We start from the raw sequence: 72,089 nt of genomic DNA, 5'->3' as shown, positions 1-72,089 counted from the left end.
AAACCCAGACATATAAACCCCAAAAGCTAAGGCGGGCCTGATCTGTGTCTCTTTGAATGGCTGCTTAATTCCTCAGTACTACACATGCGTTTTCCCCCCTGGATAGAGGCCCCCTCCTGCTCACCGTCATTACTCATGACATCACCCTCCCCTCCAGATTCACATTCCATTTCAGCCCCTTCCCTTCCAGAGTTCCTTCCTCCCTCCAGAGTCTCATGAGAGTCCATCTCCCCCTCCAAGCTCCCATGGGAACTGGGCAACGATGGAAAGTCTTCAAAGGAAAACTCCAAGGACGAATCAGTGCTGTTCTCCAGGTCTGATAATGCTTCTGGCCCAGGTGGCTGCTGCTGGAAAATAGCTAGATAATTAGAAGAGTCGTCCCCCCTCCCCCCTGGGAAATGCACGCCGGAGGTGGAGGGCTGTGGTTCCCCCCCTTCTCTGCAACTGGTGTCAAGGTTTCAGGCGGGGGTGGAAGGTGCAAACTTACGAATTCCTCTGCCTGCTCAGCCAAGTGAGGAATCTCTGGTAGAGTGCAAGGCTTGGGTTTGTGAGGGAAAAGCTGATGGAATCAATGAACCAGCGCTGGTGCATGCACATCTCTGGCATTCTCCCACGTGCGCTCTTCCTCAGGGTACCCCTTCCAGTGTATGAAATATTGGATGCCCCTTCCCCTCCTCCTAGAGTCCAGAATTTCCTCGACTTCGTATTCCTCCTCTCCCTCCACAATTACTGGAGGTGGGGGGGGGGCAGTTGCGATTGTAAGGCACTTGGGGGAGGGTCCTTGGCTAGCAAGGCTCTGTGAAAGACTGGATGGATTTTCATGGATGCTGGCAGCTTTAAGCAATAAGCCACTGGATTTATCTGTTGTACCACAGTGAAAGGGCCCACAAACTTAGAGTCCAACTTCTTGGAGGGTCTGGTAGAGGTTAAAAACTTGGTAGAGAGCCACACTTTGTCACCTACCGCAATCGCTGGCCCCTCTTGTCTGTGAGCATCTGCAGCTCTCTTGTACACAGTCTTTGCCCTGTTCAGCTGCTCCTTTAACAACTCCTGCGCGGCTTGTTGCTCTTTAAGAAAATCAGCTGCGGCTGGAACAGCTCCCTGCTGTGAGGAGGTGGGCAACACCCGAGGGTTAACCCCATAGAGTGCTTGGAAAGGAGACATCTTGGTAGATGATTGCACGAAGTTGTTATAGGTAAATTCTGCCATGGGGAGTAGGGCTGGCCAATTGTCTTGCTGATAAGTGGTGTAACACCTGAGATACTGCTGTAACCATTGGTTAATTTTCTCGGCTTGCCCGTTACTAGCAGGATGATGCGATGATGACAGGTGGATCTGGACCCCTAATGACTGAAAAAGGGCCCTCCAGAACCTGGAAGTGAACTGTGGGCCTCTGTCACTCACCAAGTGATTCACCATGCCTCTATACCTAAAACATGGTCCATGAACAACTGCGCTGTGGCTTGCACAGATGGGAGGCCCTTGCAAGGAATAAAATGTGCCATTTTAGTGAAAAGGTCCACCACCACTAGTATGGAAGTCAGCCCCTGGACCGGGGGTAAATCAGTGATGAAATCCATGGAAACTGTATCCCAAGGCCCACTGGGGGTGGGTAGGGGTTGCAAGAGTCCTGCGGGCTTCCCTGAGAGAGGCTTGTCTTGTCTACAGGTATGACAAGAAGCTATGTAACTCTTTATGTCTGCAGTCATCTTAGGCCACCAGTAATCTCTCAGAGCTCTATGGAGAGTTTTGAAAACACCTCTGTGGCCTGCCGTTTGATGGTCATGGCAAAGTCTCAGTACTTCTTCCCTCACTGAGGGGGGAATGTATAATCGACCACTATGCCAGAGGATTCCTGCCTCCACATTGAATGGGGGGCAGTGTCTTGCAGGCCCCTCTGGAGGTCATCCATCCTGGCCCTGGCATACGGGTCCTGTTGCTGGTGAGCTCTGGCTCTTGTAAATAGGTCCTCTGCTTGTCTGCCTGCTAAAATCTGTTTGGTTCCCCCTCATAGACTGATCAAAGTTGTGAGGTTGTAATATAGTAGCCTGTACCTCCTGGTGAGTGGCGGGGGTTGCCTGAAAGGATCGAGACAGGGCATCTGCCAAGCAGTTTTGCGCCCTGGGAACATAAGAAATAACAAAATTGAAATGGGAGAAAAACTGGCTCCATCTGATTTGGCGTGGGGTGAAGGATCTGGTGTTTTGTAGAAGCTGTAAATTCTTGTGATTGGTGCAAACTTTCACAGGAAGGGCTGCACCTTCCAGCCAGTGCCTCCACTCTTGGAATGCTGCTTTAATTGCCAGCAACTCCTTGTTAAAAACATCATAGTTTCTCTCTGCTGGTGATAGCATGCATGAAAAAAAGGCACACAGAAGCAATGTATTCTCGGTTTTGTTTGTATATTGCAATAACACCGCCCCAATGGCAATATCGGAAGCATCTGAATGCATTATGAATTGCTTTGTGGGATCAGGGTGTCTTAACAGCGGCTGGGATGCAAAGCGTTGCTTAAATTCTAGGAAGGCTGCTTGCTCCCTCTCCCCCCAAATGAATTTTGATCCTTTCTTCGAAAGTTGTGTGAGGGGTCTAGCCCTGTCACTAAAGTTTTTTATGAACCGCCAATAGAAATTGCAAAATCCTAGATATCTTTGTACTTCTTTAACATTTCGGGGAGGTTGCCAAGAGAGAATTGCCTGGACCTTAGAAGGATCCATGGATATGCCTTCTGTTGATACCTTATAGCCCAGGAAATGTAATTCAGTTAAATCAAAGGCACACTTCTCTAGCTTGGCGAACAGCTTGTTCTCTCTCAGTCTTTGTAAGACATTACATACGTGGGTTACATGAGTTGTAGCATCCTCAGAGAAAATTAATATGTCATCTAGATAAATGACCATATACTTATCTAGTAAATCAGAGAAAATTTGATTCATAAATCGGGAAAATATGGCTCCTGCATTAGACAAGCCAAAGGGTAAAACAAGGTACTCAAATTTACCAAACCTGGTGTCGAAGGCAGTCAGATATTCATGCCCCTCTTTCATCCGGATCAGATTGTACGCATTCCTGAGATCCAACCTGGTAAAAATGCATGCTTTCTGTAAGCGATCCAGCAGATCAGATATTAGGGGCAGTGGATAAGTTTCCTTCTTTGTGAGTTTATTTAAAAAACTGAAATTGTGGACCACTCTCATGGGTGTCTCCTGGTTTGCAGGTGCCAACAGGTCAGGCTTTTTTGGTACGAAGAAGGTAGGAGCAGACGCTGGGGAAGTAGATGGTCAGATGAACCCCTTTTGGAGATTAGAATCCAAGTAATCCTTTAAGGTGGCTAGTTCTTTGGGAGACATGGGATATTCTTTCCTTGCTGGAATCTTGGCTCCTGGTATCAACTCAATGGTGCAATCACAGTCCCTATGGGGGGGGGGGGTAGTGCTGTGGCCTCTTGTTCGCTGAAAACGTCTGCGAAATCTGCATACTTGGCTGGCAACTGGACCCCCCCTGCTTCCGTGACTGTGTTGGTTGCTGGAAAACGGAGAGTGGCTTTAATCTTGTGGTGCTGGCATTCCTTAGCTGGGAAGGAGATTACTCCCGTAGTCCAGTTCAGCAATGGGTTGTGGATCCTCAGCCAAGGCGTGCCTAGTATTACCGGCACATTAGTGATGCAGTAACATAAAGTTGGATCCACTCAGTGTGGTCTCCCGTTGTCAGTTGCACTGGTTCTGTGAACCTTCTAATTGGCCCTCCTTGAGGGGCTGGCCGTCAATGGTCTCCACTTCTATGGGACATGGCAATTCTATGGTCGGGATATTGAAGTCTTGTACAGTCTGTACATCAATAAAATTGGTTGAAGCTCCGGAATCCACGAGGGCCTCTAGCTTGACCTGGTGCTCTGGGTTTATGTGCATTATTACTGGTAAGTAGTAAAAGGATTGCCTGGAATCCTTGGAATGAGCCCTCCTTAATTGATTGATGGTCTCCCTAGTGAGCTCTGTGGAGGGAGACCGCCGGAGTTTCCCTGGTTGGAAGTAGAGGCAGAGATGGCTCTTGTTTCAGCTGCTTGCCCTGGAGCTCTTACTGAATTTGCTTGGCTTCTTGCTGGGCAATCTCTCACCATGTGCCCCTGGACTCCGCAGTAGAAACAGAGGGCTCTCTCTCTCCTTCTCTGCCTCTCAGCCTCAGAAATAAGCCTCCTGCTCGCCCCGATCTGCATTGGCTCCTCTGGTCCTGAGTAAGGAGATGCTGCAGAGAGAGCTGGAAATCCTGGAAGCATCCTGAGGCCCCTGCCTCTCCCGGCTGCATCTGTGTGAGCTCTTCTAGTCTGGCATCTATGACCACAGACAACTGATATAAGGCTTCTAGGTTAGCTGGTGTTCCCTGGCGCACTAATTCATTCTTAATTTCTTCATCCAGCCCCTGTTTAAATTGGTCTTTTAATGCACTCTCATTCCAGTCCAGATCTCCTGCTAACAACTTGAAATCAGCAATGTAGATTCCCACCCTCTTGTTACCTTGCTTGAGCTTCCGAATTTCCCAGCTGGCAGTGACCTCTCTGATCAGGTCGTCAAAGTGTGCTTGGAAACCTGCCAAAAGGTTCTGCTAGTCATTGAGAATTGGGTCGTTGTTCTCCACCATGGGAATAGCTCATTTGGCTGCTGGTCCCTTTAGCAGACTTAGGATGAAGGTGACTCTGGTTCTGTCTGTGGGAAACTCTGCTGGTCTGCTGTTGAAAAACATTGTGCACTGTGTGAAAAAGGTTCTCAACTGTCCTGCTTCTCCTCCAAACTTCTCTGGTAGACTGCCCTGGGATCTCAAGACCACTGGCGGAGCTGCTGCTGCTGGCACCGGTTGTGGGAAAACCGGAGCTGGTTGTTGTAACTGCTGTAGCATGGCATCTTGTAATGTGTTGATCTGGAGGTCTACCTGTTGTTGGTGTTGCAGGGCTGCTGCCAATTGTTGGATGGCGAGCCAAATTTCTTGGTTTTCCGAAGACATTTCTCAAATGTCTCTCCTTTAATTTCTTGTTCCTCCCTCTTTCGATGGGAGTAGGAGTTTGTTAGGATTGATGTCCTAACAGTGAGACACACACTGAGACGAGGAGTAGTTCTCTAGTGTTTATTACTGCTACACAAACAGAATCCTAGCAAACTGAATAAGCGTGGGAAAAACCCAGACATATAAACCCCAAAAGTTAAGGCAGGCCTGATCTGTGTCTCTTTGAATGGCTGCTTAATTCCTCAGTACTATGCATGAGTTTTCCCCCCTGGATAGAGGCCCCCTCCTGCTCACCGTCATTACTCATGAGAGAAATCAAGTTCTGTGACATTATTTGAAAGGACTAAAGATCAAGATTGTTAAAAGAAAAAGGAAGGAATATAAAGTTGGTTTATTTGATCAAGTTTAAAATAGGTATGTTGTTATTTCTGGTAACCTTTAATAGACTTTTGCTGATCAGGACTGAAATGATGAGGGTTTAAGGATTAATTTATAGATAAGAGATGGGATATGGGAAGAAGAGATTATTTGTTGTATTTTAAGAGAAGGTGATAAGTTACTAATATTGTTTATATTTGTGATGAAGGGGGAAGTCATTTCTTTATATATTTCTTTTCTTTTTCTTTACTATATTCTTATTTTTTCTTTCTTTTCTATTTTTTCTTTCCTGCACTATTTTTTCTTTTTATTCTTTTTTCTTTTTATTCTTTTTAATCTTTTAAATTGTAATTTATAATAAAATTACTAAAAAAAGATAGGTAGGTAGGTAGATGATAGATAGATATTATTAAAAAGTGAAATTACCCAGTTTGGTAAATCTTAAGCATACCAGTTTCTAAGGCACATTAATATATAGGACTGAAATAAATAGCAAGGTTAAAAGAATGTTTAGCAGGAGCAGGTCATTCAGAAGTGGTCAAAACTATTCAGCCCTGTTCTTAAGTAGGAAATTGCCTTAGTTGCTAGTTCAGTCATCATGGCCCTTTAGCCTTTATATCATGGAAAAACTCCAACCATGTGTTGATCCCTACAGTATTTATTAATATTCCAATCTATGGAATAGGGCTTTGCAGATCATTTGAAAAGAGTGTTTCATAGAGCAAGTTAGCATGAACAGACCCTTTCCTCAATGTTTTGAAGCAGCCACATCTTTGGAAGGCTCATGTAGATGTTAGATTATCCCTGAACTGCATATGTATACGCAGTTGCAGCTGTTTTGCTGTTGCCTCTGCATCCATGCCCATGCATAGACCACTGAGGAAAGCCTTCAGAACCAACTCCTCAACTTTCCAGTGGACAATGGCTTCTTTAACATGTTGAAGGAGAGATCTTTCATCATGCTAACATGCTTTGAAAAGGACCTCATCAAAACGCTTTGCACAGTCCCACTATTTTAACTCATTCCTTCTCTTTAGAAACCGGTGCTTCAGATTTCAAGTATATATTATCTGTCAGTTCTGTTTACTTTCAAGCATTCCACCCAATCTATTCTAGATTATCAGGCTATACACTGCAGCAAGGGTGCCCAACCTGGGATTTTGTAGCAGCAAGGCTGAGCCCATAGAGTGAAAGGATGGAGATCTTGACCTTCTTCTCCCAGAAATCCTCTGGGTCTATATGCTTTGGCCTCTCCTTCCTGCCTTGGTGAAATTTGGTGGTTACTGCTGCTACCACATGTTTTCCAGTGCGCCACTTAACGTTACTGTCATGCATTGCTGATATGTTATAACGGTTCTTTATTGCTGGCCTCTACTTAGCTTGCAGGCTTTGTTGCTGGCAAGAAATACATTGGCAATTAATTGCTCTTATATTTTCAAAATCGATGTGCACATGTTTGTATAGTTGGACATTATTCTTTGGCCCTAAATACTTGGTGCAATCTGACATTGACAATGGTAAATGCATCCGATGATGGTTGAAATCTCCAGTTAGTATTTGGGCATCCTTGTTTCTGTCTTGCTTTGGTCTCATCACTCACAATATACGTGGACATTCCAGGAAGTGCCAGAAGAGAAAGAATCTGGTACTGGCACAAGTCAGCAAGGCTTTAAAAATGGGAAGTGTGTCTTTCTCTGTGTGTACATTTCAGCCACTTCATAGAACTTAGACATTAAGTCTAAATCCCATTTGCTTCCTCTGCAACTTTTCAGTGGAAGATATAACACAGGTAGTCCTTAACAACCGTTTAGTGATGGTTCCGACTTATGATGGTGCTGAAAAAACTGACTTATGACTGGTTCTCACACTTACGACTGTCACAGCATCCCCATGGTCACATGATCAAGATTTGGGCACTTGGCAACAGGTTTGCATTTATGACCATAGCAGCATCCCATGGTCACATGATTGCCATTTTTGACCTTCCTCGCTGGCTTCTAGCAAGCAAAATCAATGGGGAACCATGTTATTCGCTTAACAACCACATGGTTCGCTTGACGCCTGTGGTGATTCACTTAATGACCATAGCAAAAAAGTTTGTAAAATCACATGGATTCACATCATGACTGCTTCATTTAGCGACCAAAATTTCAGGCCCAATTGTGGTCATTAAGTGAGCACTACCTGTAGTAGCCAAACTTTATTCTAATTAAAATCCATCCCTTCATAGGTGGCATTCATTTTAATCTATACATGGGAGCCCTATATTCGGCTAGGACTGTAGGCAAAATGTGTTGATTAGGCAAACTGTATAAAAATCTTTCTACATTCAAAGCAATCCAATGCATGTACTGCAGTATTAAATATAACTATTCTAAATATAGAGAGCCAGTTTGGTCTAGTGGTTAAGGCATGGGCTAGAAACTAGGAAGCCATGAGTTCTAGTCCTGCCTTAGGCATGAAAACTGGCTGGGTGACCTTGGGCCAGTCGCTTTCTTTCAGACCTAGGAAGGAGGCAAGGGCACCCCATTTCTGAAAAACCTTGTCAGGAAGACTGCAGGAACTAGTCCAGGCAGTTGCTGAGGATCAGACAGGATTAAAAGGCCAAACCCCCCCCCAACAACTAAATATAACTATTAAATGCAAAAAGAAAACAAGTATACATAAAAAGTAACATATACAGAAAGTAACATATGCCTCTTGTTGCTCATAATCTAAATTTTTACAGTGGAAGGAACCAAAAAAGTGAAAGAGAGGATCAAGGAGGGAACAAGTTGTAAGAAGGTTGATATGCCTGCAACAAAAACTATCTCAGCTAATGTAGGTTTGGTCTATTAAGAAAAGGGTATAGTTTTGGAAGCTGAAAATTCCAGCCCCTTCCTCTTTCCCAAAGATGTCACTGCATCACCATCAAGTACTCTGCAGCCTGCAGTAACCAGAAATGACACCCTTACCACCATGAGTAAAGGCCCTCTCTGGTTACCAACACCCTTTTAAAGCCATATGGACTAGTAACCCACACAATGTTAGTGATAGTCAATTGCATACCCAGTTTATACAAACACATACTTGATTTATTCTGAATTTTGCATGGATGATCACAGTGTCTGCAGTTATTAGAATGGCAAATTATATGTTCTTTTTTCTCGTTACCATGTTCCTCCTTACTTGCCTCTTCTTCCTAAGCAAAATAGCTTCAACCATTATGGTTTTTCCTTAAAGAGGAATTGTTTCAGCCACATGATATCATCTCCTTCTGATATTTCTGCCCTTAGGTTTGGTGTGGCTCCTTAACATGCATTATATATTACAAATGTACACTGTTTTTTGTAAATAAAAAATCCACTACAACAAATTTTCAAAGCAGTTGAACGCTTCTCTAGGAGAGGGACAAGTACCTTAAGAGTCCTATACAAAAAGACCGAAATGCATACATTCAAAACTGGGAGATGGAGGAGGCACTTGTTGCAAACTGGCAGTTCGTCCTGGAAGAAAAATAATTAATTATGGCTCTTTCACTGGAGTCACCAGGGGGTGGCAGCCTAAGGCATTCTTGATTTGTACGCTCTTCTCTTTTCTATGAGAGAAGGAATCAGACTTTCTCTTAATGCTTTTCTTTTTTTTCTCCCACTACTAATCATAGTTAATTTTAAGTGAACTGATTTCTGGGCAAAATAGGATGAGGCCTTTTGTAATAATTACTTTAAGCACTGATAGAAACCTCTGAGTAAACTGACTGTTTAATTGAGCACTACTGATTTCCTGAATTAATCAGATACCATTGCATCCTTAACCCAGTTCTAAATCTGATGTGCATTAATTCCCCCCCCCAGTTTTTCATCTATATCGTCTATATTGACAGATGAAAACATAGATTTGAATTGTTTTCTGAAGACTCTGCACTGTGTAAAGTTTCATGGGAAACTATGCTGCTTCAAACGATACTTTGTTTGATGCAAGAGGCTAAGTTCTAGGGTAACCAAACTGCAGTTGACTTTCAGTCCCCTGACAAGATTGGTTCTGTCTAATGGAAACAGCCTGTTTGTAAGGATTAATGGGAAGAGGGTTTAAATATTAAAAATATTATTTATCAAGAAGTGCCCAAGGTACTACTTACAGCTGTTCATCTTTTAAGACATATTTGGGCTATTAGCTCTTTTTAGCTAAACATTCCAAGTTGTTAAAGAAATTTTAATAATTGTACTCTGCTGCTATTAATGTTCAATTGTCACTCTAACATTTCACTGAATATCCACATGTAGAGAACTATATATTTAGTAGTGGCTTTCCAATGTGCATGCGTAGTGATGAAATCTTACTGACGAAATCTTAATGAGCCTTTCCTAACTTGTTCTGACATACATGTTTTGCATCAGAGGCATCAGGTGTCATACCACATGTTTCATACAACTAGAGTATGGAGTAAAAGTCCTTTTCTGACTATCCATCTCTGTATGCCTGCCATTTTGGTTAAATGAATTGGTCTAGCCCAGTATGAACTGGGGCATTGAAAGGATTTACTTAGATTGCATTTCAGCTTTTCACCACCCACCATACCTGAACAATATGGATTTTGTAGGCTGGTCTTAAAGCCTTCAGCTGTTGTCACACTTTACTGATAGTAAATGCTTGTTTTATTTCCTTTTTCCAGGGGCCCTTGGGGTTACGTTTTTAATATCCTGAAATTCTAAGGTCTGCACGAGAAGTGCTGTATAGCAATGTGTAGTTTTCCTTTGAGCCTTTCCTCTTTGGGAGCAAAAGATGAAGGAACATTTGTTCTTCGGTCACCTTAAGTTATCCCAAGACAAAGATGAAGGAAAGCACAGTGCTGGCAGAAACTGGATCGTTATTCTCCACTGGCATGCAAAGCAAATTCTTTGGGACTGACCACTAGCATTTGGAGACCCCTTCTCTGTACCAGGACACAATGGTCCTAGAAATGAGAAAAAGCAAACAGCCACAATGAAGGGGCTAAAGGAAGGAAAAATTTACTCTTACAGGAAGGCTAATGTATACTCTCGAGACAGCTGTTTTCGGGTTTGAGACAAAAGGTCTTCAAGAGGCAGCTCTAATTTTTTTAAATTTAAATGAGAAGTTGTCTCTCCTGTAAAATGGCATTTTGATCATAACTCACTTTTCCTAGGAAGACATGATTGCATGCTCCACTCCAGTGCTAGGAATAAACATCTCAAAGCAAAACCAAAACTATTTCTTTTTGCTCCATCTGAAGCTGAGCCAGCCTGGGGTGGGAGAGAAGAGGTGGGCAGGGGTTATCTGGGTTCAAATTCCTCTTAAGTACCAGACCTCCTCGACTGTCTTGGCAAACTGCTACATTTTTCCATAGAATTTTGATGGCAATCCTAAGCAGAACAGTGCAGTATAATACCCATGGCTCTGCTTGTCCCAATTAATAGGGCTGTTAATGTTGGCTTTCCATTGGCATTAAGATTTTCTTCTAAGGCCCTTCTTTGGTTGCTTGTTATACTAGAAATTTATTATCTAGTTACAGGAGGAGGGAATTTTCTCACCTGTGGCTCCTAGATTACGGCATTCTCTTCCTAAATAGCTTTGCCTGGCACCAATGTTGCAATCTATCTTTTGGGCCTCACACAGAAATAAAATAAATACTCCTGCATCGGAATCTGCCACCACTTGAACTTAACTGATCAGTTAAAGTGAGTTTGCTTTTCATGAGTAATTGCAGATTTACTATTGTTACAATGTGTAAGCGTTTAAAATTCACTCAAAAATGCAAACTGAAAGGATGGTATATAAATGTTTAAAGCGATTTCTTATTTCTGTGCCATCAGAAAGATAAATTTCCCTAATGAACTAGCTAGTGATACAACCATGTAAGTTTATTTGAGTAGGGATAAAAAAAGACAGGAACTTTTCTAATTTCATCAAAGTATAATTTTACTGCCTGTTTTCACCATAGCTGTCAGCATGGTACTTAAGTGCTCTAATTGTCACAAGATTATATTCCCCCACTCTTATCTAAATTGTTTATATCTTTTAATCTATATTCATCATCTCTGAGAGAGATAAGACAGACAACTTTCACCCTGAAGCTTACAGGAATTAATTACTGGCAAATAATGACAAAAAATTGCATAGCCAAAATTGTCTAATACAGTATTTAAAAAAGAACACAATTTTTGCATGGGTAGGAAATAGAGTCAGGCAGCATACAAGTTTAAATTATTATTATTATTGTTATTTCAGGCACTGATGAGTATGTATTTGTATTAGGGTAGATGAATGTACCATTCTGATTTCCTCATCCTTTGTCATTTTTTCATTTATAAGTTTAATTCAACCTACTCACATGTTTGTTAGAGATTTATTTATTCATTTAAAAAGATAGTTATAATTTGTAGGTATATTTGGGCACATTTTCCAAAGATACACATTTTTGTTTGCAATTTTATACAATATACATGCCATAATAATGTATGTAATGTATAATGCATAATAATGTATGTAATATAATAATGTATTATAATGTATGAGAGCCAGTTTGGTCTAGTGGTTAAGGCAATGGGCTAGAAACTGGGAGACTGTGAGTTCTAGTCCCACCTTAGGCGTGAAAGCCGGCTGGGTGACCTTGGGCCAGTCCCTCTGTCTCAGCCCAACTCACCTCACAGGGTTGCTGTTGTGGGGAAAGTAGGAGGAGGAAGGAGTCTTAGGTATGTTCACCTCCTTGAGTTGAAAATATAATAAAGGTGGGATAAAAATTAAAATAAATAATAAAATTTTAAAAATGTTAAATTATTTTCATGTATATACACATTTTTTTTACATTTTCTTAGAAGGTGGACTGCATTGTAAAATTCAGAGAAGTGCAAATCTCAAAGGATGACTGACTTTCAGTCCATCATTAAAAATAAGAAGTTTCACTCCCATCCCTGGCTTGTAGATATGTGTACGATATATATATAAGTTTGCATACATGCACAGTCACACATATTTCACAACTATGTGAGCTACCAGAATGAAACCAAGCTACTCAAGGTATTATTAGGGAGCATCATGATTTATAAAGTTTCCATCAGTTAGGAACAAATAAAAAAGGTCACATCAAATGTTGGATGCTAGGTATGCTACACTGCAGGGAATGGGCAAGCTAGGTAAACAACTCATAATTATCTTCATGGGACCCATAATATATATGCTTGAATCACATGCAAAAGTAATAAAAATGTTGGTGACTGTTGAAAAACAACTGTGAAAGAAGAGGGAGGTTTACATGGGGCAATATTCATAGATTGAAAACCATCTAGTTTTGACTGTCCATCATAATGATGCCACACAATAAAGAGAACAAGAAATGTTTTATTGAGATTGCCTGAAGGAAAAGCCAAAAATGCTAAAGAATTTCCTTTGCAGTTGAATTTTTTGGAGTTCATATATAAATTTTTAGTTAAGTTGGTGAAATGTCAGAATAAATTATCATATATCCCAAAGTGTAAAAAATTGGCTTCCTTAAATTATGTCTTCTGAACAATCTAGATCATTCTCCTGGACAGATGTGAAGGGAGTTATTTATTTATTTATTTATTTGTTTTATCATATTTTTAGTACCGCCCATCTCCCCCACTTGGGGGACCCTGGGCGGTTCACAATAAAAACAATTTAAAATTCAGTAAAACCATAAATAATGCCAGTAATCAATAAATATAAAATGCAATGAATCCAAGTAACGGCAGATCTAATTCCACCCATAAGGGGATAAGGCTGGTTATCATTCAACATGGTATCTGGATGACATATGCTTGTGGGGAATGGATTGAGGTAAGGTCTCCTGTACATTCTTTTATGTGACATTTTTGGGGATACATGGGACTTTCTTCTCTGCTTGACTGGTATTTACTCCATGCCTATCCACAGTTCCAGAAACTATACCCCTTTTTATACCACCTTTCCCAAGTGCATGTTATAAAGCTGGGAAATGTACATTGACTCCTTCCTCATTTTCCATTACATTTACTAATGAAATCTGGCCATATGGTTTGCTGCCAACTTTCTGGGGCAACTCACTTGGTAAGGTTTCTGGGTATCTCTTAGGAATAGAAGAATGAAACTGACAAATGATAAGCATTCATATTCTGGTTGAAAGAACCATATTGGCAATGCAGGGGAAAGTATAAAATGACAAGTGTGCTGTCTGGTAGGGCTTCCATGTTTTTCCCTTAAACTTCAGAAGAGCATCTGAAGTGGGATATTTATTTTTTAATGAAATTATTTACTGAACACATTACATAATGATATCCCATTTACCTTTGCTCTGGTCTTGCCATTTTCTCGAGTTTGACTTTATTTACTTCTCCTGGCCATACCCACACATTTAACGGAGTATATTTCTTGATTTTTCAAAAAGGCACCTCTCTTGGACTACAGGCCACTATTGCAAGTTGCTGTCATGCACACCAGGAAGTGTCTACTGTACTTCCAGGGAGGAAAAAAAAAAAGACAGTTGCTAGTATTTTCAGTATGGATATTTGCTAAGAAGGTGCACAGAGAAGATAGATCTAGATATAATGTACTGGTAAATCTCTGAACAATTTTGGAAGATTGGAATGGGTTTCTGAATTCCCATAGCAAAATGACTCCTCCATAAATGAAACTGTTACAAAGATGAACGCTTGGGGTGATCCCTCAGTATTCTGCAACTGGATTTCTTTTTTACCATGTTCTGATTGCTAGAGGTTCTAGCAAAGACACACACATAGACAAAAACCCAAACCAAAATGAAGATAAATAGACCCTGTAAACTTAAAACATGTTTGTCATGTACATAAGCAATAGGAGCATACTGATGGTCATTATTTAGAAATTAACAGACTAGCAGGGCTGTAATTAGTAATCCTGGTCTTGGGAAGAGAACTGTAGGCCCTCATAGAAATCTGGAGGAAAGCAATAAACATTAGACAATCTGGAGGAAAGCAATCTAAGGAAGTATCCCACAACTCCCCTATGACATATATAAGGACAATCTTTAATTTTCTTTTTGATTAGACTAGCTCAGTTTGTCCCCTTAGCTCACAGAGGACCATTTATAGTTTCTGGGTGATTTACCTACATGTTCTTTAATCCCTGTTTCCCCCTTCTTCCTCCCCAGTGTAAATATTTTGTCTCTGCGTCTTATCTTCCAAATCACATTTCAGAGACTTAATAATTAGAGAGGCTAAGGCTTGCCTAGTTATTTATTTGGAGTGTTTGCATTTTGTAGCATCTCAGCCTGTCAGAAAAGCCCATTAAATACTCTGAGAACTTGAGTGTTTGGCTACCCTGCTCTAAATCAAATAAATTAGTCCAGTTATATTTTGAGTTGAAAGAACCCTTGGGGATTTAGTTATTAGAGAAGAAACTCTATATTTTAGAAAGAAGGATATAGAAAAAATGAACCTAAATAAAATACAGGTCAGAGCCCAGAAAACATCCATCAATTTATTACAATTCTATATTATGCTCCACAAACCACTAAACTGGGTTTAAGCCCTACAGTCTCATTAAATTTCATAAGATTAAATTGATTTACATGGAAGCATTCAACTTCCATTCATCTGTAGATACAGCAGAAATTTAATTAGGCTATAGGCAAATAAAACAAAGGTCTTGATTGGTGGCAGCACCTGGCTGATCTTGTCTAAGTTCAGATGCTAAGCGGGGTTGGATAGGGTTAGTATTTGGATGGAGGATTACCAAGAAATACCAGGGTGATAGGCTAGAATGGGAAGACCAAACACATTGCAGAAATAGGTAATAGTAGGATAGTTTCATACTGAGGCCAGCACAAAGAGCTAGACTAGACCTGAATGATACTAAATACATACTCACATAATTTCTACTAGAAAAAATATGTGTCTGCATGGTGCGTGTACATTATTTATGTACTATACTTGCTAAGTGCCCAAATTTATGAGTCTGGGTGATATATCACAGGGTCCTTATCTGCCAGTTCGGCATTTACAATCACTGTGATGTTATTCAGACTACAACTCCTAACTCTTCCAGCCAATCAAAAGCCATGATGATGGGCAATGATGGCAGTTGCGGTCCAACACTTTTGCTGGGTGCCCCTTTGGGACACAATGGCCTTGAGGCTTTCTCTAGCCTTTAGGAGGTGACATCATTCAGCTAGGAAGGAGAACAGAGAAACTGGGCAGACTTTGAATTTAGGGGCATGTTTATGTCAGAGTTATATGGAGTTTGTTAAAAGTGGGAAGGAGCTTTGGGGAACTGAGTTACTGAAATCCTGGCTCTTTGGAATTCTGAGTCAATATCACTACTTTTGGTACCTGAATTACAGAATTTTCTCCTTTGTAACAGGCTTGGCTTTTACCCTTATGAATAAAATAAGAGCTGGAAAGACACCATGCTTTGTGATATGATGGAATGTATAATCAATAGATAAAAATAATAACAAAGTGGTTACAAAGGCTGCAACCTTTCTGAGATTAAGTTTCACTGAATTCAGAGTAGGTATCTGTAGGACTGCTATGGCTCCTTCTTGATTTGGCTTAAATGACAATGCTCAGAAATGTATAATAGATCTCAAATAGTTATTTACTCAAATCATATGAAATTGCTCAAAGTGAAAAAGACTCTTGGTTACTACCCATTTACATGTCTTGGCAGCTCCAGAAAATCTAGATAGACATCTGATTAAAGTTGGAACAAAAAGGCTATTTCCTAATCCATCTCTTCCACTTTATGAATGTAAAAGCTTGCAGCTTGGCATCCAGCTCAAACCACAATCTATCTTGGTTATACTCAGAAATACGATCTTTGGTAACAGTGCCACTACTTCAGATAGTGAAGGTTCTTAACATTTGAGCTGAAGATCATCACAACAGATAGATACAGAAATGCTACTTGTTCAGTAGGAGGGCTGGGTGGGTGAGGAAGATAGTTGAGAGAAATCATAACATCTGAATCCGACTGTAAGATATTACTTTCCTTAGGTTAGGATATGGCACTGGCAGAGCCATACCTACCAGGAATGTTGGCCATTGCAGATATGTAGCCGGGAAATTCTCAGTTTTGTCCAGCTGATCAACTGAAGGCACATGCATCTCTGCTTTTTCTGGTGCCACTCTGGAAACCAAGTTGCCTAAGAAAAAGAATAGATTGTATTTGGGGACAGCGCAAAACCACATCCTCCCCCAACTTAGTGCCTTTCAGAGGTGTTGCACTATGTCTTCCAGGACTGTCAGGCAATGTTTATATTAAATAAAAAAGATGAATTAGTGAAAGCCTGAAGCAGAAATTAAATGAAATAATGGTGAGAACATCAGATTTACTGCATTAGTATTATAACAATAGCGGTTCTTTCAGGTGTAAATTACGGATTCATCTGCTACTAACTCATTAGATTCTCACCCAACAGGCCTGATTTTCAGGATTCTCTTTTCACTGGGCCAGCTTATTTCTCATTACATTCATGCTTAAATCTGTGCAAATAAGCAAAGCCTGAATTTCTTGGGGAAAATAATGCTTATATAGCACTTATGATTCTCAAAGAGCCACTGTTCAGTATCCACACAAATGTGGTTTCACAAGACGACAGAGATTATTTTATTACCCCAGGATGCCAGGAAATTTTCATTTGACTTCCTCTGATCTCTGGGATAAAAGTGGGACAGTGAGGAAAGAATTCCCTTCACTGTCTTGTATTTCTGTTTTCAAGAAAATATGTTGTGTTTTCTAAGATCTGATACTCTGCAGTTTATTTTTAGCTTACCAGCAGTATTACTTTACATTTTACCTCCTCTCTTTTAAAAAAAAGCCTGTGAAGGAATAATTTGTCTTCTCTAACTTCCCCTTTCTGACTTTCTAATAGTATTGCAAGTCTGGCTGTAAAATTGATTATACCTTTCACATTTCACAGTATTATTTCATGTATGTTCCCACACCTGTGAAAACCAAGCTCGCAATTCTAGACCACTGTAACTGTCTTTTCCTATTAATTAAGTTCTGCCAGGGAAATTACTTGCCAATTATTCCAATTCAGTTTCTCTCTTTCTGTCTTTCTCCTGATAATTTACAGTCAGTTTCATTTTCTTAAGCTGCATCCTAGGCACCTGTCCTTGAAAGTCAGACCCACAGAAAACAATGGAAGTTAACCCGAAGGAAACATAGTTAGAAAAACTGGACTCTTTTTATGACTGCCTCTAGACTTCCAGTCTCTTGAATCCCAAGCAATCTTTCCTGCTTAGATTTCCCTCCAGAGCTCTTTCAGATGCCAGATAAAATATATGAAACACCAAAATGGTTCTTGATAAAATAATGCAATTATAAAGTGTGGTTTGGTTGATCTAAGAAATATTTGATAGTGTTTTCTGGGCACACATAGGACCCAATATTGGTGCATTATTATGCTTCTTACATTAACCCCAAACTACCTAGGAAAATCTTTTTTAATATTAGTGTCCCCTTAACCACACAGCTCTCCTTTGATTTATCTCAAATATTATCTCAAATAGCGATTCTATTTGGTCCAGCTCAGGATCAGGCTGTTTAGTCATTCAGCAAGCAAGATAACCTGGATTGAAGGATGTCTCTGCTTCTCCTGTCACAAATACAGAATTGCAAGAAATTGGTTGTGAACAATTGGTTGCCACTGTTAACCATGGAAAACTGCCTCTAAATACCTTTCCAACTTGGACTTTTATAGGACTCAGACTGGAGAGGGTAGGGCAATCTATCCATTTATTATTATTATGGTTGGTTGCACAGTCAGCCAGATGTTTAGAGTGGATTTGGCATATTTCTCCACCTATCAAGTCCTTCCCAAGGTCCTGAGTTAGGCAGATGTTGTTTAATAATATCAAAGGTATCGTCACAGGATGTAAGCTGTTCCAAGTAAAGCTGCCTTTTGCAATTGACTGATGGTGATTTCGTCAATGCCGATGGTGTTCAAGTGGTACTTCAAATGTTTTGGATGATGATGATGATGATGATGATGATGATGATGATGATGATGATGATTTTGCCATATTCTAATACAGTTCCTGGCAGTTTGCACATAACAACAAACACAACCAACAACCATCAAGAAACAATTTAGAGAATAAGGCCCAAAGGCAACCGATGCCATGGCAGCCATTACAAATCAAAAGTGGCCAGAGCAACACTGCTTTTACAGTCTTCCTAAATGACTTCAAAGTGGGTGCCAGCCTAACCTAGGGGGAAGGCTATTCCCAAGTGAAAGAGTTGCAGCAGGGACATGTCACCTCTGATCCTCCAGCCTCTTGAATGGGGGGGGGACCTTAAACATTCCTTCTCAAGAAGAGAATGATGGCAGGAAAATTCTACTGAAGGAGACTGTCATGAAGATAGCTGGAAGCCAAGCCATAAAGGGCTTTATACTGTAGTTTAAAATCAGCATTTTGAATTGTTCCCAAAATGCTATTGGAAGCCAACACAGTGCCTGTAGAGCTGAATCTCTCCTGTTAGCAGGCAGGCTGCCGCATGGGGAGTCTCATGAAAAGAGGATTGCAGTAATTTAACTTTGCTGTGAGAAGGGCACGTGTTACTATAATCAATGCCTTTCTTTCCAGAACGGCCACCACCACAATTATACCAGCAGATGCTAGGCAAAGGCTTTCCGAGCAGTGGTCTCTATCTGCAAATCTAACAGTGGCCATGAGTCCAGGAAAAACCCCAAGTTGCAAGCCTGCTCCTTCAAAGGGATTGCCACCTTGTCCAGAGTCAAAAGGAAGCTGACACAAAACCAGTTGGTTTTTGGACAAGCAGTACAAGATTTCTGTTCTGTCTTAGAAGGGCTCGATTTCAGCTTGTTTTATCCCAACCAGTCCCCTGCAAACTTGAGACACCAGGTCAAGACTTCCATCACATTTCCAGCTTGGCCTAGCATGAAGATATATTGATAATACCTCACCCTGAACTGATAGATGACTTTTCCCAGCAGTTTCATGTAGATGTTGCAAAACAAGGGATCAGCCATCTGGCTGACCTCTCTTCACCCCTACTGACTGGAACCCCCACAGAGGAAAAAGCAGAACCACCAGTTAAAAGAATTCCCTAACTCCACCCCTTTTTGGCAGTCTAGCAGGATACCATGATTGATGGTCTTGAGTGCCACTGAAAGGTCTGAAAGGACTAGGAGAGTGGCACTTCTTCTATTTAGGTCCCGATGAAGGTAATTCACCAGAACAACTAAAGCAGTTTTTGTCCCAACACTGATTTTGGACCTCCAGGTTTAAAAAAGGAGTCCAGAGAAGGCTTTTCATCTAGGCAGTCTGCTGCTGACACTCCTCCCATCTTCTCTACAATCTTCCTAAGAAAGTAAAAGTTGGAGACAGTGGTAGTTGTCCAATACGGTTGGATCCAGGAAAGTCTTCTTAAGGAGGAGGCATGCCATTGGCTTTTTAAAGAAGAAAAGTCAAGTCTGCTGCAGATCCTGGCAAATCCAGCATGCCTCATTAGCATATGGATGGTTGCTCTAGGATGCAAACTCTCCATGCTTCTGAGGAAGCTGTTTGTTGCCACTCCCACTTCCTCTCTCTCTCTCTCTCTTCCTTCCTTCTTCCACTGAGGGAGAAGCAAGATGCTTTTCTTGCTCCCTCCATCTTGGGCCATGTGGTGGGCCCAGAATTCACACTTTCTTCCATGCAGCTCTTGGCAGCAATTAGGGCTGAACGTTTAGGGTGAATTAAGTTTAGAAAGAACAAATGACAAAAGAAACTTCATCTTTCCACCAAAGATGGATGTAACTGAACCAAGAATAAAAGTCAGTAAGACTCTTTTTGCTTTCCTTTTGAACCTACTTTGTCTAAGCGTGTGATTCTTTATGCTTGGGAGGGCTAAGTGTGTAAGATCAATAACCTGTGTTTCTCTGATGTGCTCATTAAAGCTATCTAAGATAATATTCTTTTTCTGTGCACAGCTCCTCCACTGTGTTAAACTCTGCTCCATTCTGTGGTCCTCTCTGTCCACTGATGGCTTTAAAGTTAACTTTAACTTAAAAGTTTTAAATAAGTGTTGAAAACTCCTGGATTCAAATAATCACATATATCCCAGCTGTCTGAAGAAGTTAGTTGGTGCATGGATCCAGCCCTCAAATGGTGGAACTTATGCCACTGAGTACCCTATCCATTTCCTCCAAATCTACAAGCCAAAGAGAATCCCAGTTAAGCGTAACATTATGTTGTCCTAGTCACCCCTTCTGACTCCACCTATACAGAGTTGAGACTTGAGCAAATGTGAATGATTTTATTGGCAAAAAATTGCACAAATAATTTACAGCAAATTATGGGTAGATTAAGGGACGCGGTGGCGCTGCGGGTTAAACCGCTGAGCTGTCGATCGGAAGGTCGGCGGTTCGAAACCGCGCGGCGGGGTGAGCTCCCGTTGCTCGTCCCAGCTTCTGCACACCAAGCAGTTCGAAAACATGCAAATGTGAGTAGATTAATTGGTACCGCTTCGGCGGGAAGGTAACGGCGTTCCGTGAGTCGTGCTGGCCACATGACCCGGAAGTGTCCTATGGACAACGCTGGCTCCAAGGCTTTGAAACGGAGATGAGCACCGCCCCCTAGAGTCGGACACGACTGGACTTTACGTCAAGGGAAACCTTTACCTTTACCTATGGGTAGATTGTCTTGCCCAGTCTTCTTGAAGCTGGGAAAGGGCCACCTGAAAAAGAGCTGCTGGTCAACATCTCACTGACACAATAAGGAAGAGAAGTATTGGTGCTTTGCTGCCCTTGTGGTCACAATGCAGACAAACATGAGCCCTTACCAGTGTTGGTCAAATTCCAGTCTTCTTCCATGGGCACATCAGGCTTTGCTTCTGTTACTTCATCTCTTGGAGCTCATTTGTACACTAAGGAGCTCCTTGGGATTGGTGGACGGAGAGAGGCTGGTCAAGGCAATCTCATCCAGCACTGGTTGCCTCTGAATTCCAGAGTTTGACCAAGCACTTGGCAGAACTGCCTGTCAGATCACAGAGAATTCCCAAGTGCCTGCCAGAATCCATCTAGATCGATAAGATAACTGGCTTTGATATCATGAGCATCAAAAAGAAAACAGATATTTTGCTACACTAGCTGATTCTCAATGACATTGTTCTACATACTGTATGCTCTCTTCAGATTATTATTGACATGGAAGGCAAGTAGATTTTCATTAAAATGTATGCTCTAATGGTGGATTCCCAGCAGGAATGATTTTTCTTTGTGAAATTATAATTCATAGAGTAGAGTTACCTATGACATCCCTGTTGTGAGTTCATCATGAAGCTAGATGGAGATTCATTCTCAGTGGATTTCACACGGTTATGATAGTGTCCTCCTTTATAAAGAAGATAACTGTAACATCTTGCTTTGGACACCCATGTAGATGATATCCATCTCTCTCTTCTGTGTTTTAATGTGGTACAAGAAGGTATCTGATGTACCAAGAAGGTACAGTATTAGAGACCTGCAATGGATGAGGTTGATGAAGAGGATCTAGAGGATAGGGTAATAGACATTTATAAAAGAAACATAGAGGCCCGAACCAACCTGGAATGCAGGGAGGAATATATTTTGCAGGGTCCTCCTATTTTTTTTAAACCCCAAGTAAATGAGAAAAGTTCTTATCCACCTCATTTCAAGCTATTTTTAAAAATGCCGTGGAGCATTTAAAGATCCACCACCCTCTCCATCACCCCATTTCACTCTATGTGGAGAGTCAGCCTTAATCTAAAGCAAATTTCACTGATTGTTTTCATATGTGTCCTTGTTTTAAAGGATGATTTAGGACTCGGAAGAAATGCCAGTACGTAGAACTGATGATTTGTAGATCAACCGCTTTAATTTGACAAAGCATATCCTTCTAAAGAGAGAAATCCCAAACATTTCACTTCTGCTTTAGACTTTTACTAAGTCATCTCTTGAATTAGGATAGCAGTAAGTCTCATGCTAGATGACTAAAACTGCATGGAGTTCATGTGTTTTCCACACAGTCATATCAAGAGTCAGCGGCTGCTTTTCTCTCCAAATATGTAACCATGTTCAGAATTGTTGAACACCCTCCTTCCCCTGCTGCCTTTGCTTTTGCGAAAATAAAGGCTATTTTACTAGGATGCAGGCTGTTGAAAGGGAATACGTCTTTTCAAAGCTTTCTGCAGAACGATCCAGACTGCACCTTTCATCCTGGTATCCTGGTATCTAAACAGCACAGTCGCTTTGAAATGCAAATAACGTTGGCTGCCTGGTAATTTCTGTTATTCCCAAGACTACAGAGAGTGAGTCATAAAATACTACCTCCCAATTTATGAGTGTTGTTATACATTTAAATACATAATTAGACTGCGCAGCGATCGTACATTGCTACTAAACACTGTATAATGAAGAAAAATGTCCAATTTTCCCGATTTCTTTAATGCTTGTACATACATAAGTATCAAGATAAAGGCCTTTTGTTCAATTGGTAAAGCATTAAATATCAGATAAATTGTGGTTTGTGAAGCTGTGTCTTTCATATGTTCACACTCAATCTATTTCATGACATGAGAAACTCTTTCCCAAACCAGATGTAGGGAAAGAATCCTGTTCCAGTATGAAGTGCAGCGTTCCTTTGTCATTATCAAAGTTTGTTCAGACATCCTTTGTGTACTTCCATCAAAAGAATTTATGAACATCTTTTCCATTTTTTTTCATACAACAGTCGTGCCTCAGCTCAAAACCATATCCCTAATGAGTTACATAATGTAACTGGCACATTGTAAACCTTTACACATGCGCTCATCCAGATAATTACACAATTAATTTTCACTTAGTACAGCCGAAACAGGATAATGAAATTTCCACTGGTGTTCAGTTACATCCGGGGGTCAGGGGTCAGCTTCCTGTTTGGATAAGGGTGAGTTTAAAGAGGATTTCTGACGGTCTCCTTGCTTCAGCTGAATCTGAAAACACTGCAATGGAATTTCAATTGGCAGCTCACTTCAATGCAAGGAGCAGATGGTGGGAGTGTGCAGCCACTGCCCTTTCTGGAGATGCCGCCTGCAGGACAGGTGTAGTCAGGGAGGCAACTCTTTTGCTCCTCCCTCTCCCTCTCCCTCTCTCTCTCTCTTTGTGTCTTTGGGTCAGTTTTTGACTCCTGGTGACTGCCTGGACAAGTCCCTGCAGTTTTCTTGGCAAGGTTTTTCAGAAGTGGTTTGTCATTGCCTGCTTCTGAGGGCTGAGATAAAGTGACTGGCCCAAGGTCACCCTGCTGGCTTCATATTTAAGGTGGGACTAGAACATAAAACATAAAACCAGTTCAATAAGACAAGTATTTACTAACCTAGATATTAAATGTGAGTAATAAATATAAAGCCAATCAAGAAGAGAAGGCTAATTTATAATGTGGATTTATAATTCATAATGTGGATTTATAATTTATAATGTGGATTTTCAGCTTTGCTTTAAAAGGAGCCAAGAGGACAAGGGCTGTACCTCAAGGGGAAGAGAATTCCACAGCATGGTGCCACCCCTAAGAAGGCCCTGGTCTAGTGATTTCTTGCTCTTTTCTGGGTGGCATCACATCCTAAGTGACTCTTAATTGAGGAGCTGCCCTTCCAGTTAGTGACCCATTGGGATAGGCAGGTCACAAGCCATAAAGGGTTTATAAATCAAATGTGACTTGGAAAACAACAGTGAACCAGTGCAGCTGAGCCAGAATTACATGTCAAGAGTCGCACTTCAAAGGTGGGTGGGTTAAGGGGCCATTTTGGGGTGGGGTTCAGGGGTTTTAAGGGAGCAGCATGAATGCCTTCAGTAACTACCAGTCTTAAAGTAACCTCAAAATTACAAAAAAGGGACAACACTTTGGCCATACCCTTCCCCACTTTGGGAGGCTTTGGGGCCCACAGAAGGGGTGCTGGTGGGGTGCTCTTTTTGCATCCCTGATTTAGCATAATGCAGGTATGGACCAATCATTTATGCTAGTGCACAGTTGGTTTTAAAATTCAAGTATTTTGTTCTATCAATCATTTCATGATCTGAACTGCATGAAACATTTTAAGAGGGCATGATAAATTTTTGAAGGTTTCACTACCTCCAATATGTGTACCTTCAGCCATGGAAACTCAGCAACTGATTTTGAACTAGTCAGATTCTCTCAGCCCAATCTACGAAAGGGCTGGTGTTATAGATTAAACATTGGAGACAGGAGTGCTCTATATGCTACCTTGAATTCTAAATAAATAAACGAATTGCACAATACTTGATGTTAAATTGAATGCAGGGGAAAAGTAAGCCCTATAGTAGTACAGAATTTTGTAAGAAACTGTGTTCTATTTTGTCAGTTTCCAAGAATTTGGGATATGCAACAGTAACTCAGGACAACATACATAATAAAAATAGATCTCTTTTACTTAGTAAAGGCTGTTCTCTTTCTTTCTTTATATTCATATTTTCTAATAAAAAGACCTCATACAGAACTTTAAAATTGGTTTATGCCTTCTTCATATCATACTTACAGATTAAACGATGTTAAAATACGATTCATCAAGAAGCTAGAGATGATGTAACCAATATCAGTTCCCTTGCAGTAGACCACACCTGATGTTAGTGGTACCCAGAGACCAATTTCAGACACTCTGAAGTTACAGATGGATGAACCCTAAACTCCTGTCCATCCCATATGCTGATATGTTCCCTGCAAATTAAATGGCAGTTCTCCAGCAGAGAGATTTCAAAGGGAACATAGTGTGGTCTTTATTAGTCCAGTGGGTGGGGAGGAAGACATCTGAATTCATTTTACCAGAGGTCCTTGGACAACCTTCATGGCAGAATTGAGGGCTGCTTTGACAACAAAAGAAGTTACATCTTTTACAAAAGTAAGATAGTAAGATACTAGAGATATCAGATAACTAAAGTTATCATAGCTTTTTAGAAGTCTTGCTCAATGACAATATATCAAGTCGAGGTGTGTGTGTGTTGTAGTAAATTAGCTGTTGTCCAAATTCTAGAATGGAGTTTATGTAAGTAAAAAGACTGTGTCTTAAATGTTATCCTTGTTAAAATTCTATAGTGTTCATGGTTCATTTAAAATGGATTTACTATCAGTCCCAAAACACCAGATGGAGACCTAGGGAAACCACATTTTTTCCATACAGTTTCAAACATATGTGAAAATCTTTCAAAGAGTTGATACCTTGTCAAAAATAGGGGAGAGGGGGAAGGGGTTATGATGAGCAGAAGTCACATATGACATTGGTGGCTACATGGCAGAATATCAGATGAAAAGACAAATAATTTTGTGGATAACCAAATGAGGCCTGTTTACACTTTGAAAAAAAACGAGAAAATGACATGTGCAATTGAGATGAATATAGGTAGAAGAAAATGTTATGCATTTCAGCTTATGTAAGAGATTGTGATAACTGCAAGTTTGTGCTTAGATTTACAGTATATATCGGACTAAAACACAATGTTGTTATCTTGGTTTTGGCTTAAACTATTTTGTTAACTTTGATTTGCAGACTATAGTTTAAGGCTCCATGTGTTATGCAAATCTACCCAATTATGGTTTCTTATTCGGTTTACTTACTCGAATAAGTAAACAATGGCTTATGTTTTGGCCTGTCTCAATAGTATAGAATTATGTCATAGTTGAAGTATATCCACTGACATCATTGGAACTTATTAATCATGACTTCAGTAAATTAACTCTAAATATAACTACTCTGGATCCAACCCAATATGTAATATATCTTATTAATGTTTTTGAAAACAATTTGATAACCAGCTGTATTTACTACTAGTGATTTTTTTCTTTTGGCTAAACATTTGGTTTAGTGATAGTTTTGCCACTGGTTTTCTTATGTTAGGTAATTTTAAAATATCTTTTAGCATGAATTTCTTTGATTTCTGTTATTTATTTTAAGCAGCAATTACTTCAGAGTTTTCACTGTAACATAAGATGTAGTAAATAAATACATTACACCTTTGTTGTGTTTTCTAATACTGTATACCTTGACCTGATCAGCTCAAAAAGAACAAAGTTATGATTTGGGAAAGTCAGCTATGTTAGTTCTATTTCTTACACTGATTCCAGATTACAAATCTGTTTTTTCTACCCCATCATTCCACCATTTTCTAATCCCTGCTAATTTCTAGATGGAATTTGACAGATTTATGCAGAAATTTATGCTCAGATTGTCTTACAGAAGAGACAGATTAAAAAATCTATTTGTTCCTAAAATGAATCCATTAATTAATTACAATGGATTTATTTATCCATATAAACCAGAGAGCTAGTTTGATCCAGTGGTTAAGGCAACGGGCTAGAAACCAGGAGACTGAGAGTTCTAGTTCTGCCTTAGGCATGAAAGCTGGCTGGGTGACCCTGGGCCCATCACTCTCTCTCAGCCCAACCCACCTCATAGGGTTGTTGTCATGGGGAAAAGAGGAGGAGGAAGGAGTATTTGTTATGATCGCCACCTTGAGTTATTTATAAGAATAATTAAGGTAGGATAGAAAATAAATAAAATAAATAAGCCCACATTAGCAAGAAGAGTGGAAAAATCACAGGATTAAGGTTTCTGGTTTAATCAGCTGCTTAGTTCTTTAAACTGGGTTGGCATATCTCATTAGCTAGCCAGATACTCTGTTGTCCAGGGCAAGCAGCTTCTCATGATAAACGATGGGGCTTCAGAAAGCAACCTTCTTGTGGGACACTGTTGTTATAAGATGGCAACATTCATAGACATTATACAGACAAAAGGAAGAACTCAACTTGAGGTTTCTTTCTTTCGGCAGTAGCTTCATGTCTTTGCAATTGAATTGGTAAATAAGTTTGATCCATGTCTCTGGCAGCCTCAGTGTCTAAAGTAAGATACAGTTTTGTTTCCTCTTCACTGAATATCAAATTTCTGCCTCTTAACTTTGTTTACAGACTGAGAACCATGAGAATAAATTCTCCTTCTCCATGTAACTTCTTATGGAATCAGATCATTTTGTTACATGAAAGCAGGATGAATCTGAAGAATTAGATGTGATAATGATGTCTCCCAGCAATTTCTCCTCTGATTCATTTGTGTTTCTTTTGAATCTCAGTGCTAATGAGTAAATTGGTCTACACTGATAATTTTTCACTGAATTAACAATTACAAATGACAAATTATTAGCTCATCCTACCAGCCTCCCAGCCCCATTCCCACTATCTCTGAACCTTAAATAAATATCAATGTTGAAGTTCTTACTGAAAGAAAAAGTAGAGGGCAGGAAACTCAGAATTTCCCATTCTTCAAGGAGCAATGACCTTTTGGAACTATAGATGCTGATTTATACATCTTGTACATGTGGGAAATTAATGTGCCTTTAAAATACACAAGAATGCTTTGAATCTAAATTAACACCTTCAGGGAAGAACAGGTCATTACCTCAAGTGATTTAATTATAATTTTACTCAGTGAACTAAATGGAAGATGACATTTATGATTTCCACATGACATCAGCTGGTAGGGCTAGAAAACAAAAATATTAAGGGTCCTTTCTCTACAGAAAATAGGTCCTCCCTGAAACTAATAAGCATGCATCTGATATTAAAATCAAGTCAAAGAACCTATTTATTTTCATTGCATATAATTTATACCCCTTGAATGCTGTTTAATAAGGTCATAAAAATGCCAGTTGGAGTATTTCATAATACTTTATATAAACTGCTTTTACAGTCTAGCCTTTGTTCCAAAGTTCAAAGTGACAACTGAAATGCATAGGCTTTCGGAAGCTCCAGTTTTCTCTAATGCTGAATGGCGTACCTTAACTTTTAATATATACTTTCAGATCTTGGTAATTGGGAGCAGGACATTCCTTTCTTACTGATGCGTCAAAGCTGATATTTCCCAAAAATTGTTGAAACTAAGAAATCTCACATTTTAATTACTTTGCTTTTTTTTGGCTATTAAATGAAAATTTTACAGTTGTCATTTTACAACAAGTCAAAGTCAGAACAATTTCTAATATGCTTCCCCAACTGTGATATTATATTATCCCTTGTCAGCTTCTGATCACAAGTTTCCAATATTCTTTAAATGCTAGTGCATACCTGAGGTTTCATTAAATTCTACAGCTGTGTTTTGCATTTATGATTTCAGTTACAAACCTACATATTTTAAATAATGCAGATCAAGATATGTCAATACTTGCACATACATCTGTATTTCATTTATGGTATAGCATTTTATTTAAAATTATCACAAAATGGAATGTGTGATCATGAACATTGTGGAATTTGATCAGTTGGGAGTGATATAAAAGCAACAGTTTTACTGTCAACTTATAGTCCACGTGGCTTTATTCACACATTCCTTTATGAATCTGATTTTTTTAAACCTTGAATCTTTTCATAAGTTATAAAAAAGAAGCATTAGGGGTGATTATTTGCCTGGGCAGATGATCACAGATGAATTGGTGTGGGCAGATATGTACTCTTCACTATTTTCTACATTTCTATAGTTCCTTTTTGAAAAAGTCTAGGGAATGTCGTAACAGTCTTTGCTTTGCTTTTAAAGAGCTTCAAGAAAGAAGAGAAATTTCTTCTCAAGAGTTATTCACTGACTAAATTTATAGCCAACTGTAGGCTTTCAAATACTGTACCCAGGATCTCATAAGGAAACACATAATAATATCCAGGCGGGCAAATACTATCCCCGATTTACTTATTGCTTTATGCCATTATGTCCCAATTTATATTCCGGTAATATATTGCTTCCACAACAGTGGTGCTTCCTTATACTTGTTTATAAACAGTGGAATGTTAATTACGTTAATAAAATGTTGTCATATCGGGGCTGAGTTATTAGTAGGTAGTGGCTGAGAGCTTTAAATAAAAGTTTTGGTCAATGAACAGAAGTGAAAAGTGAGAAGTTGAGGCATTTTAAATGATGAGTCAGCTACTGAAGATCAAACCAATAAACATGTAGTGTAGAAGCCAATTCTAGCAACAGATAAGTTGGCCATTCAGTACATGGCTTCATGGACACCTTAGGTGCCAGTGTGGATTCCTGGCAACTATCTGGACTAGTCCCTGCAGTACTCTTGGCAAGATTTCAGAAGTGGTTTGCCAGTCACTAGAGAGAGTGACTGGCCTAAGGTCATCCAGCCAGCTTCGTGCCTAAGGGGAGACTGGGACTCAAGGTCTCCCAGTTTCTAGCCTGGTGCCTTGACCACTACACCAAACTGGCTCTTAGCAGTTTTGACATACTGAATAAAATTCTGAATTCTGCTTAGTATGGATTTATGCATAATCGCATCCACCATTTTCATTCCATAGAAGTCTTAATCTGGAATAGCATAATTTAAAGGAAATTGTGGCATGTGGTTCAAGTATTGTGATGCAGCCACCAATACATACAAGTTAAATAGGAATCAAGGAATCATTGTGTGTTGGATACATAACAAATACTGTAGTCATGTTCTCATTTTAAACACAAACTTGGAAACTTTAATTTCCTTTCCTTTTCTTTCTGTTTCAGAATTACTTTTCAAATATACTGTAGAAATAATTGGTTTTAGAAACAGGAATGTATGTGAAGAAAACTGAGGCCAAATAATGTTTCTTTTAATTTGACTTTAGAAAGATGGTATTTCATGAATTCATGTTCAAAATATAGATTGGCCGTAATAAATCTGGTGGTGAATGTGCATCTGAATTCACAGAAAAAAGCCCAATTATTTAGAGATTTAGTAGTTTTCTTTTGTCTTGAGCTGCAGGACATATAAAGAAGAAAAAATGTTTTCAGCAAAGGGACAAAAATGGAGGAATTAACAGACAAGTTTGGATTTAATGATGTTTATCTTAGAGAAAATTGAAGTCCCCTTGGCAATACCTCTAAACTAAACTGCATCTCACCTATCTGTAGAAAGAAAATAGTGTCCCCAGGATGCTAAATCCAGTCATGTAGAAAAGAAAAAGGGAAACAACTCTCTCTCTCTCTCTGTGTTTGTGTGTGTGTGTCTTGAGTTTTTTACAAGAAAAGGTGTTGAAGCGCTAGGGCCTTGGGTGTTTATTTTTACCCCTCCCCCCATCTTTCCCATAAATTCCAGTTATCATTCCTCAAACGCCTAAAATTATCAGCAGGATTCCCATCTGTCAGAGCATTCATTTAATGCTTAAATCTGAACAAGATTTTCTCCTAGAAGAGGTGGGTTTTGTTTTATTTTATTTTGGGGCTATAAGCTCCTGGCTTGACAACAATTAAACCAAGAAAATGTTTTCTATTGCAGATTGGTTTCACTTCTGAAACTACAAAGTATTTTAAACCATGGAGAAATTCTAGCTATGGAGAAGGACAAAGGATGAAAGAGATGCGGTGGGGAACATCCTGGGAAAGCATATAAACTTTTAGTTGATCTGATCACATACACCCCTCCCTCCCTCCTACTGTACTGTAGGGAATTTTGACTTTGTGTTTATTTTTCCTTACTTAAGATATTAAAAAAAAAGGTAAAGATTCCCATTTAGTTGTGTCTAATGACACAGTAGGGGTGGTGCTCATCTCCATTTCCATGGCCGAAGAGCCAGCGTTGTCTAAGGTCACTTCTGAGTCATGTGGCCAGCATGACAATCATGGAAATGCTGTAACTTAAGATGCTACCTATTGAAAATGGATTCCCAGCCCCAATCAAGCTCATTTTACACACACGTACACAAGGACTCAAAAACATGCTCAAGACACAAAGTGCAAATGAATCCTGTAATTTTCTAGACATAAGTGCTGATAGTTCTTGCTTAAAAAAATGTAAATCATACAGTAATAAACTCATAGAGTTGGAAGGGGCCATTTAAGTAATCAAATCCAATGCCCTAAATTAAAGCATTCACTAAAGATGTCCAGCCTCTGCTCACCTCCTTTCTGGGTTATAAGTTTCATTATCGGTCTTGTTGTTAAAAAAAAACATATCATTCAACCAGAATCTATTTTCTTGTAGCTCAAATCCATTATTCTGTGTCATTCATTCTGGAATAAAATAAAACAGGCCTGGACCTTTTCCTGCGTGACATCTTTTCAGGTATTTCAAGAGTGCTGTCACTCTTAACTTTTAGTCTCTTGATCATCCTCATTTCTCTTCTCCAAAACTGTTCCACTTGGTTTGAATTCTCCTTCATGTGTCAGCCCGAACTGGACATAGTACTCGAGACAGTGCCTGACCAACTCAGAATAAATATTAAAAAATACTAACTACTAAATACTTCCTAGTATTGAGAAAGTAGGCTGTTAATGCAGCCTAAAATTTCATTTGCCATTTTTGCAGCCACATCCTATTGCTGAAGATATTCAGTTTGTAGTCAACTACTATTCAATCTTTTCCCCCCACAATTGCTATTAAAAAGTCAGGTGTACTCCATTTTCTACTGCCATCTTGCCTGTTTTAACCCTCCCTGCAGAGGATGAGATGGTTAGGTAGCATCACCAATGCAATGAACATGGACTTGAGTAAACTCCGGGAGACAGTGGAGGACAGGAAGGCCTGGGGTGCTTTGGTCCATGAGGTCACGAAGAGTCGGACACAACGACTGAACAACAACAACAAAAAGCAGATGCCATTAGAATAAGGACTGCTGTTCGAATGCTTCACAAAGTGCCCTCTGAGTTCAATAAAATGTGATTCATGAAAGCTGCACAGTCAGCTTATGCAAAAAAAAAGGGGGGGATTATTTTTGTTTTGTGAAGGTAAAATAACAAAACATGACATAACAAAAATGATCCTTTGGGTTGATTAATCAAAACTCTGCATGGTTGCTTTGGTACTGTATTATAATTCTCAGTTCCAATTGCAATTTTGTGTATACTTACCTTGAACTGAATGGGGACTTAATCCTTTGTGATCTGGTGTAGAATTGAACTGTAGCAGATTCTCTTCCCTGGCTATCTAATATCCATATAAACACAGAAAACTTAAACTTTTTCTGTACGCTTGGCTTCTCCAAATTATGTAATATAACACTGCAATGTCCATGTGTTCAGGGAAGTTTAAAATGCCACCTTTCTATGAGTTACATACTATGTTCTTTGTGACTCAGAGTGTGGGAAACTGTCCTTTGAGTTCATTTTCATGACAGAAGCACTGAACCACATTAACACAGAAGGAAGATGTAGGAAACCCTTTTACTGGCTGTGTTTATTCTTAACCAGCAGACATGGCTACCATCCGCATTGTGACTACGTAAGGTTAACTGCTGGGTACAATAACCAAAGTGTGACTCTCTCCCTTGGCTGGTGTTAGTCATCATTTCTGAACATTTGTCAGACTTAATGTGCTACAACAGACTGCAGGTCACAATGTGTCATTTCCAAATGAACTTTGACTTTTCCCCTCCTGGGGCCAAGAGCCAGTCATGTTAGCCTAAGAAACTGTGCCTTAAAAGGTGGAGCGGAGGAGCTGAATTTCAAGAAAATCTTTCATAGGTAAAAGTGAACTTTGTGTCAGTCCTCTGGGCCAACAAAAGTTGTGAGAATAGTTTAGTAAAGGAAGTAGGGTCTCCATTTTTTAAAAAAGGGGGCAAATCCCCAAAGGGAGTATATACTGTAGGTTATAAACAGTACTTGAAAAGAAATGCAGCCTGATCCTAGGCCTGATGGATTTTGAAAGGAATCATTTAGGCCATTGTCAACTTCCCTTTCCAGGTCAGGAAACCTAATCAAAGCATCCCTGATGGAGAGTTGCCTAGCCTCTGCCTGATCACGTCCAGTGATGGAGAGTAATAATTCGTCTGTATACACGGAAAATTCCACCAAAGGCTGTGCAATTTTTTTTACTGAGGTGAGGGGCTTAAATACTCCTTTAATTATTGATCAAACTACACAGCCCAGGACCCACATCTTGCCCAAATCCTGAATTCAGATGATGGTTAAAGCGTTACGTGGATACAAAAAGCCAGCTCAGCACTGAGCCAGGACAAGGTTGATTTTAATTCAAAAGAAGGGCAGTCTCCAAGAGTTTGGGGTTAAAGTAGCCCTCAGCCATCAGACATGGAGATGAGGGCCTAGAGGGGCCCCATAAAAAACAGGTTTTTCTAGATTTTCCACTTTTTCCTCTTGCAAATATGGGGGTGGGAGGAAGAGACAGGACAGCAAGCAGCTTGGACAAGGATAAATCTTTCTGGTGATTCCAACCTTGCTCAGGCTGCTGTGGATTTTTCTTTAACTCTTTACTAAAATGGTAAAAAAAAAAAGAGCAAAAAAGACAGCCTGTGAGCTTCCCAAAAGGAGGAGAAGATGATTGTTCCTAATCCAGTTGGGGTAACTTTGTTTTTCCTACTTCATCTGACACCTGACACCTGTCATCAGTCTCCAGGTAAGACATTTACCCAAGGTAGAAGCAGAGTGTATTCTCAAAGTCCTAACCTTTCAAAAGATTTTTCCCCGATCAAAGTAGCTGAGAGAGTTACAGCTGGTCGAGTTTTGTGTGTGGGTCTAACATATATCTTTATATATCTATATGGATATTAGTATCTTTTCCTTTGTGAAGGGATACACAATGGAGAAGGGACAATTTTAATAAAGCCCATTAAGGAAATACGCATTTCTAAACCAGACCAGGCTTTCCTCAGTTGCATTGGCTTAAAAGAAAGCTTTATCAAGCTTTGTAATTCCTCTTGTCAAAAATATAGTCCAGGTTTGGTTTTGTTTCTTTATGTTTGGCTAGAGTAAAAGTTATCACTCATCTAAGTCTACTGAGAGTAATAAGGAGAAATTGATTTTCTTTTCTCAGAAGTTGCAATACAGGGATGGGAACAAATATTTTGTCTAGCTCAGAGGGATCCAAACCTACCTCTGCGTTACCTACCAGATAACTATCTGCTATTACTTCTTGGGCATGCTTTTTTTTCTTTTAAAATATACAGATAGTACAGATAGAGAGTGGTATGGAGCCAGTTTGGTGTAGTGGTTAAGGCACCAGGCTAGAAACTGGGAGACCAGGAGTTCTAGTCCTACCTTAGGCACGAAGCCAGATGGGTGACCTCGGGCCAGTGACTTTCTCTCAGCCCTAGGAAGCAGGCAAGGGCAAGCCACTTCTGAAAAACCCTGCCAAGAAGACCGCAGGGATTTGTCCAGGCAGTCCCCAGGAGTCAAGACTGATTCAAAGGTACACACACACATGAAGTTATTTATGATTATCTGTAACTTGCTACCTGGGCAGCCATGTAAATTTGATGAACAAATAAAAATGATGGAAACAATATAATGAGGCTTATACTTACTTAGGATTATTTTAAAAAATTAAGAGAAAAGGCAAATATTAAAAAAAATACTTTGACTTGCCACATCAAAGCTGTGTAAAGGATTTTGTGAAATCTAATTATTGTAGCTCATTGTACTATGTTGCAAGTAACTTACTGCACATTTAAAATATGAAGCTATTGCAAATTCACTTAAAATCCTATAGGAAATGACATAGAAAAAATGCTACTATATACCCGAACATACATTATATATTTCAGCATGTCCAATCTCTAAAAGAGAAGAGTATAAGAATTTTATAAAATTTTATGTTTCACAATAATGAAACAGAAATATGTTTTCTGGTGCCAAATTTCTATAAAATTAGTCTTTGAAACAAAAAAGTTCATTTCACTATTAAATGTTAAGCTTTTAAGTGGAGCTTAACAGTAGAAGTGGCAGCAAGCCCTCTTGAGTAATGAAAATGTGCAGAAAATATCAGGACAAATTTGGTTGAACAAATTCAGTTTGGTTGAATGTGATGAACCACTTAGAGTCATGAATACTTTTCAGCTCTTTATAAAAAAATCAGTCATGAACAACTATGCTAGACTGAGAACCTCTTGTCCCAGACTGTGACATCAATCCCAGGTTCCAGGGTTGGCATGTATCTCATGGATTTGCTTCCTGTCTTCTTCCCTGATGGTTGGTCTCAGCTACTGTTTCTGAATATGGGGTGGAGCAGAAGGAAGGAGGTGGGAGTCACTGATTTGCACAAGGAATAAGGAGATGCTGGAAAGGATGGAATGGAATACAAATGAAGGGTTATATTGTCAAGATTTTTGGGGTCTTCTGAGAACAGCAGAATTATTAATAGAGTATACTGAGTGTTAATGGAGAAATAGCAGCCATAATCTAAAATTGCCTAAGCTTTGGGTTTCTTATTACTGAGCAATTCTCATAACTTGAATGTCCATAGGAGTATGGACCCATGGAAATCAAGGGTGCATCCAGCTGTTTATGGATTGTGGCCAAGGTATTTTTATGCTGTTTAATAAAGGATATAAAATCCTCTATAATCATTATGATGCTCATCCTCTCAAAAACCCAATGAAATGCATAAATTGTCAATGGCAATTGACTGAGTTGGTGACTGAAGCAAAACTTTAATTGATTAATAAGTAACAGCCGATTTTAATGTAAAGTGCTGAAAGTCAAAGAGATTTATTTGGGATTCTTTTGAACTTACTTCAATTCTGACATATTAAATAGGGAGTGAAAAAGAAAACATTAAAATGAATTTTCTTTCTGATGTTTACTTGTTACTTCAGCAAAGGATCGTTACTTTGTCGTGGTGCTGGAACTTGAGCACCTCAATGATGCCATGAGCTAAACCGTGAAGGGCCACCCAAGACAGGAAGGTCATGACAGAGAGGTCAGACTAAATGCGATCCCTGGGGAAGGTAATGGCAACCCACCCCAGTGTTCTTGCCGGGAAAACTAAATGGATCAGTACAACCGGAGATATGTCGGTATACCATTGGAAGATGAGACCCCCAGATCGGAAGATGGTCAAAATGCTACTGGGGAGGAACAGAGGATGAATTCAACTAGCCCCAGACATGATGACACAGTAGCTCAAAGCCGAAAGGACGGCTAGCGGCCGACGGTGCTGGTGATGAACGGCGAATCCGATGTTCTAAGGATCAACACACCATTGGAACCTGGAATGTAAGATCTATGAGCCAGGGCAAATTGGATGTGGTTATTGGTGAGATGTCAAGCTTAAAGATAGACATTCTGGGCGTCAGTGAACTGAAATGGACTGGAATGGGCCACTTCACATCAAATGACCACCAGATCTACTACTGTGGACAAGAGGACCACAGAAGAAATGGAGTAGCCTTCATAATTAATAGTAAAGTGGCTAAAGCAGTGCTTGGATACAATCCAAAAAACGATAGAATGATCTCAATTCGAATTCAGGGCAAGCCATCTAACATCACAGTGATCCAAATATATGCCCCAACCACAGATGCTGAAGAAGCTGAAGTAGAGCAGTTCTATGAGGATCTGCAGCACCTACTGGACAACACAAAAGAGACATTATTTTCATCACAGAAGACTGGAATGCTAAGGTAGGCAGTCAAATGACACCTGGAATTACAGGTAAGCATGGCCTGGGTGAACAAAACGAAGCAGGACATAGGCTGATAGAATTTTGCCAAGACAACTCACTTTGCATAACAAACACTCTCTTCCAACAACCTAAGAGACGGCTTTATACATGGACTTCACCAGATGGACAACACCGAAATCAGATTGACTACATCCTTTGCAGCCAAAGGTGGCGGACATCTATACAGTTGGTAAAAACAAGACCTGGAGCTGACTGTAGTTCCGATCACGAACTTCTTACTGCACAATTTAGGATCAGACTAAAGAGATTAGGGAAGACCCACAGATCAGCTAGATATGAGCTCACTAATATTCCTAAGGAATATGCAGTGGAAGTGAAGAATCAATTTAAGGGACTGGACTTAGTAGATAGGATCCCGGAAGAACTATGGACAGAAGTTTGCAACATTGTTCAGGAGGTGGCAACAAAATACATCCCAAAGAAAGAGAAAACCAAGAAGGCAAAATGGCTGTCTGCTGAGACACTAGAAGTAGCCCAAGAAAGAAGGAAAGCAAAAGGCAAGAGTGATAGGGGGAGATATGCCCAATTAAATGCAAAATTCCAGAGGTTAGCCAGAAGAGATAAGGAATTATTTTTAAACAAGCAATGCGTGGAAGTGGAAGAAGACAATAGAATAGGAAGGACAAGAGACCTCTTCCAGAAAATTAGAAATGTTGGAGGTAAATTCCAGGCCAAAATGGGTATGATCAAAAACAAAGATGGCAAGGACCTAACAGAAGAAGAAGAGATCAAGAAAAGGTGGCAAGAATATACAGAAGACCTGTATAGGAAGGATAACAATATCGGGGATAGCTTTGACGGTGTGGTCAGTGAGCTAGAGCCAGACATCCTGAAGAGTGAGGTTGAGTGGGCCTTAAGAAGCATTGCTAATAACAAAGCAGTAGGAGATGACGGCATCCCAGCTGAACTGTTCAAAATCTTGCAAGATGATGCTGTCAAGGTAATGCAGGCTATATGCCAGCAAATTTGGAAAACACAAGAATGGCCATCAGACTGGAAAAAGTCAACTTATATCCCCATACCAAAAAAGGGGAACACTAAAGAATGTTCAAACTATCGAACAGTGGCACTCATTTCACATGCCAGTAAGGTAATGCTCAAGATCCTGCAAGGTAGACTTCAGCAGTTCATGGAGTGAGAATTGCCAGATGTATAAGCTGGGTTTAGAAAAGGCAGAGGAACTAGGGACCAAATTGCCAATATCCGCTGGATAATAGAAAAAGCCAGGGAGTTTCAGAAAAACATCTATTTCTGTTTTATTGACTATTCTAAAGCCTTTGACTGTGTGGACCATAACAAATTGTGGCAAGTTCTTAGCGGTATGGGGATACCAAGTCATCTTGTCTGCCTCCTGAAGAATCTGTATAACGACCAAGTAGCAACAGTAAGAACAGACCATGGAACAACGGACTGGTTTAAGATTGGGAAAGGAGTACGGCAGGGCTGTATACTCTCACCCTACCTATTCAACTTGTACGCAGAACACATCATGTGACATGCTGGGCTTGAGGAATCCAAGGCTGGAGTTAAAATCGCTGGAAGAAACATTAACAATCTGAGATATGCAGATGATACCACTTTGATGGCTGAAAGCGAAGAGGAACTGAGGAGCCTCATGATGAAGGTGAAAGAAGAAAGTGCAAACGTTGGCTTGCAGCTAAACCTCAAAAAAACCAAGATTATGGCAACCAGCTTGATTGATAACTGGCAAATAGAGGGAGAAAATGTAGAAGCAGTGAAAGACTTTGTATTTCTAGGTGCGAAGGTTACTGCAGATGCTGACTGCAGTCAGGAAATCAGAAGAAGCTTAATCCTTGGGAGAAGAGCAATGACAAATCTCGATAAAATAGTTCAGAGCAGAGACATCACACTGACAACAAAGGTCCGTATAGTTAAAGCAATGGTGTTCCCTGTAGTAACATATGGCTGCGAGAGCTGGACCATAAGGAAGGCTGAGAGAAGGAAGATCGATGCTTTTGAACTGTGGTGTTGGAGGAAAATTCTGAGAGTGCCTTGGACTGCAAGAAGATCAAACCAGTCCATGCTCCAGGAAATAAAGCCAGACTGCTCACTTGAGGGAATGATATTAAAGGCAAAACTGAAATACTTTGGCCACATAATGAGAAGACAGGACACCTTGGAGAAGATGCTGATGCTAGGGAGAGTGGAGGGCAAAAGGAAGAGGGGCCGACCAAGGGCAAGGTGGATGGATGATATTCTAGTGGTGACGGACTCATCCCTGGGGGAGCTGGGCGTGTTGACGACCGACAGGAGGCTCTGGTGTGGGCTGGTCCATGAAGTCACGAAGAGTCGGAAGCGACTAAACGAATAAACAACAAAAACTTGTTACATCATAAATTATGATTGGACATTATAAACAATAATGTTATTATTACTGAAGTTTGAATGCAAATTTAAACAACTAATTCAGCAGTTACTTGAAAGGAAGGGAATTAATCTGTTGAGACATATGTCTTTTGAAATGTAATCCCATTGTGTTTAGTAAAATTTACTCCCAGAAAATGTGAACATTGGATTGCACCTTTAATATTCTCAGGGGCTGGCAACTCCAGAAGGAAGAATTCATTGCTATTTTACTTTACTGCATTATGTGAACAATAAGTGGGTTAAAGAAGATTGCACAAGAAATCTGTGACAATGACAGAAATTTATCCCCATTCCTTCCATGTTTTGGCCTCATGTTAGCCAAAAAGATAACTAGTATTTTAGACCCCATAATTCAATTATTTTAAAATTGATTTATTTGTAGACCCATTTTTAAGACAAAAACATACATGCTTGTCAGAAAGTTGATGCGGAAGATTGGGAAAGGAGAAAATCATCATTTTTTAGTTTTACCCCAGGCATATTAGGCATAAAATTAATGTTTTGCCTCACAGTGTCAGAAATGCTCCATGGGTAATCCGAATTCCAGAAGCTATGTTAAATAGGTGCCATTGGTATGAATTAAAATCCTACAACAGAAACTCTTTAGAAATTTTTAGCTCATCCTTTAAAAAGAATCTGTCTTGCTCTGAGGTTACACAATTATTCTTTTTATTAACAGGTTATTGAGCCTCTTTTGGCCAGCTTTCCATCATCTGACTATAATATAAAGTTCCAGCCCTAGAGCAGTGTTTCTCAGTCTTAGCAACTTTAAGATGTCTGGACTTCAACTACCAGAATTCCCCAACCAGCATGCTGTCTGGGGAATTCTGGGAATTAAAGTCTAGACTTCTTAAAGTTGCCAAGGTTGAGAAATACTGCCCTAGAGAAACATTCAGTACAATTAAATAGAATGATACTTTAAGGAGCCTCATTTTAAGAGCAGAAACATCTTAGTTATTCCTTTTGTGGGGTCAGCTAGGCCGTTGGCCTCCGATACTTTGCAAGAAGCAGCTTTTTATGGTGTGGTTTGGGAAAGAGCTGGCATGGGAGTGGGCTGGAGAGTATAGGGAAATGTTAACAGACATTTTCAGTGATGTTTTCTTTTAAGGATTAGAGCCTACTGAATGTATTGATGTGAAATTTTGGATACATTTTGGCAGTACTCCATTGCTACGCTTGTTCAGTTAAGTCCCCAACTAGAATGAACACCTCTTGCAGAGGCCTTTGGTAAACAAACAGAGTCATTCCCACCAAATGGAGAAAGGAGGCCCATATTTATTTGTTTGACTCTGCAGTTTCTATTACATTGATCTATTAAATTCACGGTATAATTAAAACATTTGTGCTAAATAAACTGGGGATAGTGATTGGATTATGAAACCCTTTTGTTAATATTGCTAGTTCACCAAGACAGGGAGGGGTGATGATTGCACTCTCTTGTGCTAAAAGAACATTTTAAAGAAGCCGCAGTAAATCAACTTTTTACTAAACGAACGTTAGCAAATTTCAATGGTATAGTGACAAGAACAGATACAGAAGTAAGGAAAGCTATTCTCAAATATTTCTCCAGACTTGGAAAATCCTACCTCATATTACTTTTTCACACAAAACACATACAGATGTTATAGCGGTTTGTGATTTTTGCCAAAAACCTTTTCTTCTTTTCACTTGCAAGTGGTATTATCTAAACATGTACTATATCACTTATAAGTACAATTCTAAATATTAAAGTGAAAACTCATTAACTAACACATTAAAGGCTTAAGACAATCAAGGAGGAAGAAAACTACTCAATGATTTTATCCGAGCTCTGTCATTTATGAATAACTCAAGGGGCATACGACACACCTTCCAATGTTTCAACCTGATGATCGTTTTCCTCTATAATTTGTTTTTATCTCTTGTTTTTATCATGGTTGTTTGTGGAGTTTGCAGCTACTGTGCTGTCTCTAATCAAATCTAATTCAGTCTTGAGATTCTGCACTTTCACCAGGCGTAGTAGTTTTGAAATCGGTGAGACTAGACTAAAGGATGGCTCTGCCTGTGTGGATCAGAGAACAACCTGTGCCACAGAGGAGTGAATGTTAAGCTTCTGGGCAGTGATGGAGGTAAAAGCAGAGGAATGCCAATACCTAAACAGAAAGAGAGCCAACGAAGCGTTCACTTGTGAAAGAGCTCTCAAACCTTTGCAAGGCGTATAGGAATTTGTGGACAGGACATAAGCAAACTTTTATTTTCTCTCTGCTTTTCAAGATGCAACAATAATGGTCCACAGTGGAGGTTCATATGAAACTAACTGGCATTGTGTGTAGTCAGCAAAGTCCCTGTAATACTATAGTTGAGAAGGCACACATCCCTTTCTCATATTTCTTTCTTCTCCATCACTCGTATCTCCTCAGCTGCCTCATAGTCATGTGTGTGCTGCACAGATTTCCTTCCCATGGGCCTACTGAGCAATAAACATCTATGCACATTTCTGGAAAGCCATTTTCATTTTCCAAATAATACTCCCAACTGACTGAGCTACAAATTCAAACTGAATTCCATTATGGACAATTTTGCTCACAACACCTTTGGAAGTATGGGGGCACAACAGATGAAGCAAGGATTAAACATTAATCGTAAACAATTAATCTGATCCTTGGATATTCAAATGTTCATGGCCCTGCCTTACAAAACACTGTCTTTTCAAAAATAAATGTATCATAAGCATTAATTATAAAAGGCGAAAGATGTATATGATCTGAAACCAGAGTATTATGGGTGTCCTAGTATGTGAGAAAGAGAGATGTTCAGAATTAAGACTGATTTGGAAAATTGCTTTGCCATTTTAGTTCAGCTGACGTATGCTTCAAGCAAAAATGTCATTTGGAAGTGATTTGCACTGATAAAATTTCCTGCTGGTTTTCCAAATGTTTGCTTCCTGGTTGGGAATGCCATACTTTGTCAAAGAAGCATGAACTGTCTACCTTGCCAAAACCCTTCCTTTTTTCCTGATCGGACTCATGCTGTAAGGCTGTTTACACATTTCTGAAACAAGGTTTGCATGCTGTCTTTAATTACTTTCACTCATGGCATACTTGGTTGAAAGCAGAATTAGAGGAATGGCCAGACTGGCAATGTTTATTTATATAATACTGCTCCCCCTCCACTTTCACTTCTGCAGGAACAGTTCTGCTTATTGGCCATTTGCAGCATAATCTGGCTGTCAAAGCTTGGCCTATAAACAGCCAAGAAAATAAATAACACTAGGAAGGTTCTCTGTTTAAATAGCACATACAATTATTCACTTCACCAGCGTATGGGTGAATGGCTGTGATATATTTGTTTTGTCATTGTTTGGTTTGATTTAAAATCTAACTCTGAATGACCAGCATTTACAAAGTTGTGGTTTCATTATAATTTAAATAAAATAATGCAATGTTCTGTGCAACTTATGGACTGTACTTTTTAAAAGAGTCTTTGAAAGGAATGGAACGTGCTCAGAGTACAATTTTGTTGAATTGTCAAGGTTTTAAAAGTTGGAACTTAAATATTCCTCAGATGCAACAGCTTTCTGTTTCTTCTCTATGCCACCTGCTGGCACTACCTCCCAAAAGCCTATTTTGCTGAATGCAGGAGGATTTAAAGCAAACTATTAGCTTAGTAACAAAACAGTTGTCTGGGCAATTGTGTGTTTTGTAGCATTGAAATTTTATTAAACTAAATTATATATGGCCAAATACCAAACGATATAGGGTCAAATAAAGTAGTTCCTTTCTTTGGTCTCAGCCTTCTTCTTTCTATATTCAGAGGAGATTAAAGGTGTTGGCATCACTTTTCTGACCAGCACACCCTAGAAGCCTCACCTGCATCTGAAACTACTGGAGAAGAAAGATAATGAAAAGTCTGGACAGGGGTAGAAGCTGCATTGGGGTTTAATAAGTATAACATAAATATAATGCAAATGAAATAAAGAGACGGAAATGGAAGTACACACTAAATACACAGTTTCACTATGCACTGTCTTTTACGTAGTCACGCTCCACGAACATCCTTCTCTTGTACTCTGATAAATATTCAGACTGCTTTTCAATACATTCAGCGTGGCCATTCCTATTCTAATGCTTCACACGGAGGCCGCCACCTATACAGAGCAATTAAAATTTTCCTCCACGTACCAGCTGTCATGTATGCTTCATTCCATAAAGAGATCCTTTATTACAAACTCATAAATTGTTCTTATCAAGATTCACAATAGGATAAGCCAATAAAACATCTTCCTCTGGTTTTCAAATGCTGATACTTAAACTTCAGTCCTCTGCTAATTAACAAAATGATTATTTAATAAATGAATAGGTTAATTAGGGCACTTGAATTCTATTTTTAAGGATAACTTACTTTTTTTTTAAACCAGTGATCATTTCTTAAATTGCCTCGGTTGTAACAGTTTTTTCAAAACTGTGATGGAGAATGTTGTAAAGAAAGACACACTGAGGAATGTTCCCAGGACCAAACTACAAAGAACCAATCATAATAGCTTGTTCATTGTTGCTTAATCTCATGCAAAGAAAATACAGAGCTCCAAAGTTCTAAGTGTTTCATTCACTGTTCTTTTTTAAAAAAAGCATGTTCCTCCTTTTTCTTCTGAGGAAGATAAGTGGAGTTTTGTTCCCAAATGAACATAAAAATCAAATTAATAACTTTTGTATGTTATGATGGCACTGAACGAGTGGTACTTACGACTAGTCCTCAGAGTTGCGGCCCTTGCAGCACCCCCATGTTTATGTGATTGTGATTCAGGCACTTGGCAACCGGTTTGTACATATGATGGTGCCCCGCAGTCATGTGATCACCATTTCTGACCTTCCCTGCTGGCTTCCCACAGGGAATGGGAAAAGCCACCAGGTTAGGGCACAAGTCACTCTCACTCCCATCACTTTTTCTCCCAAGAAGCCCTGCTATGAGATCCCGGGGTTCTTGTACCCCAAAACACATGCCCACCCACAGCAGCCCCACACCTGCACTCTGTAGCATGCGGCTGTGCTCACGCTGCATGGCAGCACCCCCCTGCCCAGCTGTGCTCAAGCTGTACTGTGACACCCACCTGTGCACCTGCCTGCACTCGCACCACTCCACAGCAACCCCCCACCCACGCTCATGTCAGGCTGCAGCACTCACCCCTGCCTGCCTGCACTTTGCAGCACTTACCCGCCCACTGGCCTGCTTGTGAGTCACCTAAGGAAAGGCTTGTTGTGACCAGGACTTGAAACTTCCTGCCAGCTTCCCCACTGATTTTGCTAAGTTGCAAATTGTGGTCATGTGAGGTCCTCACTTAAGGACCCATGATGCTCATTTAATGGTAGCAACGGGGACTGCAGGGTTTGCTGTTGCTAAGTGATGTGGTCATGTGATGTTGCATTTTACAACCACATTGCTAATGATGGAAATTCTGGTCCCAATTACTACCATTAAATGAGGACTACCTGTAACATGACAAGACACAAAAAGACAAATACAGAATACTTACAGTATGTTTTTTCCCAAAAATGAAGAATATGTTACTCATGGACTTCATAAGGGATGGGAGACCATTTATACCAGCCAGAATTCGTATTTTTCATTATAAGGGTTTTTGTGAAGCTTTGCAAAGCTTTGGGAAGTTGCACTTCTGATGTTCTTATGACTCTCTGGTTATGTCCATGTGGTGATGGTTCAATAGAAGCTCTAAGCCATAGAGCCTACTAAGCTGTTCCCTATATAAGAATGGAGATCTTCTTTTAGAAGACACACCTTCATCTATCTGGTCTTGAAGAAACTTCCAAGCAGGGAGTGTGATTTCTACTTACTGTTACTTCTTTTGGACAAGAACTCAAAAATATCCTCCCAAGTCACCCAGTTTTGTGCTACCATATGTACAATACATGATACCATCAGTTAAGTTTGGATAGTCATTTATTCATCACTTCTTTTATAATATTATTTTTATTTTATTTTATTTTATTTTATATGTTCTTATTTATTTTTAGTTCCTATTATATCCATTGTTTTTCTGTTATACGTATGTATGTAGCAGCTCCACTATTAGATATTTTATTGTATCTGGCCTTATGGCTGTAATAAACTGATTTGAATTTGAACTCCTGATGTCAGGCATTAAAATGACATTCTTTAAATATAATAATATATTTAATAAAAATAATAAAGTATGATCTCATGGCAGTGGTTCTAGATATGTCCTGCCCAAAGCTGCAGCCTTATAACTTTACTTTGGAGGGCCCTCAGCAGTGCATCTTGATCAGCTGCTTGACCTCTATAGATGTTTGTAAGAGTGGTAGTGTCTTTCATGAATTCTAGCTCCTTTTCCCTAATCAACTTGCATGTAAGAGATGTAAACCTCATAGTCAACATCACAAACTCAGTTTGTTGGAGTAAGTTTTCGATCTTCTTGCAATAAACAGCACTAGCAGCCTGTTTATTTATTTACCTCCTTTCTCCAGTTTCTGTTAGGAAAAAGAAGTCTCTTCTCAAAAGCTTTAGCACTCTGGGCCACAATTCCTAGAGTAGCATTAGTTATTTCTTGTCCCAGCCAGGCAGCATCTTTGGTCTCAGGGGAAACTACAACCTGGTGACCTTCCAGAATCCTTCTACCAGAAGGAAGTATCAAAGATATCCCCAGATCTGCTGTTGGACTGGGCACTGTGAAAGGTGTGTGAGATGTTTTCAAATCAGAACTAAAGATAATTTTTAAATTAAGGTGCTCTATCCCTGCAATAGAATTTTAACCACCTTTAAATTAGAACTTCCCATTAGTCTCAGATTTATGGAACAACATAACTATTAATCAAAGCGAAACATAAATATTGCTTGGGTTTTTGAATAAGCACTTGCTTGTTTTCAAGAAATGATGAGCTTAAGAAGTTTCTTCAGAGCCTCCACATGGTCTTCAGAAACCCCATCTGAACTTCCAATGATGCTTATTAGCGCGTATGGAGAGTCCTGATCTTCCATGATTTTATTAAAAGTATTAGCCATTGCAGAAAATAATCTAGCTTGTTTCTGAATCATTATTCATTGATTTGAAGTACACTTTGGAAAGGTAATATTTAAATACCTTGTTTTTATTCAGTGTTATGTTGAAAGAAGAGGTAATGTTTTATGAGTAGGGGAGCTGATCTGAAAGTATCTTCATGGCCATGAAAACATACACTCTGCTGTCTTAAAGTAAGTTTTTAAAAGACAATAATTCCTTCCAGTATTTTAGGAAATAGTTGGCTGTGGAAGACACCTATTCCCTGGTGATATGACATCAGTATCATGTGTCCCAATATACAGAAGAAGGCAGTGGCAAACCATTTTCGTAACATAGCAAGATAACTGCATGGGTCTGTTCACGCAACTCTCCTGGAGTTGAGCTAAGTATGTTTAAAGTAGCAGGCTGTGAGCTTATTCTTGAGACATTCCTGTATGTCATATGTGTGGGGTTTTGTGCATTGTACATATCTGTATAATATATTCAACATGTCCATGTTCCATGGAGTGAGCAATTGGTAAAAAATGGTTTATATTGTTTTGGTTGTGATTATTCTATTTTTGAAGTGTTTAAGACTAAGATCTGCATAGAATGTTGTTTATTCATGTATCAGGATGACATTCATTCAGAAGTAGCATTTATCTCCCAAAGTTATTTTGTATTTAGGATTCAACACAATGAAGATTTATCTGTTACTGCCAAATAACTGTCACCCACAAGTCTTAATTTGTTCCACGGTCTTTCTCTCACAGAGAAATCCCTGCCTGTCCAAAGCTGGGAGTCATCTTAGGAGCAGTTATTTGACCTTGCTTGGCATTTTTCTCCAGCACATACAAGCACTTTATTAAATAGTGAGGAGCAGATGAAGCCGGATCATCCCACAGATTCGAGGAGGCAGGTCTATGGAGTCATTTATCTTCCAATGAAATTACTTCCTAGCATTTATGGTAGGCCTGTATTTCATACTCATCAACAGCATTAGGAGTGAACTTTCTGCAGATAGATAACTGTGACAGAAAAAAAAATAGTAAAAGAATGCCTTTCCACATTGAAAGAGGCAGCTGTGATTTTGAAACTTTAGATAGGCCTGTGGTGCTAAAATCTAATCATTCTGTAAATGCTATAAAAACATGAGGTAATTGCTTTTTTATGTGGAAAAAATGGTGTGTCTGATTGTGAATTTTTAGCATACTGGAATATTATCAAACTTCAGCCACAGCTCAACAAATCTTTCAGACACAAGTAAGTCATTAAACAAATAGAAATGATCTTATTTATGAAAGTCTTGTTTATCTTGGTTAATTATAAAATATTTAATTTTTTTTCCCAAGGGCCTGCTCCTATAAAAGAAATAAAATGTTTATGAACTTTCAGAGTATCTCAGTTTTGCTCATCAGCAACTATGAAACACTTAAGACTGTTGATAAATGAATTATATGAAACTCACCAGACAGATTTTGCTGCCAATAGCAAAGAATGCATCTTTGTTGCTTCTGGAGAAAATGAATATGGTGCGGAAAGGAGGAGCAAATTATTAAAAGGGTTACAATCCTATGTGAATATTTCCTGGAAAGAAGATGTACTGAATATAATACAACCTGACAAAGACCCAGTTTGAACTACATCAGCCTTACAAATTCGTAACATAGTCTCTTTCCCACAAATTGAGTGGTCCAAATATTCTTGAATTCTTCCATTTCAAACAGCAGTTTTCTACCTCCATCAGCATTTAAGGCTCTTTTCTTCTGTCCAGCTAATATCATTTGGGATTCTTCCTCTCCCAGCAAACTGTATGTTCCAATTGCTTCATTTAATATGATGGTGCCTATTCCTGCTTTGTGCTGTTGCAGCTACACTCCCATTTGTTTGTCAACCATAGTCATTTGCTTGGAGAATTGAGTATTACAGCATATACCCAACACAAATGGGAAAACTTGGCTTCAAGTCACAATTTATTTCAAGCGTGTGGTTGTTACTACGAAGTCAGAGAGCCAATTTGGTCTAGTGGTTAAGGTGCTGGGCTAGAAACCAGGAGTCTGTGAGTTCTAGTCCTGCTTTAGGCATGAAAGCCGGCTGGGTGACCTTGGGCCAGTCACTTTCTCTCAGCTCAATTCAGTGCAATGTAGACTAGCCTCCTTGTGGTGCACCCTGGGCAACGTGACTTGTCTACACATCTGGCTGCTGGACCTCACAAGGATTTCCCAGCAAGAAAAGCAGCATGAACACCGAACTGCTATGCCATACGATTAAAAAAACCCAAAAAAACTAGGAAATCAACTCTGTTGCTACTGCAAATAAATTGCCTGACCAATGTGAGGAATATGTGTGCAAATTGAAGTATAGGATGCAAAAATCCAATACATGTAATTGGACATGTAATTCATTACATGTCCAATTCACTGGGAGTGGTTCTTGATCTAACTCAGTATTTACCTGGAATACAAAATGATATCATCCACACTCTAGAGACTCTCTAATACTTTCCTTTAATTCTTCTTGTATCTCTATAGAGCTAAGAAGTCTGCACTGGATTCCTAAGAAGTGTAAAGTGCAGTCTGTCTCATCCTGAAAGTAAGGACCCAGGCTCCATCAAGAGAAATATCATGACATTCAGTGCAGGAATAGAGCTACACTTTCCAAATTTCTGCAAAATACAGGCTTACCTTCTGTGCAAATCCATCCTCTCATTATTTATTTATTTTATTTATATATCAAATTTAGTCACAGCCCATCTCACTCAGAGAGTGACTCTGGGTGGTTGCAATTATGAGGTTGCAATGCTTCCACCTAGGAAATTTTTTTGCTAAAAAAAAAGTCACTTTTTTTGGCTGGTTCTACCTTTTTTGACTGAAACGTTTACTCATTTGTTTAGGTCGTATCACCACCAGCAGGTGATACGACCCTGATCAAAAAGTTAAGCTTCACCTTTTTTAAACTTGTTGGTTCTAGATTAAGCTGTCCAGGATGTAGGATCTTGTGGAATTCTTTTTCAGATCCAGAAGCCATATTTTAATGTGTTCATAAATAAACCAAAAACATCCTAATTTCTATAGAGAACATCCTTCTTCAGCCTTTTTAAAACTGAAAGGTGCAGGGCAGATTATTCATCTGAGTCCCTCCACTCACTGTTCACTGCATTCTGGAATTAATAGATCGGAGCAATCATGGAACGAAGAGTAAATTGAATGCTATAGTAAGCTTACGCACTCCAAAACACAAAAAGCAGCAAAGCACAGGAAAATATCCATTACTTTAATGGCATGTTGAATCCCACAAAATTTGTGCAATTATATATCCAGTTCTTTCTTGATCTGACTTTCTTGACCATTACAGTTTTGTATCGCTCCAGGATCTTTTATTAGAGGCAACACGCGCATTACACCACTGGGCAGTTTTGTAACTCTGACAGCAGCCAGAAAAATAAAGTCCCAAAGGACTATTTGATGGCATGTTCGGCAGCAGTGGTTCAGGTCTTATCCATATGGTGCCAGAAGCCTCTCTTGCTCTTTCACCTACTCACTGTACAGATGCTCCACTTTTTATGTAAGAATCCATGCAAGAAATCCCTCTGGAGGTCTTTTTTTAAATAGTGAAATTGCTACGTTAATCACAGAGAGGATTCTTTTGATGCAAGCTTAATGATGTGTTTCACATTATCCCCCTTAATGGCTACATTTTTTTTTTCCTTGTACCTTATCAATTACTCCATGTTTCAATCTAAGGGGCATAGGATTCAATTGGCTCTGGGGAAGCAATTTGGTAATTGTAGGAGAGTGCAATTGCCTTTAATCAGATAGATTGACACAATTTATTTAAGGCAGAGTATATTAGCACTTTGGATTTTCCCAATGCAGTACTCCCATTCCCTAGCTGACTAGTATCGATAGACAAGAAAACAAAAAACAAACCAAAAAATGGAGAAAAAAACCATCCATTAATACAAAAATGCTGTGAACAGTGAGTGGAGGGACTCAGATGAATAATCTGCCCTGCACCTTTCGGTTTTAAAAATGGTTTTAAAAAGGAAGTGCAGCCCCTAAGGATCATGCCTTGCCAACCTGCTTGCTTGAACATTTGTACCTTTCCTACATACACAATCCTGGTTCATACACATAAAGATCAAAGAGCAAGGAATAAGTCAGCTGCCTTAGTCTTCTGGAGGAGCAGGGTGAATCCCTGGGCCACCTCAATGAACTTCAGACATCTTGAGATAGGAAGGGACAGAGTGGGAATTTCAGGACGCCTGAGAAATTTGGCCTCCTGTCCAAGCTCTTTTCCTTTATCCCACATCTTTCTGGGTACTAGACTTCTTTATATTATCATCCCAAGTTACTTCGTCTTTCACATATTTTCTGAAATGATCTCTCTGCAGATCAATTTCAAATATGTGTTTGTTTTATAGTAAATTATTTTCAAGCTGCTGCTTAGGGTTCATTACCTTGTCTATGTGGTTTATAAAAAAGCAAGAACAATAGTTTAACAACAGCCTAACAATCCAATAAAAGCCACATTGCATCTTTTTAAAACGCAATCCATCTATGAATAAAAATTGAAGTGAAATGTGTTACTACTTTTTCCTTTACCGTTTTCCAAATAGAGAGCCACATATAGTATTTGGTCAAAGAACTGTCCGAGGTATTGGTCCTGTTCTTGGCCCTTGTAAATCTCACATGCCTTGCTGGTTGGCCAGAGAACATGGCCTTAATAGCTGATTGTGAAGTCCAGGGGCAGGATATCAGTTGGTTCTAAACTAGAGTTAATTAAATTGAACCTGGAAAGAAATAGGCAGTATAACTAGTAAAGAATTGGTGCTTGCCACTATATTCTTCACCACCTGAAATTGCCCAACCCTTCTTAACAGCCCCCCCACTCCAATATATGGCATGTTTTAGTAACCCAGCCTTAGTTTTGCTCCAGATTAAGACCATAGGTGATGTTATAGGCTACTGTGACTCTGCCAAGGGTGATGAATCCAGGAGTCATTCCTGCCTTCAGGATGGCTGTCTGGTTCCAATAGACTTAGGAAACTGGAACTGTTCCTCCTTTCAGCACTGAATCCAGAGAAAAGAAGGCTTTCTTCCATTTTTGATAGGTTAGTGTCAGATGTCCTTGCATATAGTAAAGAGCTACATGTTCCTCCAGGCTGGGGAGGGATTCAGTCCAAGTTGGAGAAAAAAATGGAATGTTGTGCAGGTTTCCTTACAGCATTAATTCAAGGCACACAGAATAGATGGCAGAAGAAGAATAAAAGCTGTATTTCTAAAATAAAATTGAGTATTCCATAATAGCGGTGGTAACTTTATAGTGAGCCAGTTTGGTATGGTTAAAAGTCCTGGATTAGAATTAGGAGACTGTGATTTCTAGTCCTGGCTTAGGTATGAAAGACAGCTGGGTGACTTTGGGCCACTCACTTTTTCAGCCCTAAAAAGATTTTGGCAAGGCTCTTCTGAAAACATTGCCAAGAAAACTGCATTAAGTTGTTTCTGCAGTCACCAGGGGTTGATTCAATCAACAACAACAACAGTTTTACAATGTTCTAAGCAGGACTGAGATGCTGTTTTATCCATGAATGGATAAAATACCAGGCTAAGAAATTTCCTGCCCTTTTGATATAAACACTGCTTGGTTTGTTTTGGCAAAATCAGAACATTTCAATCCCTGACTTACTGATCTACAGAATTAAAATATGACCCCTTTCAGACATGAGTGCATGCACATGAGGAGGAAATTCATATGAACATGATTAGTACAAATTCATGAAAAAAAGGAAGTTATGTACATAAGCTCAGTATGTTAAGAAAAATCGAAAAGGAAAACGTATATAGATTTTTTATGTATGTAGATATTTAACAGATTAAAACATAGTAAAGTATCCATGATACACTTGAATACTGCTCTATTGATATAGACAGTATGTGGATTGGATTTATATAATGACAAATGGCTATAGTAGTTATGGATGATTTAACTGTTTAGTCTCTGCAAGGAATATAAAGGTTGGTTGGTTATAGATCTCAAGCACTCTTGGCCTATCCTAGGTACTATATTGCTGTCAAGTAAGTTATTATTTTTCTTCTCTTGGTAAAATTCTTGGGAGAAACACTATCTTGAGTTTGATAATGGTATATGGAGGCTGGCAGTGCAATTCTGTAGATTTTTCCTTGGACATGTCCCAGTACACTCAGCAAGGCTTACTCCCTGTTGTTTAGGACTGCAGCCTGGAATAGTTTGCTGGGTTTCCTTGAAAAGGTGATACTCCATCTCATGGGACAAGAGGAGAAATCAATCTGGTGCTGGAACAAATGCACATTTGTTTGCACATAGAGATAGCCAAGATAAGCTTGCTGATGTGCCATATGTTGCCACCAGCTGGAATTCAGTCAACACTTTGTTAGGTTTTGGCATCGACGTATTATGTACCCAGGCTTACAGAACCAGCACACTCTTGGTGACTGCAGCCTTTAATATATGGATTTTAACTTCCACAGTGAAGTCTGACACTTGTTCTGAGAGGGAGGAGATGGAGATTTGTTCCAGTTTTGCCTAGAGTTGTCTTGCAATAACAAGGATTTCCTCAATCAGTTGTTACTGTCCTGAGATACTAGTTGCAGGAAATTTCATCCACGATAGCATCTAATCTTGCAGTGTTTGCTTGGAAACCAGTTGATGAAACCAAAATAAAAATTTTCAGAGAAAACAGAGAGGACCTGCTAGACAGCAGCTGAAGGGAAACTAATTTTGCAGTCCTATGTGTCATCTCTGAAATATGTCCCATTGATTTTAGTGAAGCTTTCTCATGGGTAAGTGGGTATAGGATTGCAGTATTCCTGATTAAAAATGCAATTGGAAATTTTACTTATTATTAAATGTTATAATTTGGATTTTCAAGGCAAGTAAAAATGTATGAGTAGCCTAAATGAAAACTATGAAGTAAGTACAGTAGTCCATGATTATGGGTGACCCCTTAAAACAGAGATTTTTTAAATGTTTCCATAGAAGCATGTAGATGATGATATTTTACTAAAGCTAACCTCCTCTGCTGAAATATATTTTTAAAATAATTAAGAACACAAGTTTTACAGCAGCATTGTACTGCTGGTCAACCTTTGTACTAAACTATTTTACCAACCAAGCAGTGGGCACAAGCCAATTGCAAACTGTATATTCCTGCTTTACAATTAAAATGATAAACTTGAAATGTATTTTATCCTAAAATATTTTATAAGATAAATAACATAATAGTAAATGGAGTGATTATGTGTATACTTGCTGGCTGATAATGGTATGCCAAAGGATTATTTTCCTGATTTTCAATTGTGTGGAGCAATCAGTGAATATTAGCAACCATGTTCTCCTGTTACATAGATAAAGAGATTGTTGGAATTGGAAAGTGTATACAAGCAATACTAATGCTGAATCACTATTTAAAATGTTTTTATTTGACAAACAATGAAGCGGGCTGGATTAAGTCATACTATCAACAACGAAATTTGCCATGAATGAAATAGATGCTATCCCATAACCTATTAAGCATTACTGTATTAGCTCTACTGGCTAAAATTAGGCAATTCTCACGAATCTTTTATTTTATCATCAGACATAATTTGACCATTCCATTTCAGGAATGGAATTAAACTTTTATATCTTCTACTTAAGGAAAAACTAAGAAACTATTTAAATAATTTGTATAGTAAAACAAATTATTTTGACTAATGTGCAAATGTTCCCATTGATACGTAGAGGACACTGTAGATTGATTGCAGTGATTTTATAGAGCCATTAGAAATTAACTTTCATTTTTGGTATGAATATTAACAGACTAGTGTGTTGTAGCAGCATGCGCTGAACCAATTTTTGGACAGAATATTGCATGAATATGATTTAAAGTGATTGCTCTCAAGTTGTTAAGAACAATGTGCATTGCGAGATCTATGTAACTGTTTTTGTTTTACAAGCAAAAATTAGAAGTAACCATTGCAAACTGGAGAATTGAAATACTCCAGGCGCTCATTAAACTGAGTACTGCTTTAACATATCAACTATCTACCTACCTACCTACCTTTTTATCACCTGTCTTCCTATCTATTTATCATCTATCTTCTCTCTTATGTATATGATTTTTCAGAGCCATATACATTATTTTAATCAGTCAATCAAGATCAAGCCCTGATAAATTGGACATGTATAAACAATGAAAAAGGTTGTTGCATTATAAATTTTGTCCATCTAGAGAATTAAGCATTTAATTCCTACAAATATAAGCAAATAAATTCTAGGTGACTGGGTACAATCTACATTTCTAAAATACTTGGATAGATATGTGCATTAAGTAATTAAACTGCAGTATTGTCAACTTGAAGTTATTCTTTGCAAAGTTCTCTAATATATTGGAATTTGAATATATTAATAGGATCCAAGGTAAAAATTCAATATATCAAAGAGTTAACTATTTCAAGCATTCATAAAGTGTTATATTCTATAATATAATTACTATATTATATGTCCTATAATATAAAATCATTTTACATATGATTTATTGTAAAAACCATCTCTGTCAATTTGTTTTAATTAATCCAAGCTCAGAACAACAATAGGATTCCTATTAAATGTATCTACTAGATTTTTTTTTTAAAAAAGTAAAGGGAGTTTAAGCTAATATATCAGCAAATGAGGAGCTATAAACTTGATTAATACGCACATTAGACTTTCCTTATCACACTGTGTTGGCAGTTTTTCTCCGGTCACAGCTGAGATTCCATAGAGTTCTTTCTCCTTTTGTATAAAATACAGATTATGTGGAGACAGCCGTCTGAGCAACTGGAGTTTCATCTTGCATGGCCATTAATTTATTACTGCTACTTCAGTATTTCTTATCTAGAGCAGCCGAGCAATGTCCAAGTGTAGTTTGGTCATTTTCCAGTAAGAAAACAGACTCTGAGGATGATGGTACCTCTGTCTCTTGATGCGGAGGCTAGATCAGCAGTTCATGAGTTCATCTTAAAAACAGTATCACCGGACTCACAATTTACATACAGTATTAATAAATTGCATGTACATACCCTTTAAATATGATTGACAGACATGACATTTCCAAGATGAATAGCACTCAAAGGGTTTTTTTCTTTTTTTTGAAAAGGGATGATATATGATGACAAACAAATTCTAGGACCAAAATGGCACAGCAACAAAATGTTGCAGTGTGGCATGTTTATATTCTGTATACAATATGCCCCTCTACACTTTGTTCAGTGTGGAGGGGCGTATTGGCAGGTAAGCATGGGAAGAAAGGTAAATCTCTGTCAAATTGAGCTCAATTTTCATGGACTAAGCAGTTTCTGTAATTTTCTGGCAAGATAAAGAAGTGCTTTCAGATTGCCATCTTCCAAGACTTTTCCCCCTTAATTCCCCAGTTTAGTCTATAGTCCTGGGATTTCCCTTATTCTCAAATATGAGTCTTAACCATGTTTGACCCTGTGTAGCTTTTTTTGAGATCAGCCAGAGTTCCTAGATTCTGCCTCCTGGGAACAAAAAGAAAAAGGAAAAAAAATGGAAGGAAGGAAGGAAGGAAGGAAGGAAGGAAGGAAGGAAGGGTTACTCTTCTGTAAAACCTGGATAGATTTAGAAAATATTCTGGTTGTTGAAAGCACTATAAATGTCCAACTTTATTACAGGCCCATGTTTTACACCTGTCACCTCAAAACAACTTCACCCTCCCCACCCAATAACCAGTAAAAGGATATGATTGGCTGGTGGGGGGGGGTGGCGCTGTATTAGGCCCTGAAAAATGGAGATTTATTTCTATGTTAGATTTTCATAATGTTTTTCCTCCAGGAGCTCAAGGCGTCTTACACGGGGATCTCTCTTCCTTTTATCCCCACAACAGCCATCCTGTGAGGTAGGTTCGGCCGAGAGAGAGCAACTAGCCCAAAGTCATCCAGTAAATTTCCATGGCTAAGGGTGGACCTGAACCTGGGTCTTCCCAGTCCAAGTTCAGCCCCACACCATACTTGCACCTTAACCACATTAACCCCTGTGTGACTAGGAGCCAAAAGTTGCTTTTGCTATGAAAGTCTTGTTTCCATCCATGCTCATTTTCTATTTTGTGTACATTTACAGTAAATAGCACTTTTCCACCTGCCAAAGGGAATTCTATAGCATCCTGTTTTTTAAAATCTAGAAAGTGCTATGGGATGAAGCTAAAATGTAGATTAGATAAGTCATTGCCACTGACAACACTACTCCATTGTTAAGTTCTCCTAAGGGACCATTTCCTATGTGTTGACATTATGTGTTGAATGGTTCCTGCCAACTCTAGTCAATTACTTTGGGAGTAGGGGAATGTGCAATCTAGCAATGTTGCTCCGAAGGGGAGTGTGCCAGCAGTGGTCCATCTAGAATGCTTATCCTCAAGAAGCTAGCTCTTAAAGATTTGGAAACAAAATTATGGCGCTTACTCCATTTTCCAATTCAATGCTAACTACTGGTAGGAGAAGATTTCCTGGAGATTATACAGAATTAGGTTAAGAATTTCTCAATCATCAATGTCCAGTTAATGCTGCTCATTCTCATGTCACTGTAATAGAATTAGCATAACGTTTCCATAACAAACTGTGATTTGCCAATCTGAAAACATCCACCAGGGACTCCCTAATCCACCATATTTACTATAGCATCAAGAGAGGTACAGAACATGGTTCGTGGGCTATGGCTGGCGTGGCAAATCATAAGTTGTGCATACAGGGGTCTGGAGGCTGGCTAGAAACAGCAAGAAGGCATGTGCTTGATATGCCATAAGTTATGTTATATTCTGTTTGGACTTTGCGCTGGAATGTTTGACAGTGTCAGCAAAACCAGAAGACTGGGGAGCCTCTGTCAATGAGCACTGCTGGAAGGGTTTTCAGGGGATTGACATGTATGAACAATTGTCATAACCAAACAGAAAATAAAGTATATGTAATCCTATAGTCACATGACAATAGACAATTTTAGAAAAGTCCCAGAAACTACTTCATCCAGAGTTTGGACCAATGCACCTACAGTCATATAAAAACCAGCTTCGGGAGCTAATATTTGACTTAGGGTTTTTTTTTTTAATTCCTTTATATGAAATGACAAAAATAAGTAATCATCTTATCTCCATCTCATCTCTGTCTCTCACTTTCACTATCATTATTGCTGTATCTGGAAATGTATCTATATAACATACATTGCTGTTCACCCCAAGATTCTTTGTAGACTACATGATTTCACAAGCACCATTATATCTACCGTATCCTACAAAGACATTTGGATGAAAAGCAAAAGGCAGGAAACAAGGGGAAATAACAACTTAAAGAGAGAGTTGAAAGAAGAACATTAAAACAAAGTAAACAAAGAATGTAAACAAATTAGATACCAAGTGCTTGGATTCCTCTAATGGCTGGGAAAATAGACAACAGATAAAAATTATAAGACATGTCAGAAAGAACAAAGGCTCTATATGTGCATCATTCAAAACAAGGAATTGGAGTCAAAAGGTTAAGTGAGTAGCAATGAATATGAATAATGAGGACTAGAATAACTAAAAGGCAAACAGAGTGCATAAATAAGTTCTACTGCAATTTGGACTTTGGAAAACATCTGTGATGGCTTATAAAGTATAGGAAAATCTGCAGCCAGGCATCATTATGATAAAGTTTGATAAATGAATAAATAAATGAATGAATAAATAAATAAATAAATGACGTTTAATTATTTTAAGTTACATAGCTTCATACAGCAAGTGAGGTTATAACAGAAGGAACTTGGTAGACTAAAGGCCTATTTAGTTTGTATAGTTGTTTTGTATAGTTCCCAACAGATGCATTTGGGAATCGTTTATGTAGGACATCAGTGTCCTCTTTCTCCATAACTGATGATTAGCTATAGAAAAAGTATATCTGATCAAGAGAAATACTCACTTCTGTGTGAACATACTCAGCTACAACTACAGGTCATGGGACCTCCCTTCATTTCAACAAATTTGATGGGAAAGCTGCCAGATGCTCTCAGTGGGATCGAAGAAAGTAATTTTTGTAAAATCTTACAGTTATCTTCTCTGCCCCCCCCCCAAAAAAAAATCCTGGGAAATTTTAAGAGCAGTTGTGTGACTATTTCTTTGGTTATTATCATCTGTCAGACTTGAGAACTGATTGTTATATAATCAAAATAGTGCCAGTCTTAAAAGAAGGGGAAATGTCAGAGAGGGTTAAAGATGCTTAATGGCTACTGAATGCTGATGGCCTGTTGTAAAGTCTGGGAAAAACAATGGAGTATCTTGGAAAGTTTATATAGCACATAGAAATCTAGACTGGAACACACTGATAGGAATAATTTCTTGCAGGTTCCACTTGTACTTAATTATACAATTGTAAGAATAATTCATACATGTCAAAAACTCATTTCATTTTCTTTTTGATTTTCCCAAGTATGTCATCCAAGCACTCAACAGCCCAGCTTTTTGTGGACTTAGAATGGTGCTGCTTCAGTGAAAAGGAGCAACTCTCACACACACAACTCAAATTTGTTCTTCTCCATAGTGCTTGTGTAAACTAGAAATGTGATTTCTTGAGAAATCACAAAGCTCACATGGTACCAGGAAATTTCAAAGAGGGCCTGTTGATTCCTCTGCTGTGCCAGGGTGTTTTGCAATGCTGTCAAACAAGCAGAAAAGACAGAATGAAATCAGCTGCTAGAACTTTCTGGCTTTTAAAATTATTATTAAAAGTTTGTGAATTATCTTTTAAGCTATGATGTAGGCTATTAGACAGTTTGTAGCCATCTAAGTAGGAATTCTAACCACCAAACAGGTCTGCTAGGGTGTTAATTTCCAAAGTATTCTGCTGACTGCTGGTAGAAATTGCTACAACTGAAAAGAAAGTCCCTCTTCCCATAAAACAGTATATTTTATCTTGGGCTCCACTTCTAAATTCAGCAGCTGGATCATGCCCCCTCCCCCAATATTTATTTAATAATAATCATTTCAAGCACTGGGAGCTCTATTGTTTGTAGTCAGTCAGTGAAAATTTTTCTTGGATGCATAGGCTCCTCTAGAGAGGGAGGGGAAGTGATGAACTGTAACTTCATGAAGCAAACTTCAGCTCTTATGTACTTGTGTGTGATGTTGCAATACAAGTGTGATGGCTTGGATGCAGGTGTGTCATGATGCACGTTTTGTCATTTTGATATCATCATGGTTAGGAATGGACATCTATGTATGGATATAGTATTAGTTTGGGCATACAGTCACTACAATATGTTTTTTTTTTAATCTGTTCAATCATGTCCAGTTCTTGGAGACTGCCTAGACAAGTTCCTGAGGTTTTCTTGGCAAGTTTTTTCGAAAGTGATTTGCCATTGCCTCCTTCCTAGGGCTAAGAGAGAGTGACTGGCCCAAGGTCACCCAACAGGCTTTCATGCTTAAGGCGGGACTAAAACTCATGGTCTCCTGGTTTTTAGCCCAGTGCCTTAACCACTACACCTCTCAACAATATGATAGCAACCTAGGCTTCTGGTGGAAATGGCTTTCTACAGCAAGGAGAAGCTGGTTCTCTTGGTGCTTAATGTTATTTTGGGGATTACCTTTTTTAAAAAAAATCTTTTAAGTTTTGGATTTCGTTTTCCTTCCAAAGGAAATCCCAAAGATTGAGAGTAAACAATTGTCTTCTTGTTATTATATTTGTATTAAATTTAAAGATATTAGCATTTTCCTACACGTTGAATTGGCTGATTTGAACCTTTAGCTTTCTGTTTTTACTTTCCCTTGAGAACAGTCTGCTATCTCACTCTCACTTTCACTGGTTAAGCTCCTAGGGGGCACCATAATCTACTGTCTGAGACATGGAGGATTTCAAATAGATTTTTTCTGACCTTCACCAGGATTTTAAACAGCTTTCTTCTGACTTTTATCAAACTTTTATGCAAGATAACCAGGACATTGTAGAAAATATGAGATCTAAAATGTGCCATCAGGTTGGAAATCTGGTGGATGAAATTGAGGAATTTAAGAGCGATAGAAAAGGTTTTTTTTAAGACTGAGATTGGGATTTTTATCAAGATGCTGGCTGAAGATTGGATAATGGAGTTGGAGAAATCTAAGGGAGAGAGTGATCTCCCTAAGTAAAATTGATCTCCTGGTGAAATGCCATGAAAAGAACCTGGAATCTTTGAGGGGGGCAGTTGGGCTGTTTGATTCTTTCAAGAGGAAAGCTCTGTGCATTGTGGGGATATGTAAACGCTCTGGTTTATTTTGAAGTGGGATAAGGGTTGAAGAATGTTCATCTGGTTTGCTTTAAGGATTTGATTGATGCTATTTGCCTTTAAAGATTTGGATTTACTGTTTTGAATTGGCTTTGTTTTTTGGGTTTATTAAGATTAAAATTATTAAAACTGTTGTACTAGGATTAAAGAATGTTTATTTGGTTTGCTTTAAGGATCTGATTGATGCTATTCCCTTTTAAAGATTTGGATTTACTGTTTTGAATTGGCTTTGTTTTTTGGGTTTATTAAGATTAAAACTATTAAAACTGTTGTATTAGGGTTAAAGAATGTTTATCTGGTTTGCTTTAAGGATTTGATTGATGTTATTCCCTTTTAAAGATATGGAACTACTGTTGTCCTAACAGTCAGAAATCACGCTGAGACGAGGAGTAGGTCTCTAGTGTTTATTACTGCTACGTAAGACAGAATCCTAACAAACTGAAGAAGCGTGGGAAAAACCCAGACATATAAACCCCAAAGGCTAAGGCGGGTCTGATCTGTGTCTCTTTGAATGGCTGCTTAATTCCTCAGTACTACGCATGCGTTTTCCACCCTGGATAGAGGCCCCCTCCTGCTCGCCATCAGTACTCATGACAACTGTTTTGTATTGTCTTTGTTTTTTGGCTTTATTAAGATTAAAATGATTAAGACTGTTGTACTATTAAGTAAAATAGCAGACAACTTATGCACTTTTTACTTTGATTCTTATTATAGTAGACAGAAATCTATAGAATAGTGGTAGGAAGGGAATAATTAAATGTGTGTTATCTTTTGGAGGGGAGAAAGGTGTTTAGGAGGTTTATATGAACTTTTTTTTTCTTTGTTTTAATATAAGGGGGGGAGTAACTGTACTTAGTGATTTTTATGATGTGTTAAAGTGGAATGACTTATAGAAATAATGTGGTATTTTGGTTTAATATACAGTAAGAGATTGATTATGGAAATTTTGTATAACCTTGCTGTTAAAAGTTGGAAGCCACATCTTTTTGTAAATTTCAAAATTTTTTCTCTTGTGTTTCTGCACTTTTTTGGTTTTTTTCTTTGTAGTTTTTTGGTTTCTTCTGGTTTTTATTCTTCTCTTGAAACCTAATAAAATTTACTATAAAAACAATATTATAGCAACCTATTATAAGTATTTTTCATAAAATATTATCAAAGTGTTGAATTCTTGCAGCAAAAATTCAAGAGATTTTATTAGCCAAAACTCCTGCCTTCAAGTTATATGGAGGAGGAGGAGAAGAGGTTACTGGTGCCAATTAGTTGGACTTCCATTCAGTTATCAAGTAGGCAATTCTTCATACATTCTAGATGATCAGTCAATTATCTGATGTACTAGATTTACACAGGAATACAATATTATGGTCTGAAAAAAACTTTTTTTAAGCAATGCATTGTTATGTCACCATGGGGAGCTTCAGGAGGAGCACTACCTTATCTCTGTGAGAGATTAGCTAAAATTCTTCTAAGATGCTGTATCACTCATAATTTCTGTATCAAAATGTATTTTTTTAAAAAAAGACTGCCCAATTAATTGAAAATATATTTTAGTCAATGAAAAATATTCTAAATGAATATTTTGATCAATAATAATAATTAAGTGACTGATTGCCTGTAGCTTACAGCCTTAAGAGACACTATTTCATGTACTGTATTTATATATATTGTCTTTCTGCCAAGGCATTTATCACTTAAAATCAAAATATATTAGAAAATACAAATCAGGAAAATTGCCTTGGGCCATTGCTGGTTATTTTAGGAATGAGTAGTGAGTTCCATGGCCACAGCATCTTTTTGGCCTTCCCTTCTCCTCAAGGCTCATAAATTGAGTAATATCTGGAGAGGGTAACTGATGGCCTGTAGGCCACAGGAGGCTTATAAATCCCTTTTATTGTGACCCTCCCAGGGTCCCCTGCAAGTTGCACTGCCCACATTTGTCAGGAAATCTAGACCCTATTCCTTTGCATGATATCATTGCCTCATCACCCTGAATACCACAGCTCTTGGACTCACCCAAAATTGAAGGGAAAAAAAAGATAATGCCTTTTGTCTTTATTACTGCTTGTTAAAAGCTCCAGTGGCATGCATGGGTAGAAATTACTTTGCCTTTTTTTTTTAAGCAGTACTGTGCCCATCTGTACTCTGCTCTTCAGATATTTGTTTGTTTGTTTGTTTAATTTATAATACCTTCACATTGCATGGTTCTTGCCATCATGCATGTTTAAAATTTGATTGATTGATTGTGTGAATGAGTGATTGGATTTATTTACTTCCTGAACTAGGGCACTAGCTGTACTAGGTGATGTACACAACCAAAAATTGATAAAACAATACAATAACAATATATATCATAATATAATTGAAAAATAATTAGTAGAAAACAATAAAACCTCCACATTGAATTGAAGTTCAGATTAGTGCATCCTTGATGACCTTCGTTGCTGGTCATTGACCGAATAAACATTACTTACTTACTTACTTACTTACTTACTTGATGACCTTCCAGAAAGAGGTCATTCCACAGATCTGGAGCCACCATGGAGAAATGGTACCTTTGGGATTCAGCCCCCTAACATCTAAGAAACGGGGCACTATCAACTCTTTTTCCATTGCCTCCTTTCTTTGGTGGCAGGAAATGATAAGCAAAGTTCTAGCTGTAGAGTCAGTTCTGCCCTGAATGTCCAATTTGGATGTCAGTCTTAATTTATATGTTTAATATTATGGAAATTTAAAAAATACATTAAAGAGGGGTCTGCACAGGCCATTTTCCTATATGACTAGGGACTTCTTTGATGCATTGCAGAATTTGGTGATGCTGCTCCTAGCTGGCTGGCTGTCAGAATGGTAGGCTTATGGCCAGGCAGCAGGCCCCTGCTCTGTTATTAAGACCCAGCTCTTATCCTTTGAATGCCCACTGCTCCAAGCTTTGCACCCAGGCTGTAAGTAATATAACCATTACAAGGTCAGAGGGTTACTATGCAGTAATGCAAAAATTAGAACCATAAGGGACTAAGCAGCATATGATGTTGCTTTTACATACAATAGAAATTGAAATTAGAATGCCATAAATCCATCGACTATGTTTGCCATTTTCAGCCATCAGCAAATAGCATGGGAGGAAAGTTCACCAGGCCATGTTCCTTGTATAGCAAGAGTCTGCACTGAATCAACATTTCTCCTCCCATGTTACTCATTCACTCATGAGTGAATCATATTTATTTTAATGGGGCTCAGACAGGAGGCAGTTGTGTTTGGCTGTCTGGACTGGTCTTGAGGATTTAGGGCATGTCTGCACTATAGTTTATCTTGCTTCAAGAAGAGTATACAGTTGGGTTTTCATTGCAGTGACTACACATTGCAGATGTGACTGCTCATCTACTGCTTCTCAAAAGTGAAATTTCCTTGAAGCTGGCAGTGGATTTACTGAACTCCCCCTTCGGCTGGCTTGTTTGCTATTATTTTAAAAAGGATTTATCTACATAAGAGATGATGCACATTTATTTGGGAACACATGCTACATAGAAAACTTAACAGATATGCCCACAAAAACCTACAAAGAACAATCCATATTTTCAAACTGGTCATCAATGACACATTGATTAAATAGCATGTAAATGTTTCTTCCAATTTTTGGACATTTCCTTGCCTGGCCATCTAGATCGTAAGAAAACGATGCTTTAAAAAGCTACAGAAAGAAAACAGGGATACAAACGGAAGGTTAGGGGAGAACACACGTAGAAAACAAAGCAAATACAGGCAGGCATTTTTTTCCTCCAGCACACACAGTGTTAAAAATATGAGTCCCATTTTTTCTCTCCCCATATAATTCTATGGCATACACACACATACACACACGTGTGTGTGTGTATGCGTATATGTATATTTATATGTGTGTGTGTATATCTGTGAGAATATATTCAAACAATAATGGGAACCCAGTACTTACTGATTTCCTGATGTTTTTGGTGCAGACAAGGCAGACCATATATTATAGTGAGAGCTACTTAAATGCTTGCCCAGTTTGTGGCTTTCTTGATAAGGACCATTCCACTCATTTGCTACAGAAGAATCTGTTGGGTTTATACACCAACACACACAGGTCTTGCTTATTTTTAAATTCTCTATATTGATTTTTTTTTCAAGAGAGTCAAAGTGGGATAAACAAACAAACGAACAAAAAACAAAAATCACCTAAATTCCAACTGGCTGCAAAGAAAACCAGCAATTAAAAAGAGAGAACAAGACTGAATAAACTCAGATTTGCCACAATTCATAAGCCCTCGACCACACAATCAAAAGCAGACCTCTTAAAATATACATCAAGTACAACAGTTAATGCCATAAAAGGCCTCAAGCTACAATCCTTCACCTAGTTATTTGAGATAAATCATAATTATCCCAGTTGGACATGTTTCTAAGGAAATAACTAGCTCATTTAACACTCTGGAGTTAAATATTCTTATTTTTATTCTTAGTTTTACATTTATTTATTAGGAGTAATTGTCCTAACAGTCAGGAACCATGCTGAGACGAGGAGTAGGTCTCTAGTGTTTATTACTGCTACATAAGACAGAATCCTAACAAACTGAAGAAGCGTGGGAAAACCCAGACAGATAAACCCCAAAGGTTAAGGCGGGCCTGATCTGTGTCTCTTTGAATGGCTGCTTAACTCCTCAGTACTACACATGCGTTTTCCCCCCTGGATAGAGGCCCCCTCCTGCTCGCCATCAGTACTCATGACATCAATGATATGTTTATATATTGTATTTATCTTTTATGCTCGCTGTTTTAATTTATTATTTTATTGTAAATTGCCCAGAGTCTCCCAATGGGAGGAGATAGGCAGGGACAAACTTAATAAAAAACAAACAAACAAACAAACAAATAAATGCTTCAAGAGTGTGTCTCAAAAACCAATATAAATTTCACAGGGTGGCTAAGAACTTTGGCATAATATCCATAGAGTGCATTACCAACTCAAGTATAATATTTATCAGGTGGCTATGGCAGAAAGGGGGATAAAATAGGATGTAGATTTGCATAATCCCCATTACATTGGCCCGCCCCACCCGATCATCCAGAGAGGGCATGTTGAGGACCCCATCCGTAAGAGAATTTCATCTGGCGGGGTCCAGGAAACGGGCCTTTTCTGCAGTGGCCCCCGCCCTCTGGAACATCTTGCCCCTGGAGGTGAGGCAGGCCCCTTCACTCCCAACCTTCCGGAAGGCCCTGAAGACTTGGTTCTGCCATCTCGCCTGGGGCGGGAAAGTGAATAACCATTCTAGGGGGTGGCTCTCACCCTAGAGCCCCTCCCACCAGCTTGGATTTTATACCTTCTTGGATTTTATATTTATTTATTGTATTTTATAATGATTGTGATGTTTATGTTTGGAGCTTGATTTTATTGTAAACCGCCCAGAGTCCCTCTTTTGGGGGAGATGGGCGGTATTTAAATTTGAATAATAAATAAATAAATATAAATAAATAAATAAATAAAATGTCCCTGTTCTTGATTGCATGTATACATGTGTAAGACTGAATAGTGGCTTTCTGCAGTACTGAATTAGAATACTATCCACTTATTCTTGAATTAGGAGAAAATCATATTGACAGGAAATTTGCTGCCAGTTCCTATCTTGCCCCTTTTGCCTTGTAAATGCCAAGTTTATGAAGCATAGAAGGGCACAAGATGATCAAGGAGTGAACTCAGTTGATATGTCTGCAGGCTCACTCCTGCATAATCACACATCCCCCTATATTCTACTAGCCTGACAGCTGAGATTTTTTATTTGAATGCAGGAATAGCAGCTTTCCAGAAGAGTGATAGGCCCACATTGGGCAACTTGAAAGGTGGCTAAGCCTTCCATCTCAAGCACATACCAGAGTCCTCCAAATCCATACCACCACATAATTTCAGTGTTTCACTGTTTTGGCTTGCTATGTTATTTCACGTTACACTGTTTTCAGCTCAGCAAGTAGTTTTCACATACCACTGTGTCCAATTTTTTTAGGAAGACAACAGCAGAATGACGACAGACAAGACTGACTGGGAATCAGAGGAGAGGGGATGTGCGTACATCAGCCTGAACCAGCCAATAAGCATCTCTCTCATCCCATCCACTACAGGTCACCTGACTTCACTTTCTCTGTAATAGGTGATGAATTGTAACAGTTTTTATATACCTTGCTCAGATGAAGGCAATTTCCTGGGGGATATAGCCAAAAAAAGTTGTCAGGGTGTGTTTGAACTGTGGTTAAGTACAAGTGGGGAAAGGTCTTAGGTGGCTTGTGTCCACTCATAATCTTGGCTAGATGACGTAGTCAAACAACTCAAAGGCCCCTACTCACGCTCCTGACTGTTCTTTATCTTTAAATCAAGCTTATTCTTTACAGCATTTCTATCAGAAGCCACTGTTAAATAGAGGACTGTGTTGGTAGTTTTGAAACATAACTGTTCTCTGGATATGTGGCTACTTCAATATCCATTTGATGCTTACAATACTTCCATGGTAGATCAAGGAACACTGACACTGTATTGTAGCACCCATATAGTATATAATCTTATAATCTAAGTTTTGGCCACGAAATATTATAGTATTATATATGTGATTCTTTTTCATGTGCTTATTTCATATTCTTGCCATTTGGGCAAGAATCTGGGCAAATCTGTGATGGGACCAAGGACTAGGAGAGCTAACAAGGAGGTTTAGAACAAAATTCGAAGCATAGAGCAACCAAACAGCAACAGTTTGAACAGTTACTTACTACAGATTTCTAATATACTGACTGTGGCCACTTATTCAGCTCATTTATTTGGTGTTTTATTGGTGCTGTTTTGGTACTAAATGAAATGAGAGTGCCAGGTGGTGAGTGATATATGCTCATTGTAGCCCTAGAAAGAAAGATTTTGTACTATTGTACCTTTGCTTGTTGTCTTAGATCTTTCCCAGGATATCCATAGTTCCCATTAGCCAAGATCACTTATAGTCAAATCAGGAATACAATGCAGTGCATCTAAAGTCCCATTTTGCTTTGTTATCACTTAGAGATTGTATTTCTCCTCCCTCTTTTCCCAAGGAAAAAAGTGAATTCACAGAAGAACAGTTATGAGACAGCAGAAACCTTGTGTCTATTGGCTAGAAATAGAAGTCTGAGTTGTTAGTCTTTTGCCTAAGTAACAGCCATAAATTAACCCCAAAGGTGATCACCAGACATGTACAGGAGATTGCATCAGCCGAAGGATGCCAAATACTTGGGACATAGGCCAGGCCTAGGATTTCTCAACTTTAGCCTCTGGACAATCCCACACAAATTTGGCTTATTAGCAGATATTTATGAAACCATCTAAGGTTATCTCCTCACTTTTCTACCTCTTCCAATCCCATTGTCAGAATATTTTGTTTTAATGTTTTAATTTGTTTAATCAGAACAAATCCTTTCAAAAGATTCTGTTTTGGGCTTTCTGAAAGAATACTGTACAAATGTTCCAAGACATTTTTCCCATTTCAGACAGATATAAAAAATGTGGCATACAGCTCTCCTTTTCCTTCAGTCTGTTTCCCATAGTATTTCTCCTTACTTTGTGAGGAGAACGGGTGTGAATATGTAAAGAAAGGAAACATCAGATTCAGTGTAAAAAGCAGATCTACCTGTGGGAAATAATGGGCATAATTTTCCCACAGTATTTTCCCACTTAATATTATGTTATTTTTAATTAGATGTTGGATTTAAAAAGGGAGAGGGAAGAGGAGAAACAATGGAGTTTCTAACAAAGAGCAGGCTATTTTTTTCATTTTTATTTATTTTCTATCCCTTCTTTATTATTTTTATAAATAACTCAAGGCGGTGAACATACCCAACACTACTTCCTCCTCTATCTTCCCCACAACAGCAACAATTCTGTGAGTTGGGCTGAGAGAGAGAGACTGGCCCAAGGTCACCCAGCCGGCTTTCATGCCTAAGGCAGGACTAGAACTCTCCTACTACATCTGATTGGCTCTTGGGCTGAGGGGGCGGGACTGGCCCAAGGTCACCCAGCTGGCTTTTGTGCCTAAGGCAGGACTAGAACTCTCCTACTACGCCTGATTGGCTCTTGGGCTGAGGGGGTGGTACTGGCCCAAGGTCACCCAGCCGGCTTTCGTGCCTAAGGCAGGACTAGAACTCTCCTACTACGCCTGATTGGCTCTTGGGCTGAGGGTCTGGCCCAAAGTCACCCAGCCAGCTTTCATGCCCAAGGTGGGACTAGAACTCTCGGTCTCCTGCTTTCTAGCCCATTGCCTTAACCACTAGACCAAACTGGTCCCAATTACAGAGCATCAAGAATCAAAAAAACTTATGTGCTGATAATCTCCTGGTAACCGCCCACTAGCATGTGATCCTTCTCTTGATTCAAACGCTGAGTGTTTCTCTTCTCCAGGTTACGTCTAGCACAGCTCTTCCAAAAGCCACAGTTACCTTGCAGCCAAACCACTGGACGCATAAGCGACTGCTCATCTGCAACAGAGCCTCTCTTTGGTGGAAGTGTGGCCAATTAGTCACACGTTTGGTGTTCTAATTAGGCGGCGGCTGGCCCTCTCAGAAAATGTGCTGTTGATTTAGGTACTTCCTCAAACAATGCTAAATTGTGTTATGTGAAATTCAATTAGTCCTCCCCCCCCTCCCTTAACTGTTTCCACATCTGTTATTCTTTAAACAAAGTGATGAGGAGAGAAGGAGAAGTGAAAAGACAGAGTCTCCATTGGTGAAATATGTTAGGCCTCTGGGACCAGCCCTTTTCTCAGCTTTTGACCCTGAACAGTGATACACAGGAAGGAACAAAGTTGGAGAGCTATCATGGTGAAACCTTTGAAAATAAATCATTATACCAAGAAATAGTGCAACTGTATGAGAATGTAATCTCTTCTGATAGTCATAAAACTGGGTTTGTTTGGAAACTGATGGCATGAGAAAAGGATTTTTAAGAACCAAGAGGCTTTGTAAATGTGGCCTTAAGTGATATACTTTTACTAATTAATTGAATTAAAAAATAATTGGATTTTTTAAAAAAAAATTAAGTGTAAGGATAAAATGTCCTGATATAACATATATGTTGATATATGTTGCTGGGCAGTTTTTTTTTAAAAGCAATTAAGCAATAAAGCATGGGATATCTTTATTTTGATACTGAGAGAACCTATTATATTTTAAGAAAAAAAATGAAATTGTCTTTTTCTTGGCAAAATTGCCGGTATCGTTTTGTCCCAAACAATTTTGCCATTCAGCTTAAAGAACAGATGGATCAATCCTTTAGATTTTCCTAAAGTACAAATGATGCTTTTGCTAACAAACACCTAAATGTATTTAAAATAACTTTTGAGGATTATCCTCAGTATTAGGGATCCTTTTCCATTGCATGTGATTGTTCCTCTTCTTCTCAGGGCCCAGACAAAAACATGGACAGCTACTTAAATGCTCCCAGACACAAGTCTGAGTGTTGTCAAGACACATACCACTTAAAGCAAAACAGTTGCTCTTACATTGTGACTCTAGTGAAACCTACTGCTGTCTAAAGGTGACATTGTACATGCATTCAATCCTTGTTCCTGTTATCACCTTTTCATGAACCAACATTTCAGACCTTATCTCTTGGCTTGGCAGGCCATGCTTCAGGTTTGTCAGAGGCCGGCATAGACTGTGTGCGGGGTTTTTGATGATGTCTCTTGATAAGATTTGTAGAAGGTGAGAGATGGAGTTGTCAGCACCATTTTATGGCACCTCAGTACATGTCAGAAAATGAAAATATTTTCAGAAGTGATAGCATTATTTTGACTGGTGACAGGGACATTTAGGACAATAAATCTGCAAGGGCAGCTCCATTTAAACTCAAGTAAAAGGCTTGTCAGGATGCAGAGAGTGTAGGAGGTGTATAGGCTTTGACTGTGGTGCATCACTTGGAAAAGACCTGAGACTTCTCAAGGGAAATTTTGTAGATGACACAAAATACAACAGTTGCATTTCTAACAGTGTTGTGCTATTAAATACCTCCATCGTTTAGAGATTGTAGTGACATGTGTCAGAAATCCTGAAAATGATATTAGATGATAATTAAGTGCTCAGAACAACTGAGAAAAAATGTATGTAACATCATTAGAATGAATGGTTCTGAGAGAATGCTTAGAATATTCAAATATGTTAAAGAGTGCGTAATTAGGACATCAGCTTTTCTAGAGATAAGGTGGCATGGCAAAATGTAATTTAGTAAATGTGGTATATTTGATATTTAAAAGGCAGCCATGTTTGAGTTTATGTTGGAAAAAATGGGGAAGACAATACAATTTTAATATTAACAGCCCTGTAAAATAAGCAGCCTGCAAATATTGTACAAGCCCTGATCCAGGCAGGGCCACAAGTATGTTTACATTCTTATGCTAGATGTGGAAGAGGGTTTCTCCTTTCTCTGCTAACCCACTTGGCTTCTACACTGGATTAAACCCTCCACTGTAACATCTTCCAGCTGCTTCCATGCAATTCTTTTATCATCTACGGCTACCAGAAGATTTCATCAATACAAGCCTTATTCGAACAGGATCTATTATTAATTAATGGTTTTTGCTATGATTGAGTTCTCATTACTGCTATTACATTATTGTCACTACTATATTTTATTCTCTATTTATAACCATCCATTTTGTTCACTGAATATTCAGAGTGGCTTACAGTGTGAAACAAACAAGAGACTGAATAAGAAACATTTTACTGAATCAATTTTTGAAAGTAATAGGTTTACAGTCTGATTTTCTGTATAGTATTTTGATGACAGTGACATGACTATTATGCTATTATTGTTATAGCATTGAAAATCTGTAGTCACGTAGTTAAAAGAAATACAATTAATGTTTGTATGTTTGCTCCATCAAAATTCAGGAGAAATTTTTCATGAGAAAATATGGTTTGTATTGGCAAGCAAATGAAACATTTTTTTCTTATACCTGAACCTGATCAAATAGTAGAGCTTTACAAAATTACTTGTTTATAAAACTTCAGAAAATAAAAACGACATTAATCACACCATATTTCACATTTGATCAAGACAATACTCCCTTTCTTCAAACTTAGGTATTGCATTTGGTTCAGGAATGTACGTAATTTAGGCCAGGCTGGGGAAAAAAGGAAAAAGAAAAAAAAATGAATGAAAGGATAATAACATGATTGGTTACTGAAGCTTGCAGCAGTCTTGACAACTCTGCTGAGAATGTAACCAGGCAGAACCGCAATCTTGTACTACCATGGTGTAATGGTCGGATATAATACTGCACTCACAGCCAAGCTCATTTGAGGATTACATGTTGCCTCCCACTGGCGTCGGTTGAATGGCCCGCTTAGCTATAGAAAGTGCCCTACTCTTAAACTTTTCACTCAGAATCAAAAACCTATCAATCTGCATTTCTAACAAACATATCTACAGTTCTTAATGCAAGCTACTTAAAGACTTAAGTGTAGGAGGAACTTCATTTCTCTGAATTGGCCTTTAATGGGAAAAAGAGAAGATTCTGGTTTTCATCTCATATATAATAAAAAAGTCCCCATTCAAAACTGAAGTATTTGTGATTTCTCTCCTTGTTTTTATGACTGAGGTGGGTTATATTCCAGATTACATACAGCCCTTTCATTTACTTATTCCTTTCAGTTATGGATACTTCA

General features: G+C 38.8%; 1 pseudogene; it reads right to left on the bottom strand.

The window, feature by feature from the left end:
- Window positions 1–45,158: 45,158 nt before the first annotated feature.
- LOC134493111 (glyoxylate reductase/hydroxypyruvate reductase-like) lies at window positions 45,159–46,138 on the bottom strand (annotated as a pseudogene).
- Between the last annotated feature and the right edge of the window lie 25,951 nt (window positions 46,139–72,089).

The sequence above is a fragment of the Candoia aspera genome, chromosome 1 (genome assembly GCF_035149785.1).
Source record: "Candoia aspera isolate rCanAsp1 chromosome 1, rCanAsp1.hap2, whole genome shotgun sequence".
Classification (NCBI taxonomy): Eukaryota; Metazoa; Chordata; class Lepidosauria; order Squamata; family Boidae; genus Candoia; species Candoia aspera.
The sequence above is the reverse complement of the archived record's forward strand: the minus strand, read 5'-3'. Positions and strand labels throughout refer to the sequence as shown.